The 72,089-nt window shown below is 42.9% G+C and overlaps 2 protein-coding genes and 1 long non-coding RNA gene across 5 annotated transcripts in view; all 3 read left to right on the forward strand.

Annotated features, from left to right (window-relative positions):
• The window catches only part of LOC106561054 (uncharacterized), a 12,817-nt gene extending 7,687 nt beyond the window's left edge, over positions 1–5,130 (forward strand). For both annotated transcript variants that reach the window (XR_001318711.2, XR_001318712.2), the window contains exons 2-3: positions 4,850–4,953; positions 5,092–5,130. This is a non-coding gene — a long non-coding RNA (uncharacterized lncRNA). The remainder of the gene's footprint in view (positions 1–4,849; positions 4,954–5,091) is intronic.
• Positions 5,131–6,498: 1,368 nt separating this feature from the next.
• On the forward strand, positions 6,499–58,532 carry LOC106561052 (harmonin). Of its 2 annotated transcripts, XM_014124635.2 has the most exons (21): positions 6,499–6,709; positions 9,811–9,878; positions 11,238–11,381; positions 11,626–11,764; positions 12,345–12,453; positions 12,561–12,585; positions 13,004–13,061; positions 13,286–13,474; positions 21,129–21,188; positions 21,319–21,375; positions 24,110–24,252; positions 25,508–25,573; positions 25,911–26,044; positions 27,191–27,267; positions 45,309–45,350; positions 49,369–49,422; positions 49,953–50,052; positions 50,532–50,641; positions 51,078–51,133; positions 53,043–53,167; positions 56,830–58,532. In XM_014124635.2, the coding sequence occupies exons 1-20, from the start codon at positions 6,674–6,676 to the stop codon at positions 53,134–53,136; spliced, it is 1,761 nt and encodes a 586-aa protein (XP_013980110.2). In that variant the 5' UTR covers positions 6,499–6,673; the 3' UTR covers positions 53,137–53,167; positions 56,830–58,532. The 2 variants fall into 2 exon arrangements, with proteins under 2 accessions (XP_013980110.2, XP_013980113.2); XM_014124638.2 differs by lacking the exon at positions 53,043–53,167 and having other exon boundaries at positions 6,502–6,709.
• Positions 27,278–29,233, forward strand: LOC123724446 (harmonin-like). Its single transcript, XM_045688097.1, has 2 exons — positions 27,278–28,260; positions 28,801–29,233. Exons 1-2 carry the CDS (start codon positions 28,084–28,086, stop codon positions 29,077–29,079), a joined length of 456 nt encoding a protein of 151 aa, XP_045544053.1. The 5' UTR covers positions 27,278–28,083; the 3' UTR covers positions 29,080–29,233.
• Positions 58,533–72,089: the final 13,557 nt, after the last annotated feature.

Below are 72,089 nucleotides of genomic sequence, written 5' to 3' on the forward strand. Positions count from 1 at the left end.
TCCGCGCTGTCTTTTCTTTGAACTGTGGTTATGCGTTGTTCTAGTTGGTCTCCAGTAGTTTGCCTCTAGCTTGCCGACCATAACCATGGTGGTTGGCTAGGCTAATAGCTAGTTGGCTAAATAGCTAAAGTTAGCTGGCTGGCTAGCTTGCTGGCTAAGATAACTGGATATAGAGTCTAGACAACATGCTTTGATAACTGGTTAGATGGTGTTATGTATTTCCAAAACTTTAATGTAGCTGGAAGCTAAGTGTTGATAGCAATACTGTACATGAGTCCGCCAGTTTCTCACGTAACGTTAGCAGGTTGATAGGGCTAACGTTAGCAGGCTAGTTGGCTAGCAACCTTGAAAGTTTATTTGTAACAATAAATTCATAAAATATTTATTTGTAAATTGTCTGAAAATGTTATTGAAACCAGGAGTCAAATACATTTAAGTTATACATTTAAAGTTATTCTGTTGGAGTTTACATTATAGGGATTAGGCTGGTTTGCCAGGTCCTCTTTTCGACATGACTTTGGTATATTTTAAAAAAAACTTTTTCCGGAGGACATAAAGAACATGTACCATACATAAACAACATATATTTGCTGTCTTTACAAAGGAGCGTAATTACATTCACATGTTAAGGGTACATTTTGGCTGTATAGAGCAAATATTTAAAGTCTGAATAAGAATATAATGTGGATTAATCCACAGAAAAAAAACTACAGAATAAGACCAGTACGATATGATTTCCTCGTCGTAGGGAAAAGAATGTGACATTCTAACAGATGATTTTGGACTTGAATATATCAATTCTATCCATTTCAAAAAGCACTCCCCAAAACCAAACTTCTTCAACGTTGCTAAAAGAAAGACCCAGTCGTTGAGGTCAAATGCCTTTTCAGCATGGAGAGATAGTATAACTGTTTGTTTGAGTTGGGTCTTAGAGTAATTGATAATATTCAGAAGTCGTCTTACATTCAACGTTGAGTGACATCCTTTAATGAACCCAGGTTTGATCTGGATTGATGCATTTTGTTACTACCTCCTCAAGAAACAAAGAGATCTTCTGTTGGATCTGACAGTAAATCTTGAAGGTTGTACAGTCCTCTCAAATAAAACTGTGAAGGACCTCCGCGTTACTCTGGACCCTGATCTCTCTTTTGACTAACATATCAAGACTGTTTCAAGGACAGCTTTTTTTCCATCTACGTAACATTTCAAAAATCAGAAACTTTCTGTCCAAAAATGATGCAGAAATTCATCCATGCTTTTGTCACTTTTAGATTAGACTACTGCAATGCTCTACTTTCCGGCTACCCGGATAAAGCACAAAATAAACTTCAGCTAGTGCTAAACATGGCTGCTAGTATCTTGACTAGAACCCAAAAAATGTGATCATATTACTCCAGTGCTAGCCTCTCTACACTGGCTTCCTATTAAGGCTAGGGCTGATTTCAAGGTTTTACTGCTAACCTACAAAGCATTACATGGGATTTCTCCTACCGATCTTTCCGATTTGGTCCTGCTGTACATACCTACTCGTACACTACGGTCACAAGACACAGGCCTCCTTTTTGTCCCTAGAATTTCTAAGCAAACAGCTGGAGCCTAAAACCCCAAACGGCAAGTAATGCAGGTGTAGAAGCATGGTGGCTAGGAAAAACTCCCTAGAAAGGCCAAAACCGAGGAAGAAACCTAGAGAGGAACCAGGCTATGAGGGATGGCCAGTCCTCTTCTGGCTGTGCTGGGTGGAGATTATAACAGAACATGGCCAAGATGTTCAAATGTTCATAAATGACCATCATGGTCAAATAATAATAATCACAGTGGTTGTCGAGGGGGCAACAGGTCAGCACCTCAGGAGTAAATGTCAGTTGGCTTTTCATAGCCGATCATTGAGAGTATCTCTACCACTCCTGCTGTCTCTAGAGAGCTGAAAACAGCAGGTCTGGGACAGGTAGCAGGTCTGGGACAGGTAGCACGTCCGGTGAACAGGTCAGGGTTCCATAGCCGCAGGCAGAACAGTTGAAACTGGAGCAGCAGCACGGCCAGGTGGACTGGGGACAGCAAGGAGTCATCATGCCAGGTAGTCCTGAGGCATGGTCCTAGGGCTCAGGTCCTCCGAGAGAGAATTAGAGAGAGCATACTTAAATTCACACAGGACACCTGATAAGACAGGAGAAATACTCCAGAATTAACAGATTGACCCTAGCCCCCCGACACATAAACTACTGCAGGATAAATACTGGAGGCTGAGACAGGAGGGGTCAGGAGACACAGCACTAATTTCACTTTTATAAAAAATAAATGTAAGGATGCCACTATCGTCCCCAATCTTTAATAAACTCATACATTAAACCATTTTCCAAAATGTTTTTCTCCCGTCTCGAGATTTACTTACCAAGATTGGTCCACACGGTTTGTTAAAAAAGCATTTATCCTCGGATAACCCCTGTCAGCTATTACATATATTAAATGCTTCATCAGAAACAACAGCTCCTTGGGCTGTATTATCTCTCCATGCAGAAAAAAGCTTTTGATAGACTAGAATGGTCATATCTCTGGTCTGTGTCGGCTCCAATTTCATTTATACGATTAAAATACTCTACGTCAATCCTTCAGCCATAGCTATAACAGGCAATATCTGCTCTGCTCTGTTCAGAATCACTACAAGCAGCAGATAGGGCGATCCAATTTCACCTTTGCTATTCTTATTACCCATGAAACGAACCTCTGGCCCAGGCAATTCATCAATCGAAGGAAATGACACCTATTTCCCTCAAATCTACTGATCACTTCATCTCATTGTGCAGACGGTATTTTACAATATATACAATTAACCAACTGCCCTACTGCCTCTCAAGACCACCGTGGAGGACTCCATCTCTACTAATGGAATCCCAAATGTTTCCCATTTTAAATATTTGGGAGTAGATATATTTCCTTAAATAAAACCACTGACAGAAACTTTAACAGAACGTTAAAAGTAGATGGAAAAATATCCCTGTTGCTTTAACTGGCAGAAAATCTATTGTCAAAATGAATATATTGCCACGGCTGAATTTCTATACTTCATGCTTCCAATGGCTCCTCCTTCTGGCTATTGGGATAAAACTTATCGAGTGTGTCCTTGCCACCACCAAGACACCCCTCTCTGTCAGAACATTTCCCTCAGCTGTTTCCCCCCCACTCAATTACAACAAACCTGCAGATTGAGTTCAATAACTACAGGCAGATGTATGGTGAGATGCCGGAGGAAGCTTTGAATAGGTCAGAAGCCTATAGAGTAATATTAGAGAATACAATTGATGAATTTGTTGATATTCTAAATTAAGTGTTATGATAACTTTCAAATATAGTAACAGGTTCATGTAGAATAAACAAACCTTCACATTATACCATAGAGGCGCAGTGTTCTGCTAATACAACAATGTGCACCTTTCACCTTTGATTGTCATTCCCAGCAGATGCAGATACTGTGCCTATCAGCAATTTGTCTGGTGGCAATGGGGGTACCTTGGCAAACATGTCAGTGGTCATACACTACATTATATGGACAAATCATGGGCATTAATATGGAGTTGGTCCACCTTTAGCTATCTCCATTTTAAAGTAGTCCATTTTCTTATTTTTTATTGGCTGATTTCATCCATCTCATAGTAATTCCCACCCAGTTGACTACTTTAAAATGGTGGAATCCCTCAATGGCAAAGTCCATGCTAAAACAGCTTATATCCATGGCATATCTATATGACAACAGGCACAAAGCAGATATAAAGTGGTTTTTCGGTAAATTGCCGAAATGCCATGTGAGTCCACTTGTCAGTGCATTCCTAACTATAACCTAACCATTACGGAACTTCTATTCAATCAAATAAATTAAATGTATTCAGGAAAGATTTCCATTGCAATCAATGTTTGAATCAAATAGCTTGCTAGTACGTTCTAACAAAATGAGCTGCTAGCTAGAACGCTGTGCACTTCACAAACAAGTCTCAAAAACATTGGCCAGCCAAATTAGCTCGCTAACGTTAGTAAAATCGATACCTAGCCCAGGTTTGAGTGCAGAGTCCGATGGCATTATTTCAACAACAATTCTTGATCTGTAATAAACATTGAAATTAGTTGTCGTTACCTTTCAAGTGGCGACCCGTTATTTGGGCATTAATACGTGTCACATATCAGTTTGCCTTCTATGTAAAGAAAGAAAAGTATATTGTTTAATTAATAAAGCCGTATACAAACATGGTCTCTTTTTTGTTTTCTTGAGTAAGGCAGTTCCAAAATGCAGGTGTTTCAGCCTAGCTCAGTGCTTTATTTGGTGGTGGGGCAAGCCAGCAGAAAATAGGAGTGTTGCGCCTGATTGGCTCAATGTTCTGTCACTCATGGGGACACTACATCACAGGCCAAGTCTAAGTCCTTAGTAGGAGTAGACATTGAAAATGCCAGCCTTTTGGGTCCTGCCATAGAGTTATGTTTTAAGTGTCCCTCCATGAAGGCTCAAGGTCATTGGCCACAGACAAAGTGACGTCAAATCACGTTATATGTACCGTAGCTTTGATTGGACTGGTCATGTCAACATCTTACTTTCAAAATCTTAGCTAGCAGTCAACATCATGAATCAAGTCTACAATCTACTGGCAAATCCTTTTTAATCCTTGTCATATGAAGAGAAATAATGAGGATTTAGAGATAAAACGTATTGGTGCTCATCGGCCATTGGACATACCCATTACACAACAAGTTGGAAATCGCTAATTCAACAATGTGTGGTTTGCAAGTAATCAGTGGCTAACTGCAAGCATTTCAAAGCAATCACTAGCCTGCTATTCAGTGGAGTGGCTGTGTGTTTTTTTTTCAGACTTCCCACCATAAATCCAGAGCATGCCAGACTTTGATAAAAGTTTGATGACAAAATTTGCCCACAAAGGACCGCCGTACCAACTTCCTGTTTAAGTGAGCAGGGTGAGTCCAAAAATGTATTGTATGCTGCTGCATAAATTATGTAATATGCCAGGGAGATATGTATACTGTAGCTAAGAAAGTAATATTATGTGTATGTTCATTTCTCTACCATAAGCCAACTCCAATGTCGTTTTATAGAATTTGGCAGTACGTCCAACCGGCCTCACAACCGCAGACCACGTGTAACCACTCCTGCCCAGGACCTCCACATCCGGCTTCTTCACATGCAGGATCGTCTGAGACCAGCCACCCAGACAGCTGATAAAACTGAGAATTTATGTTTGTAATAAAGCCCTTTTTTGGGGATAAACTCATTCTGAATGGCTGGGCCTGGCTCCTCTGTGGGTGGGCCTCTGCCCTCTCAGACCAACCCATGGTTGCGCCCCTGCCCAGTCATCTGAAATCCATAGATTAGGGCCTAATGAATGTATTTCAATTGACAGATTTCCTTATATGAACTGTAAATCAGTAAACCTTTTGAAATTGTTGCATGTTGAGTTTATATTTTTGCTTAGTATATTTAGCTTTGCACTGTTGTTTTCCCACCAACTAAATTATGAAGCTTCCTGAATGTAATACTGTATCCCTGAAAACCGGAAACATCCGCTTTTTCCCAGCCCAGCAGTGCTTCAGCAACTGAATACCAGGAGCTATTCTTTGAATAGGGCCACTGCTGTATCTACCACCATAGAGATAGATAGAGGACTCATCTGTGACAACATGGGCAGTGCCATTGAGGCTACAACCCATAGAGCCCTGCAGTGTAGGTGTCATAATACCCATAAAACCTAGAGGTCAAACAGGGAAATGGTTCCAATAGTTTTTTTTCACAATTCATTTTTTTCCAAAGGGGATTTTAGAAACACTTAAAATAAGGGCCGTGTTTCATGTAGGCTTACCCTGACCTGACGTTGTGATAACCATTTAAATCTCTCTCGGACAAGGTGATTTAACAATATATTCGGCTCTATTTACTCAGTTTCAAAAATGCTAATCAGCATCAATGTAGACATCATGCAAAACTACAAATCCCTGCAAGCTCCTGCAGCTAATCTCTAGCTGACACCTTTGCTAACAGGTATTCTCTCAATTTAGAACTTGCACAAGACAGTTCACAGAATTGTCCATTTAAAGAAATGGAGCCTATTTATTCTTTACTACGTTTAGCTAACATTAGATAGTTAAACCAGAGATTCTTACCTTTGCCTTGATTCGGCTGTCTCATCCAAATCATCATGTCATTTCAAGTTCTTTATGATTGCCACATTAGCAGCTAATTAGCATTTCATTTTTGGGGGGTAAATACTGACAAAAATATTGATAAAAGTCACCTTGTCCTAGAGAGATTTACACGGTTGTCAAAACGTCACGCCAGGATCAGGCTACACGAAACATAGCCCTTATGTTAAGTGTTTCTAAAATCCCTATGGGAAAATGAACAGTGACCTCTAGGTTTATGGGTATTATGACTCTTACTGTGGTACTCTATAGGAATCCCCACCCAGTTGACTACTTTGACTACTTTAAAATGGCGGAAGCATGGTGGAAGCACTAATTTGCACTGCCGATGTTAAAATGGCTTTGGGCCACTAGAGGCCTCTATCATTCTTTATGTCTACCACCCAGCGTTCACTGTCGGTAGCGCCACTGTTGAGAGGGAGCTGTCGCTAACAGGAAGATAGAACATCGGTCGGTGGCAGCGTTATTCTTTTTGTCGAAAATGGAACGAAAAGTAGCTCGAGAATTTAGGCACAAGGTAAGAACTTAATTTCATTTTGTTTTGGCTGTTATCAAAGTCCTATGATGTACTCTGAACCCTGTTGGGGTAAGGGTTTTGCACAGGTGCATTTAAACGCGTGTATAATGTCTTCATAGGTGTAGAAAATGCTCATATAGGACTAACATGTTTTGGCTGGGATTTTAATTGAAATTGTTTCATCCTTTATTTCACAATTGTGAAATTAGACTGTTGTGTTATACAACTGTTATACAACAAGTGAATTCTCTGTAGTGTAGGATTAAAAAAGCTGCCCCCTCTTGTGAGGATATTTAATGGAATATATTCCTTTTTAATACCATATGTGTGGTATACAGTAACAATGTCGGTTATAGGGAGTGTGTGTACAGGTAAACTAGGCTATTCTCATGATTATCCATGGCCTGTGTGTCAGCTTTCCTGATTGGTTATCCTAATCATTTGTCAGGTGAACTGTGTGTATTGCAAAACGTTCACCTGGTGTTGCCAACATAATTTCGTCTGTTGGTCATTCTAGACCCAACACGAAGATAACCAATGATCCGTTTTGTACCGATGCTTACATTTGCCACGGATTATCATGGTGACAGTATTCGGATTCTAATGTCAAAAAGAGAAGCTGTGTAAAGGCAGCGTGATACGTGTGGGTGTTTTCAGTCCTGTAATGTGGACCCAGAGCCATCTGTCCTCTATGTTGTAGGCTCTCACTTGGTCGCTCCCCATTAGATAATTTAGACGGTGTCAGGGATGTCCAGCCGAGCGGAAAGGATGGGACGATTTACAGCAGCAATTAGAGACAGAGAGGGCTGGCAGGCAGGAAGGCATGAGCAACAACAACACCACTTTTAGATAAGGCTTTAAAAAGTGCTTTGGTCATGTTTGTGACAATGAATATGTGGTGACAAATGTCTTTTAGAGGTGAATATAGGCTACTGTTAGATTGAAGTGGGTCCTTCATCTCTCTTACAGTTTATTTGTTGTATGTGTTGTATTCACCCCTGTGCCTTTGTTGGATGTTTTGAGAATAAGGGAGTTTAAGGGTTTAGAAAACACAAGAGGACTTCATATACTGTATAACATAAGCTGCGGTATCTGGCCGGCTCTTTATGACATTAGCTTCATCCGTTCAGGGTGCTAAAGTCTGCACATTGTCACCGTTGCTTACCCTGTCTCTCAGTGTTGAGTCTGAGAGCTTTACCAAACCATAAATACACTGTCATACACCCAGGGACCTGCATGGTTGAGCTTGTGTGTAGTAATGTGTGTCTAGGTGTGTGCATCTGTGTGAGTGTGTGTATCTCTAAGCCTTTTCTTTTGTACACTCTTGGAAGTAAAGCAGCCTCAAATAACCTTTTGGGGTTAAATAGATTGCCAGCTGTGAGAGTAAATGCCATTCCTGTGCATATGTTTGTACACTATGTATTTTAAATGCATATTAAATATTATAATATTAACATTGCTGATTACATAGTAGTAAAGTGGTAACTCTTCCAACGTTAGGATTTGCATAGGCTCTTGAGGAACTCATACACCTCTGTAAGCCTCAATGATGTTACAAAACTGTCAGTGTTCGACCTTAACAATACGGTGGGCCAGAAATAAATATCTGAAAGACACACCTCCAATCGTCTTATCTGACCCACTGGGCCAAAAATAACCATATGCAAGCCAGGCCCCTACTAAGCCACGCCCCCGGTCATCTTATCTGACCGGCTGGGTTGTTTCTTAATAACCCAGCATCAATAACCCAGCATCAACAACCAAACCTGTTTCTTTTTTAAAGAAAACCACCTGACTAAGTGACCCAATGCCTGCAACCCAGCAGTTGGGCCATCCAAACAGCCAAGCATTTTTAAGAGTGTAGGCTAGGTTGAAGGTACTGTAGGTAACTAGCGAACTAAGCCAACACTTAATAATTATCATCATGAACAAACGTCATTACCATCACGATAAACGTTATTATTAAAACAAACAGGACCACTTTGTAAACAAGCATTTTAATTCATAATTTTAAGTGATATCCTCTGGGTCCACATTGAACATTTTGTTGTATATGTCTGTTACCCAAAATACATTCAATTCAATACAGTCATATAATATAATGGGCGTGACAGCCAATGTGGTATTATTCAACATTGCTATTGAAATAGTACTCCTATAGGAATGGGTCATGTTTTACAAGTTGCTAGCCGTCCCATAAAGCCATTGCCGAAAACCACATATTTTCATCTTCTTCTGAGTTAGGCAGCGCAACAAATCCAACATCAAAATAAATTCAAAGTGCTCCGCACACTCAAGCGAAAGGGTTCCTCCAGGAACCCTTTTCTGCGTTGAAACATTAAAGGTTCCCCCATAACCCCTCAACTAACCAAAGGTGCAAATATGAACCTATTGATTGCGATGGTTCCTTGAGAAACTCCAGGGTTCCTTGAGTCACCCCTAATTCTAAGAAATGATGGTGGAGGAATGCTTGTCACAGGGATGTACTGTAAGGTGACACTGCTCACCTCACTATTCCAAACCGCCCTACAACCTCCACCCCTCCTTATCGCTCCCTTACCCCCCCTCCCTAGTCTGGTGGCATACGCGTGAATACCAGCCCACAGTCCTAGTAAGGGGAAGGGATCTAGAAAACAGGAAAGCTACCTGGCCTTCTACCGCCAGCAACAAACAATAGAGTTACTATTGATGCTAACGCTTTACAGGCATAGGCACACAAACGCAGCACTGACAAACATACACACAGGTACGTGCCCACACGCGCACGCACACACATTGAGGCACTCACACACAGACGGATAGACAACCTTCCTTAATGAAGGAGATGGGGTATATTAATGACTGGCCTAAGCGCTTCCTCAAAACTTTTCTGCAGCAGTTCAGTCGCTACAAGGTAAGATGCACACACTGCTGCACGCACGCACACACACACACACACAAACCTAGGGCTAAAGGGAATGCCCCTGTTATGCTGAAAGGACCACAGTGGAGAGGGATGTGTCAGTATAGAGCCTGCAGCCTTCCCTGGCAGCTGCTATCTTGTCTGTGATGATGAGGATGATAAAGATGAGAATGAGACTAAAGATGCCTTTGCTGTTTAGGTGGAGCTGCTCATTGACAATGAGGCAGAAAAGGATTACCTGTACGATGTCCTGCGGATGTACCACCAGTGAGTACCAGTGGTGTAAAGTACTTAAGTAAAAAATACTTTAAAGTACTACTTAAGTACTTTTTGGGGGGTATTTGTACTTTGCTTTGCTATTTATATTTTTCACAACTAAAGAAAATAATGTACTTTTTACTCCATACATTTGTCACCCAAAAGTACTCGTTACATTTTGAATGCTTAATAGGATAGAAAATGGTCCAATTCACACACTTATCAAAAGAACATACATGGTCATCTCTAATGCGTCTGATCTGACGGACTCACTCAACACAAATGCTTAGTTTGTAAATGATGTTGGAGTGTGCCCCTGGCTATCCATACTTTTAAAAGACAATACAATTGTGCCGTCTGGTTTGCTTAATATAAAGAATTTGAAATTATTCATACTTTTACTTTTGATACTTAAGTATATTTTAAAACCAAATACTTTTAGACTTTTACTCAAGTCATATTTTACTGGGTGACTTTCACTTTTTACTTGAGTCATTTTATCTTTAACTCAAGTATGACAATTGGGTACTTTTTCCACCACCGGTGATTACCACCATCTCTGTTTGACTTTCACTTTAGTTTAGTGCTAAATTATCGAACTATTATTTTTTTTTCGGGATGACCAATTTTCTTCCCTCAACTGATTTCAGTTTGTTGATCCTTTGGATTGTGGATTGTTAGTGGGTCTGCCAGTACTTGAACAAAATTAAGATTACTTTTTTTGTGTCACTTCTATTCAACAAAAATGGAAAATGGTCAAGCAAACGTCTTGATTTCTCTCCAATTGCAGATTTACGTATAGGAGGATTAAGTCTCGTGTGTGTGTGTGTGTGTGTGGGTGTGTGTGTGTGTGTGTGTGTGTGTGTATACAGGTGTATGGTGGGAGATAGGATTTCATTCAGGACTATGACGTTAATGTGGACTGAATGGGGGTGAAGGGAGTTAGCGGTGCTGGTTTCCATGTGTTCTTTGTATGGAGCCAGAGACCTGATTAGACCGATGATCAGTTTTCCGCTGTGCTCCACCAAGCCTGGCCAGCTATTCACAAAAGCCCTTTATTTTTTCATACACGAGTCAGGAGTAAAATGGCAAACGTTAATAATTCATAGGTCTTACGTTCCCATTGGAATTGGTAGGTTGATTGCACATTCTTGGAATACTTGATGGCCCATAAGGCCATAGTGTTTATCATACTGTTCTGTACTAGTCATTCTGTGTGCTGCTTTGAGTCCCTTTGTCCTCACAATCATGTATGTCAACGATAGGAATGATAAAGAAAGGCATTCAAAACATCTCACTCTCTCCTGAATGACTGTGCAGTGTGCGTGTGTGTTGAGCTGTCCTTTGACCCTCTGCCCGCTCCCTCAGGTCCATGGAGCTGCCAGTGTTGGTGGGGGACCTGAAGCTGGTCATCAACGAGCCCAGTCGCCTGCCGCTGTTTGATGCCATCCGGCCCCTCATTCCCCTCAAACACCAGGTGGAGTACGACCTGCTCACCCCCAAGAGGTCACGGTGAGTGGAGGGGTCACTGCCACCCACCAGGCTGGAGCCCATAGACTTTCAATAAGATGCACTTGTCTTATACCATGTAATTACTCTCTTAGTATTTATAGGCAATGGGAATGTACACCAATTTGATGACACAGAACTGATAACCCCTTCCTCCACCCTTTCCTGTCATCCTCCATCTAACCCCTTCTCCCTCTCCCCTCCTGTCTTCCCTTTCCTCCTCCTTCTCTCCATCCTGGTGGTGCAGTAAGCTGAAGGAGGTGCGTCTGGATCGTACTCATCCTGAGGGTCTGGGTCTGAGTGTGAGAGGGGGCCTGGAGTTCGGCTGTGGACTCTTCATCTCACAGATCGTCAAGGATGGACAGGCTGGAAACAGTGGCCTGCAGGTGTGTGTGTGTGTGTTGGTTTGCGTGCGCGTTTGTGTGTGCATCACTTGTGCATGCATCAAATAAAGTCATCCCGAGGACCAAACCGCTTTGGTAAAAACATCCAGGAACCTTTTAAGTACCTTCCTGTCCTTCATCTCCTTCTGAAGTCATTTGCCCCTGAGCCACGACTCAGACTTATTGGATCTGCTTTTCCGTCAGTCTGCTGTAGTTATTCACCTCAGCCAGCTTGACAAGATGTCACACACTTCCATTAGCTCAGTAACCGGTGACACAAATTGACACACAGCTACAGCTGAGGTGACACAGCCACCCTGTCTGGCATCTAGAAAAAAAAACACTTCTGAGACTCATTCTTACCCAGTGAGCACGAGACGTTGACTTATTTTCAACCAAAAATACGTATTTTCAACGTCTTTGCTCATACAGTACCTAGTATGGAGGGTGGATGGGATGTGGTCAAATATCTAATGAGAGGCAAACATACACTGTGAAACATAACACTCAGAAAAGTAGCCACACACTGTCACACTACATAAAAAGTGCTGGTCATAACGTCTGACCTCTGTGTGACCTCCAGATGGGAGATGAGATTGTCCGCATCAATGGATACGCCATCTCTTCCTGTATCCACGAGGAAGTCATCAACCTCATCAAGACCAAGAAAATCGTGTCGCTCAAAGTCAGGCGTAAGTTAAACGAAATCCACCCAACCAATATACTCACTCATCCTTATGTCAAATACAAAAGTGAATATTAATCATTTACTTCAATTTTGATCCTTTTATTTGTGCAGAGGTTGGGATGATACCAGTGAAGAGGTAGGGTTGTTTCTCTCTTTGTTGGTACTGTATTTGTCACCTTTCTGCTTTAGAAAAGACTGATCAAAATAAAACAAGAAACTATATCCTGGACAAGGGGTATCCGGTGAGCACTGAGACGGTAGCTAGATTATTGATTGATGTATTTCCTGTGCCAGGTGTTACTCACAAAATCTTATTCAAGGGATCCTCCTGGTTAAATAAAGCTGAAATAAATACATAAATGTGGTCCCGTGTGGCTCAGTTGGTAGAGCATGGTGTTTGCAACGCCAGGGTTGTGGGTTCGATTCCCACGGGGGACCAGTACAAAATTTTTTTTATAACGTATGAAATGTATGCTCTGGATAAGAGCGTCTGCTGAATGACTAAAATGTAAATATAGAATCGGATTTATCCTCCGCTTTCTGTTCTTCTCCAGTTCCACAGAGGAGCCTCTGAAGTGGCAGTTCGTGGACCAATTTGTGTCTGATTCTGGGGTGAGAGTGAGATTCATTTTCTTTGAGATTAAATATTCTCTCATATTCTTTGAAGTGTGACACCCTTTGGCCCTTCTTCATTCACATTTTAGTAATTTAGTAAACACTTATCCAGAGTGACCTACAAATAAGGAGACAGAAAAAAAACACTGTAATGCAACCACAGAATTGTACAATCTCTCTTTTCTCTCTCTGCCCCCCCCTCCCCTCTCTCTCTCTCTCAGGAGAAGAAGGGCAGTGTGGCAGGCCTGGCATCCATGGGAGGGAAGGAGATCAAGGAGAAGAAGGTGTTCCTGAGCCTGGTGGGCACCAAGGGCATGGGCGTCAGCATCTCCAGTGGCCCCACACAGAAGCCTGGCATCTACATCAGTAACGTTAAATCTGGCTCCCTCGCTGCTGAAGTAGGACTACAGGTAAGAGTTTGGCCCTGTTTAGCGTACTGTAAACCACTTTGAGATGAACATGTGGAAATGTATCACGATGACAACCAGTCAACTCGTTGGGTCCATGCTTGCGAACATACATTTTCTTTTCTTCGTTTTGCGCATCAGCCAATTCAAATCGTTGACGTAATTGCTCGTGATAAAACGCTAGATGTTAGCTGTTCCCATTAGACAACCTGACACATTTAGTCCTATGCTAGCCTGACCAGCTGGCAGTGATTATTTCCTGTAACAAATTTGGCATCAGTCTGTCAAAGATCTTAGACTTTATATCCACCAAACAATGGCATTTCTTAAAATATATTTTAAACCTCAAAATTCAAGGTTTACTTTTGTTCCACTTGGTCTGTAACAACTGTAGTGTTCCAGTATTTCATCCTTGACTAGACTACTACCCACTGGGCACACCAGGTCATTTCACCGTGGATAAATGGGTAATATTATTTGGTTGAGACATTGATCAATGAGATTACAACCTGCTGTATATTCACCCACTCAAAAAATACAACCAAAAGTTAGTTGAATTTCTAATGTGTTATCGCTATGCTTTCAACCATCTAAAAGCACAGCAAAGTTTAAATGGAATAAATTGTCAGACTTATGCATGCTATCTTGAACATTGACGCTTTATATGATTACATAAGGAGAAATTACAGTAACCTCAAAATGTGGCCATGGATGTGCTACTTATTTTAAGGTTGAATGTTACGTTAGTTTGTAAGATAGCCTTAACTTCAGGCTATTTACTGTCTTATAAAAGTAATATTGAATTGTGTTTGGTTGACAACACAACCAAATATCAACATTTAAAGGAGATGTACAGTGCATTCGGAAAGTATTCAGACCCCTTCACTTTTTCCACATTGTTACGTTACAGCTTTATTAAAAAATTGATTAAATTCATGTTTTTCCTCATCAATCTACACACAATAACCCATAATGACAAAGCAAAAACAGATTTTTAGAAATGTTAGCAAATGTATTAAACATAAAAAACAGAAATACCTCATTTACACAAGTATTCAGACCCTATACTCTGTTCATCTGTCTATATAAGGTCCCACGGTTGACATAATGTGCCATGTGCAACTACATCAACAATTTTTATTGGCCGATGCGCATTTTGAGACAGAGAAAACATTTAAACTGAAAAGTATGGACCCATAGTGTTTTGTCAAGATCAATGAGAAATCTTCACTCGATTGGAAACTTTTTCTGAACCATGTCTCAATATTGTGTTTATGTCAAGATTCCATCTACAGTGCCTTCAGAAAGTATTCATACCCCTTGACTTATTCCACATTTTGTTGTGTTACAGCCTGAATTCAAAATTGATTAAATAGAATTTCTTAACCATTACATTTTTTATTTATTTCACCTTTATTTAACCAGGTAGGCCAGTTGAGAACAAGTTCTCATTTACAACTGCGACCTGGCCAAGATAAAGCAAAGCAGTGCGACAAAAACAACACAAAGTTACACATGGGATAGACAAACGTACAGTCAATAACACAATAGAAAAATATACAGTGTGTGCAAATGTAGTAAGATTAGAGGTAAGGCAATAAATAGGTCATAGTGGCGAAATAATTACAATTTAGCGTTAACACTGGAGTGATGGATGTGCAGATGATAATGTGCAAGTAGAGATACTGGGGTGCTAAAGAGCAAAAAACAATAAATAATAAATAACAATATGGGGATGAGGTAGTTGGGTGAGCTATTTACAGATGGGCTGTGTACAGGTGCAGTGGTCGGTAAGCTGCTCTGACAGCTGATGCTTATAGTTAGTGAGGGAGATATAAGTCTCCAGCTTCAGTGACTTTTGCAGTTCGTTCCAGTCGTTGGCAGCAGAGAACTGGAAGGAAAGGCGGCCAAAGGAGGTGTTGGCTTTGGGGATGACCAGTGAAATATACCTGCTGGAGTGTGTACTACGGGTGGGTGTTGCTATGGTGACCAGTGAGCTGAGATAAGGCGGGGCTTTACCTAGCACACTTATAGATGACCTGGAGCCAGTGGGTTTGGCGATGAATATGTAGCGAGGGCCAGCCAACGAGAGCATACAGGTCGCAGTAATGGATAGTATATAGAGCTTTAGTGACAAAACGGATGGCACTGTGATAGACTACATCCAATTTGCTGAGTAGAGTGTTAGAGGCTATTTTGTAAATGACATCACCGAAGTCAAGGATCGGTAGGATAGTCAGTTTTACAAGGGTATATATGTTTGGCAGCATGAGTGAAGGATGCTTTGTTGTGAAATAGGAAGCCGATGCTAGATTTAATTTTAGATTGGAGATGCTTAATGTGAGTCTGGAAGGAGAGTTTACAGTCTAACCAGACACCTAGGTATTTGTAGTTGTCCACATATTCAGTCAGAACCGTCCAGAGTAATGATGCTAGTCGGGCGGGCGGGTGCGGGCAGCGATTGGTTGAAGAGCATGCATTTAGGTTTACTAGCATTTAAGAGCAGTTGGAGGCCACGGAGGGAGTGTTGTATGGCATTGAAGCTTCTTTGGAGGTTTGTTAACACAGTGCCCAAAGAAGGGCCAGAGGTATACAAAATGGTGTCGTCTGCGTAGAGGTGGATCAGAGAATCATCAGCAGCAAGAGCGACATTGATATATACAGAGAAAAGAGTCAGCCCGAGAATTGAACCCTGTGGCACCCACATAGAGACTGCGTGAGGAACGGACAACAGGCCCTCCAATTTGACACACTGAACTCTATCTGAGAAGTAGTTGGTGAACCAGGCGAGGCAGTCATTTGAGAAAGCAAGGCTATTGAGTCTGCCGATAAGAATGCAGTGATTGACAGTCGAAAGCCTTGGCCAGGTTGATGAAGACGGCTACACAGTATTGTCTCTTATCGATGGCGGTTATGATATCGTTTAGGACCTTGAGTGTGCCTGAGGTGCACCCATGACCAGCTCGGAAACCAGATTGCATAGTGGAGAAGGTACGGTGGGATTCGAAATGGTCGGTGATCTGTTTGTTAACTTGGCTTTCGAAGACTTTAGAAAGGCAGGGCAGGATGGATATAGGTCTGTAACAGTTTGGGTCTAGAGTGTCTCCCCCTTTGAAGTGGGGGATGACCGCGGCAGCTTTCCAATCTTTAGGGATCTCAGACGATACGAAATAGATGTTGAACGGGCTAGTAATAGGGGTTACAACAATTGCGGAGGATCATTTTAGAAACAGAGGGTCCAGATTATCTTGCCCAGCTGATTTGTAGGTGTCCAGATTTTGCAGCTCTTTCAGAACATCAGCTATCTGGATTGGTGTGAAGGAGAAGCGGCGGGCGGGCGGGGCTTGGGCAGGTTTCTGCGGGGGGTGCAGAGCTGTTGGCCAGGGTAGTGCTTATTGAAATTCTCGATTATCGTAGATTTATCGGTGGTGACAGTGTTTCCTAGCCTCAGTGCAGTGGGCAGCTGGGAGGAGGTGCTCTTATTCTCCATGGACTTTACAGTGTCCCAAAACTTTTTGAATTAGTGCTACAATTTCTGTTTGAAAAGGCTAGCCTTTACTTTCCTAACTGACTGTATATATTGGTTCCTGACTTCCCTGAAAAGTTGCATATCGCGGGGGCTATTCAATGCTAATGCAGTATGCCTCAGGATGTTTTTGTGCTGGTCAAGGGCAGTCAAGTCAGGAGTGAACCAGGGGCTATATCTGTTCTTAGTTCTACATTTTTTGAATGGGGCATGCTTATTTAAGATGGTGAGAAAAGCACTTTTAAAGAACAACCAGGCATCCTCTACTGACGGGATGAGGTCAATATCCTTCCAGGATACCCGGGCCAGGTCGATTAGAAAGGTATTTTAGGGAGTGTTTGACAGTGATGAGGGGTGGTCGTTTGACCGCGGACCCATTACGGACACAGGTAATGAGGCAGTGATCGTTGAGATCCTGGTTGAAGACAGCAGAGGTGTATTTGGAGGGCAAGTTGGTCAGGATGATATCTATGAGGGTGCCCATGTTTACGGATTTAGGGTTGTACCTGTTATGTTCCTTGATAATTTGTGTGAGATTGAGGGCATCTAGCTTAGATTGTAGGACGGCCGGGATGTTAAGCATATCCCAGTTTAGGTCACCTAACAGTACAAACTCTGAAGATAGATGGGGGGCAATCAATTCACATATGGTGTCCGGGGCACAGCTGGAGGCTGAGGGGGGTCTATAACAAGCGTCAACAGTGAGAGACTTATTTCTGGAAAGGTATTTTTTTTAAAGTAGAAGCTCAAACTGTTTGGGCACAGACCTGGATAGTAAGACAGAGCTCTGCAGGCTATCTCTGCAGTAGATTGCAACTCCGCCCCCTTTGTGTCACGACTTCCACCGAAGTCGGCTCCTCTCCTTGTTCGGGTGGCGTTCGGAGGTCGACGTCACCGGCCTTCTAGCCATCGCCGCTCCATTTTTCATTGTTCCATTTGTTTTGTCTTGTTCCCCGCACACCTGGTTTACATTCCCTAATCACAGTGTATATATATATATATATATATATATATATATATATATTCCTCTGTTCTTCCCATGTCCTTGTGTGGAAATGTTTTGTTACATGTTCAGTGTGACGCGCCAGGCTGGTTATTTACCCCCTGGGTATTCTTGTGTAACCCATAGGAGGTTGGATTATTAACGTTTGTTTTTGTGACTGTATTTTGCGCATTTCTCTTTTGCATTTTGGCTGGAGGTTTGACGCTGTTGTGTCCGTTTGTTGTGCTTCTGCCCAAATAAAGAGTGCGCATGATCACAACTCTCTGCTCTCCTGCACCTGACTTCAACACCAGTAGTGCATACGCGGACACTTTGGCAGTTCTATCTTGACGGAAAATGTTGTAGTTGGGGATGGAGATTCCAGAATTTTTGGTGGCCTTCCTTAATCAGGATTCAGGCAAGGCTAGGACTTCAGGGTTGGCGGAGTGTGCTAAAGCAGTAAATAAAACAAACTTAGGGAGGCTTCTGATGTTAACATGCATGAAACCAAGGCTTTTATGGTTACATAAGTATCTACACACAGTGCCCAATAATGTTAAAGTGAAAATATGTTTAAAAATTTTTGCTAATTTATTGAAAATGAAATACAGAAATCTCATTTACATAAGTTTTCACACCCCTCAGTCAATACTTTGTAGAAACACCTTTGGCGGCAATTACAGCTTTGAGTCATCTTGGGTATGTCTGTATCAGCTTTGCACATCTGGAATTGGGGATTTTCGCCCATTCTTCCTTGCAGATTAAAGCACTGTTAAGTTAGATTGGCAGTGGCGGTGAACAACAATCTTCAAGTCTTTTCACAGATTTGCAATGGGATTCAAGTCTGGGCTTTGGCTGGGCCACTCAAGGACTTTCACATTCTTGTTCTGAAGCCATTCCAGCATTGCTTTGGCTGTATGCTTGGGATCATTGTCCTGTTGGAATATAAATCTTTCTCCCCAGTCTCAAAGATCTGCCTGTATTTTAGCTCAATTCATTGTTCCCTTTATCCTTTCCAGCCTCCCAGTCCCTGCTGCTGAAAAGCATCCCCCTAGTATGATGCTGCCACCACCATGCTTCATGGTAGGGATGGTGTTAGACGGGTGATGAACTGTGCCTAGTTTTCTCCAGACATAATGCTTTGCATTCAGGCCAAAGAGTACAATTTTTTCCTTATGCTCTCAAAAGTATTTTTGCAAACCACAGGCATGCTGTCATGTTGCTTTTTTCTCAGGAGTGGCTTCCGTTTGACCACTCTCCCATAAAGCCCAGATTGGTGAAGTGCTGTAGAGACTGTTGTAGTTCTGTCAGGTCCTCCCATCTCAGCCAAGGAACTCTGTAGTTCTGTCAGAGTGGTCATTGGGTTTTTGGTCACCTCCTTGACCCTTTTTGCCTGGTTTCTCAGTTTGGTTGGACGGCCAGCTCTAGGCAGAGTCTGGGTAGTTCCATATTTTTACAATTTCCCACTGTGTTCTTGGAAGCTTTCAACACTCTAGAAATTGTTTTATAGCCTTCCTCAGATATATGCCTCATCACAATTCTATCTCAGAGATCTACGGACAGTCCTTTGGACTGTCAACTGTGGGACTTTATATACTGTACACAGGTGTGTTTCTTTCTAAATCATGTCCAAACAATTGAATTGGCCACAGGTGGACTCCAATCAAGTTGTAGTGACATCTCAAGGATGATCAATGGAAATTGGATGCACTTTATCTCAATTTGGAGTGTCATACCAAAGCGGTGTGAATACTTATTTATATAAGCTATTTCTTTATTTCATTTTCAATACATTTGCAAACATTTCTAAAAACATGTTTTCACTTTGTCATTATTGGGTATTGTGTGTAGATGGGTGAGAAAAATATATATTTAATGAACTTCTTAGGGATAGGCGTCCCGGGGCAGTTGTAAATCATGCAGCGCTTTGTGTCATGATCGCAGATTTTAGAGAAACAAATGTCTGTACATATTATATCGGCTGAAAGCTTAAGTTCTTGTTAATATAACCGCAATATAACCGCACTGTCCAATTTACAGTAGCTATTACTGCAAAAAAAAAAGCCATGCTATTGTTTGAGGAGAGCTCCTAACAACAAAACACTTTTTCACCACGATAGGTTTGATAAATTCACCTCTGAAGGTGAAATGTGAACTTACATTCTGAAATCTTGCTCAGATTTATCATCAAAAGGGTCCCAGAGATACATGAAGTGTTGTTTTGTTAGATAAAATCCTTTTTCAGATCCGTTCAATTTGCAAAGAAAGGAATCTGTGAAAATCTAACCCTAAACGTTGTTTCAACCAGTCAAATTACATTCATATTTATTCCTCAGAGATCCTAGAACATAAGCAGACTTCACTATATCATTAGGAGTGTAGTATATCCCGTTTCTGTCGCACAATTTTGCTGCTAACCTTGTGTGACGGCAAGCCTTTTCCTTTTGGACAAAAATGGCAAGAATATGGAGAGTTATGAAGTTATGAAAACTGGATTTTTTGCAAATGTTGAACTTACAATATGGCTACTAATACTGGAAAAGCTAAATCAAAGTCCAAGAATACAGATTTGACAATATTCTTGCAGAAAAATGTAAATGTAAATGAGTTCTTCACGATTTGCCCAAATGTACCTGGGTGACTTCACACTAAATGTCATGTAGCTTGCTCATACTTCAGGTTATCAGTCTGAAACTTTGCACATACACTGCTGACCTCTTGTGGACACCATCGGAATTACAACCAGCGTGATAGCTAGATTCCGGACCTTTCTGTTGCATTTCAAAGATGTTGGTAGAAAAAAAACGGTTGTTTTTTTCTTTGTATTTTCTTCTACCAGATCTTTTGTGTTATATTCTACTACATTCAATTCACATTTCCACAAACTTCAAAGTGTTTCCTTTCAAATGGTACCAATAATATGCATATCCTTGCTTCAGGGCCTGAGCTACAGGCAGTTAGATTTGGGTATGACATTTTAGGCGAAAATTGAAAAAAAGGGGGCTATCCCTAAGAAGTTTTAATAAAGGCACTGTATTTGGGTCCTAGTATGCCACAACGTCCCAATGTGGATCCAAATAAAGTACTGAAATGTGTGTGTGTTTTTGCATGGTTGGTATTGTGGATTGTATTGTGTTTTGTGTTGGTAGATTGGTGACCAGATCGTGGAGGTGAACGGGGTGGAATTCACCAATCTGGACCACAAAGAGGTAGGACACATGAAATGCAGACAAAGGTTTCATAACTCCAGAAAACTGTTTTGCTTGGTAAATAATGAATTTGCTTTGGAAAGTTTTGTTTTCATTGCTCAGTTAAGTTTTGTCTTTATTGTGTCTGCAGGCTGTAAGAGTTCTGAAGAGTAGCAGGAGTCTAACCATCACAGTTCTCACTGGCGCTGTAAGTACACCACCCAGGGCCTCCCCCACCCCCAAAACATTTTAGTGGCCCCCCGCTTGACAGCCCTAAGAAAAAATGTAAGTACACTTCCTGCAATTCTATACTTTTAGCCATGGGACTTAGAGAAAATGTTGCAGTTTTGAAGCACGTTTGCTGCAATTCTACACATTTTGCCATGGGGTGGAGAGAAGATTTAGCAATTTTAGAACTAATTGCATGCAACTCGACTCATTTTGCCATAGGGCAGAGAGAAAATTTTGCACGTGTCCTGCGTGCCCAGTCGGTAATCCGACCGTGATTACTACAAGTTTTTATAGCTGGCTAGACTAATTTACCAATCTAAAAATGTTTTACTAACATGGGCTAGTTGAGTGACTGACATAACAAAAGAAAACCTGCTGATGCACAACTAAATTTCTAAATGGCACCTTGTGTATTCTACTACTCTAACTCTCAATACTAAGTTGAGACTCCAACTTGCTGTTGCTAGCTAATTTGTCCTGGGATATAAACATTGGGTTGTTATTTTACCTGAAAAGCACAAGGTCCTTTTTTTCTGGATGTTTGTAGAATTTTGACACATTTTGAGTCACAAAATCATGTGTTCTCTAGTCCGACAATTATTCCATAGATAAAAGGGGAAACCTAGTTCGTTTCCAGTGATCTCTCCTCCTTCGGTCTTGTTCTTCTGTGGACTTTATATGGCGGTTTGCAACTAACTTTAAGGTGCATTACCTCCACCAACTGGACTGGAGTGTGGACCTCAGTTCATATTTTAATCACCCACGTGGGTATATGCTCTTAAAAACCAATGAGATGGGAGAGGCGGGACTTGCAGCGCGTCAAGCATAAAAAATAGAACCAAGTTCTATTTTAGCGCCTGGCTACGCAGATGCTCGTTGGCACACGCGAGCAGTTTGGATTAAATGATTGAATAACATGTATGAGTACATTTATTTTGCAACGCGAGCGGTGTGTTCAGCATGTTATTTCCTACTGGAGTCTCGCATACCCCTAGCCGTTTTGACAATTTTGGAAAATGTGAATAACTTTGATAAAAATCTATCTTCTATCCAAGTTTACCCTAGAGCCAAGTAAGCTTTATACCCGCACCACAGTTTACACAGGTAAAACAGAAGACAACAACATCTGCATCAGTGGAGGCTGCTGCGGGGAGGACGGCTCATAACGATGTCTGGAACGGAGCAAATGGAATGGCATCAAACACGTGGAAACCGTGTGTTTGGGGTATTTGATTACCATTCCACTGATTCCGCTCCAGCCATTACCACGAGCCCCTCCTCCCCAATTAAGGTGCCACCAACCTCCTGTGATCTGCATTATATCCACCTACAGAGTAGAATAATGTGCATGTCTGTCTTTAGAACATTTACCCAGACAAAGTCTCCTTCTGGAGGTAGAACATGACTCATTTCAGGAAAGTCATTTACCAGGTGGTTGTCATCAGGCCTCAGTTACAGGGCTGTGTTCTTGTCACACGCCATCTCCTCTCATTTACCGCTAGCGGAGGAGATACCGTTCAATTGAGAATTGTTCCTGTGTATGTTCTGTTGATTTGTGTGCAAACAAGTGCGGTGTGCCTTCTTATTGATTCGTCCGTATACTTGAGCGAGTTAACACCGGTGACATACAGTTAGTTAACTGCCAAAAGAAAGGAAATGCTTGAGTTAATGAGGGATACAAAGTCTTGAAAGCAGGTGCTTCCACGCAGGTGTGGTGGCTGAGTTAATTACACTCGTGGGAATGGGCCTATATGGATAGGGCTAAATTGAAATGTTTCTTACAGAAGAAATATGAAAATGCATAACCATGCTAGTAGAAAGGGAACAGTTTGGAGATTATGGGAACATAAGAATTTGTTCTTAAATAAGAATTTGTTCTTAACTGACTTGCCTAGTTAAATAAAGGTAAAAAAAAAAAAAAAGATGAAACACAACAGTTTATTTATTTTATTTTATCTTTATTTAACTAGGCATGTCAGTTAGGAAAACAAATGCTTATTTACAATGATGGCCTAGGAACAGTGGGTTACCTGCCTTGTTCAGAGGCAGAACGACAGATTTTTACCTCGTCAGCTCGGGGATTCGATCTAGCAACCTTTCAGTTACTGGCCCAACACCCACCACTAGGCTCACCTTAAATAAGACTGAATCTTGGTTTGCATAGAACACAGTCACAAGTGCATTCGGGTGCACATTTTGTTCTATCTCAATAGACAAACATAGTCTCATTCTGTTCAGAACAACCCAGAGTATGATGTCATGTCATCTTGTAACTGTACATCAAACATAGTGATCATGAACGTTGACACTGTTTATGACATGATATTTATGATATGGAAAAGTGCACATTTGGACTCACGGGTGTTTGGCTTGCTTGTATGACATCAACGCTGTATTTATTATAATCCTCAACGTCTCATCTTTCAAAATACATAGTCTTCTTAATTTACAGACAAAAGTTTCCCAGTTAGCGGGAGGGATGGGGGAGGGGCAACTTCTTGTTGCCCGAGTTGCTCCAGTTCACAAGAGGCTGTCAGCCGTATCAAGTGTTTGGGTGTCCAACCCCAGAGGCATACATTATATATATACAACGTTTGGTAATCGATATGAGGTTTTTAATTTTAAGGCTCACCAAATGTTTAAAAATTGAGATATTTGAACCCTCTGACACCCTGCTTCCTGATTGTCCGTCTGTCCGTCCCCCCCCACAGGGCAGTGAGTTGTTTATGACAGACGAGGAGCGTCTGGCGGTGGAGGCTCGCAGGGAGCTGGACAGACGAGAGTTGATGCACCAGAAAAGGGTTGCCCTGGAGACTAACAAGATGGTCAAGGAGCAGCAGGAGAAAGAGAGGCAGTGAGTGGATATCAGTGGACTGATTGATTGTCAGTGGACTCAAAGAAGTGGTCAAACATATTTCCATGGTGGCTGGGCCTATCAGAATAGATAAGACCCTTTGGAGGGAAAACTGTTGTACTGAATATTTTTCCAGGAATAGGCAGCCCAAATAATGATGGGAAGGTTGGACAGAAAAAAAAAGAAAAAAAACAGCAATTGATGACTGTAAATGATTATTTTATTCAGAGAGCTGACAATTGGGAATTCATAAACTGATCATTATGTATTTTTGCTAAAAGTTATTGCTGTCTGTGCATATGCTTTATGAACAGATGCCTCTCTTGACACACCCAGAGAGAGAGGGACAGCACAGACATTAAGTGAGGACTGAAACATACTGTATGTTGGTTTTCACTTGTTAACCCACGTTCAGTTTGCCAAAATAGTCAGGTGCTGACAGCCGTAGAGCACAGAGACTTTATCTCTTGGCTCTGTGCTCTAGAAAATAACAGGCTTTTCACTAGCATTGATAGCAATCAGAGACAAGCAAAACAATTTTTTCTTTTTTTTCTTCTGATTGACACATGAGATATACACTGAGTATGCCAGTGTATATCCTAATATTCAGAACAGCCTCAATTCGTCCGGGCATGGACACTACAAGGTGTCGAAAGCTTTCCACAGTGATGCTGGCCCATGTTGACTCCAATGCTTCCCACAGTTGTGTCAAGTTGGCTGGATGTCGTTTGGGTGGTGGACCATTCTTGATACCCAAGGGAAACTGTTGAGCGTGAAAAACCCAGCAGCATTGCATACCCCGTTCAAAGGCACTTCAATATTTTGTCTTGCCCTGTTACCATCTGAATGGCACACACACACAATCCATGTCTCAATTGTCTCAAGGCTTAAACATTCTTCTTTAACCTGTCTCCTCCCCTTCTATTCATTCATCTATAGCCCTGATTGAAGTGGATTTAGCAAGTGACATCAATAAGGATTCATAGATTTCACCTGGATTCACCTGGTCAGTTTGTCATAGAAAGAGCAGGTGTTCTTAATGTTTTGTACACTCAGTGTACAAACTTGCCATCAACATAGCTTTCATAGTGAATCTATTATACTGATGCTATCTCCAGAAGAATAGGCTGTTCTATATACAGTATCTCAGTCCTATACAATTTCAGAATATGTTGTTATTTCCCATAAAATTGGATTTTAGTCATACATACCGTACATATAAATGTATATAAATGTTTCTTTGTGTTGCGAACAGGAGAAAGATGGAGATTTCTCAGAAGACTGCTGAGGAAGAGGAACGCTATCGGAAGGAGATGGAGAAGTGGGTCTTCACCCCGCTTTGCATATTTAATGCTCTTTCTGTAACATATGTATCTTGTATGTTACGTACATAATGTTACGCGTATGGCTAATCATTTCCGTAGTGAAACAGACAGATCAGTTAGGGGCTGGGGGTGTTGCATGAAGGGAACCCAGGATCTATCAGAACTTCACAGAGCGTGTAGTTGAGATCAGAGAGCTTCAGTTCTCTTGTGTGTTAACAACTATATCAGAGAGTGTTTAGTTTGGGTGACCCAGTGACCTCCTGACCTGTGTGTGTCTATGTGTGCGCGCTTGTGTGGATGCATGCGTTTGTGTGCGTGCCTGTGTGTGCGTAGGATCGAGGCTGCGGAGAGGAAGCACCACAGGGAGTGGGAGGAGGACTGGGCGCCTAGAGAGCAACCCAAAACCAAGAGTCCCTCGCCGGCCCCGCCCGAAATCAACACCCCACCCCCCAAGTCCAAGAACTCTGGTAAGGACAGTGGGTCAGATGGTACCTCAGATAGTGTCTATTGAATCTATAGAGCAGGGTTACTCAACTCTGTAACGATCGTCTGGAAGAGGGGACCAAGATGCAGCGTGGTAAGTGGTCATAATTATATTTAATGAAACACTTTTAAACAAACAAGAAAACGAAAGCCAACAGTTCTGCCAGGTGAACACACACAAGACAGAAAACAAATAATCCTGCACACAGAGCAGGTGGGCCTCCTGGCTAAAATAGCCCAGCTAATCAGCCCAAACCAAAAACAGGTGCACACAATAAACGAAAAGGGGGAAAAGGGAATCAGTGGCAGCTAGTAGGCCGGCGACGACGACTGCCGAGCGCCACCCGAACAGGAGGGAGAGCGACCTACGGTAGGAGTCGTGACAAACTCCCACCCCACGAGGTCCGGAGCCTGCTGGGTTTCTTTTCTACCTGATCATTAATTGCACACACCTGGTGTCACAGGTCTAAATAAAATCATATTTTATTAGTCACATGCGCCGAATACAACAGGTGTAGTAGACCTTACAGTGAAATGCTTACTTACGAGCCCCTAACCAACAATGCAGTTGAAAAAAAAATACGAAGAAGAATAAGAAATAAAAGTAACAAGTAATTAAAGAGCAGCAGTAAAATAACAATAGTGAGGCTATATACAGGGGGGTACCGATACAGAGTCAATGTGCGGGGGCACCGGTTAGTTGAGGTAATATGTACATGTAGGTAGAGTTATTAAAGTGACTATGCATAGATGATAACAACAGAGAGTAGCAGCGGTGTAAAAGAGGTGGGGGGGGGGCAATGCAAATAGTCTGGGTAGTCATTTGATTAGATGTTCAGGAGTCTATGGCTTGGGGGTAGAAGCTGTTGAGAAGCCTCTTGGACCTAGACTTGGCTCTCCCTGACTACAGGAGCGCCCCTGACTAGAGGGGAACAATGAAAAAATGCAGTGGATCTGTCTTCGAGGTCCAGAGTTGCGTTTGAGGGCTATAGATGAATGAATAGATCCAAGGAAGGCCGTGTAGATCAGCAGAAACTAGACTTACAGTTGTGCTTCATCTCTTTGCATGCTGTCTGTCTCCTCTCTTCCTCCACTGTGTGCCGTGCTTCTCTGACTTCCTCCACTGCCAGACATCGGAGCAAGCTCTTTTCAGGCTGACGACAACGATGAAGAGCAGCAGCAGGAGGAGGAGGAAGAGGGGAGTGAAGTGAGTGACGGGTCTCACAGTGTACCCACCGAACGCAGCGTCAGAGACGCACTACAATACCACTCACAACATGCTCGATTTCCTTTGACAATCAAAACCCATTGACAGGCTCCCACACCTTAGTAGGGCTAGCCTGGATGCTAGGCTGTTTCTGCTTTAGCTAGCTTTTCATGTATTTCCGAAACTGCCTAGCATTCATCGTAACAAGGTGCCATCTTTCTCAATACAACCCCTTGAGCTGTCTTTCTCCATTTATTTCTGTTGTGTGCAGTGGATTTAGTTGACAAACTGTAGCATGCTTTCTCTATATAGTTGCTGAAGTTCTGCTCTGAGTCCTCCTTAGCCCGAGTGTCAGTCTGTTTCTTCTCTCTTCATGGAATTGTCATGCAATACATGCATGACAGTTTGGCTTGACAATGACAGTGGAGTAGGCAAAAGCACAAACAATCTGGGACCAGGCTAATTCCTGCCTCAGCATCCGAGTGACTCTGTTTGGCGTTGTTTTTCTTTCTCTATAGCTTTTGGATGGTTTTATCGCTACGAAGGGAAGCTGCCCACACTCCGCAAGGTATTCTGTACGGTCGCAGTTTGGTGTGCTGTGAGATGTCTTCTGTCAAAGCTAACCGACATATTTCACTTTGTGCAAAATAACATCACTTGTTTACTGGTTCTGTCACCACAATGCTGTGGCAGTTCTATAATATATTATTGTAGAACGTTACTGTCTAGTTTCTAGTCTTGGTCCTTGTACGGTTTGTACGGTTTGGGGTGGAATGGGTTCTGGTTTCTCCCTGGTTTCTATAACGATAAATATGAATGATGTCTCAGAAAGGAGAGAAGAAGAGGAAGAAGAAGAAGGTGTCCAACACGGACACCCTGCAGGAACAGAGGAAAAACAAGAAGGAGATGGAGTTTGAGCTCAAGCTGGCTGCAGAGAAAGAGGAGATGTATGAACGAGAGAAGCAGCTGAAGATCAGTAGACTGGTGCAGGAGGTAGGAGTAATAATCAGTAGACTGGCGCAGGGGGTAGGAGTAATGATCAGTAGACTGGCGCAGGAGGTAGGAGTAATGATCAGTAGACTGGCGCAGGAGGTAGGAGTAATGATCAGTAGACTGGCGCAGGAGGTAGGAGTAATGATCAGTAGACTGGCGCAGGAGGTAGGAGTAATGATCAGTAGACTGGCGCAGGAGGTAGGAGTAATGATCAGTACACTGGCGCAGGAGGTAGGAGTAATGATCAGTAGACTGGCGCAGGAGGTAGGAGTAATGATCAGTAGACTGGCGCAGGAGGTAGGAGTTCTGTGGAACGGGATTCTGTATGAGTGAGGAAATAACATAAAATGAGAAAAGAGTGACTTTCGTCTTCTGAGTTGACTTCCCATCAGCACCTTGCCAATAGGGTGTCTTCTTTATTAATTTATACTTTGGTGTATGACTAATCCCTAACCCAGCCTTAGGTTATACAGTATGTTGTTCTATACGGGAGTCAGGGATCCAGTCTTGAGTATTGCGTTGCGCTGTGCCGTGCCCCAGGTGTCAGAGACAGAGCGGGAGGATCTGGAGGAGTCAGAGAAGGTGCAGCACTGGGTGGAACGTCTCTGTCAGACACGCCTGGAACAGATTTCCTGTGTGGAGAACGAGTCCCCAGAGGTACATCTGGAATCCCTTCTCTTTTCTGTGTATCAGCTAGGAACACCGGTGGTCCTATCACATCGGATACTTTTATGTGTAGTAACTTTTCTTCAATCATTTCATGTTTTTTCCCTTCCGTTGCAAATTCATAGATTTGTCGTAGGCCACAATGCTCTGTGACTGTGTGTACCATGATAGCTCTGTGGTTGTGAGTGTCTGAGAGGCTGGGCTTGTCCTTCAGATGTCCCCTCCTCGGTCTCCTGCCTCTGGGCCCATGGTGAGGCGTTTCCCCGGGGGTCTCCAGCTGGCCACCACTGACCTGGATGATTTGAACTTGGATGAGGTGGACCAGAGCCTGAGGGGGCCCCTGAAGAGACTGGCCCCCACCCAGCCTTCTTCCTCCCAGCCCCCGCCCCCCCTACCTCTCCCTCCACCCTCTCCCAGACTCAACCCCACCATCCCCAACTTCTCTCCTGCCTCACCACGACCATCGCCCCAACGCCCCCCCCCGTCTCCCCCCTCCACCCGCAAACCCCCTCCCTCTGCTTCTACCGCGGCCTCCAGAGGACGCCAGCCCCCTCCTCCTCCTCCGCCACCCCCACCTCCACCTCCCCCCCCACCTCCTTTTTCTAAGTACCCTCCTACCTCCATCTCCTCTCACTACCCTCCTACCCCAATCTCCCACTTTCCTCCCTCCTCCTCACACTATCCCCCTACCTTCCAGTCCTACAGGCCCCCGTCCTCTCCCCGTCCCTCCCCTCAGCCTCCCCCTCCTCCTGCCCCACCCTCTCCGCCCCCACCCTCCCAGCACATTGAGGAGCAGCTGGGGGGAGGGTCCCATGGAGGGTACCACCACCACCCCACCAGTCCCCCAGAGACAAGGAGCGAGTGGGAAGGGGGCGGGTACATGCCGAGGGGCGGGTACTACTCGTCCAACGCCAGTGAAATGTCCTACCCCTCCAGCCCTAAGGTAGCCTCCCTGGTGTGACTATGGCGTGGTCCGAAAACAACCCCTAGCCCGTTTCCCTTGCTCTTCCCCCGAAAACGTTTAAGCAGAGCTGATAGGAGCGGACAAGTGTGAGCAACTACTGTGATGGCTCCCACTAAACCATCGAATTGGTTAAGGGAAGAGAGGCTGTTACATTCCTGCTAACATCTTGTTCCTTCAGATCTCAGAACATCAAGGGGGCAGGGGAATGTTTAAGGACGGTACTCTGCATGATCTGTGCTGGGAAGATGCATGGTTATTTAATTCATGAAAGGGAGAGGAAACACATCACTGAGTCGCAATGACTGAATGTTGTGAAGAACAATGTCAATTTCCTCTCCGATTAAGTGCAATCATGGATGCAGTTGTTGGTTTTTACTCAGTCTGTTTGCAGTGGCTCTGATTTGTATTGTGTTATCGTATTTGACAGCAGTGGGTGTAGAATTGCATGGCGTGACGTGGTGGGTAATATTGTCTATAGGCGAGAGAGGTTGTGAGTCATGACATAATAGCTCCTCTTCAAGTGCATGATATCTCCTTTCCTACATGTGTGTTCCATTTGAAACCACCACTTTGTGTGTGTGTGTGACATTACTATTCCAGTAGTGTTCTGTAATGGTCATTCAGCGATAAGTACATGATACTACTGTGTTTTCCTGGTTCAGGTGATGAGAAACACTTCCCATATCAGTGGCATATCCAATTTAAGCAATTCCCTGGTAAGTCTGCTCCCTCCCATCATTTGATCTTTGAGAGTGGTCAGAGAAGCCTGCCTAGATCGCTCCTGTAGTGGAGGAAGTTCTTCTGTGATGTCAACAAATGTTTAGACAAGCTGAGGAGCTGTTGACTTTAAAACCATGCCACGTTCTTCATAGTTCTGGTGTTCCAGGGCTCTGCTCTTACGGGGTTAAACATATATAATAAATACTACCGTTCAAAAGTTTGGAATTTGCTTTTCTTTCAAAAACAAGGACATTTCTAAGTGACCCCAAACTTTTGAACGGTAGTGTATGTAGGGTTAAATCACAGGGTTAAAGCTCTAATGTCACTGGTTTTATAATTAGCGGTTTGCTCTGGGATTTAGCAGTAGAATCCCTATGTGTTCTTTTCAATAATGTCCATGGTGCTCTGCTCACTGAAGCCCACTGTAACCCCATTGTTTGCTGTCCTTTCTGCCGCTGCTCGGATGTTCCTAATAGCAAATCGCTCCTAGCCCGCCCAACCAGAGGCGTCAGATGGCCCCTGTCATGTCTAAACCAGTCATGCTGTCCCAGAATCAGTCCCATCGACCTACCCTACACGCTGAGGGCCTGGTAAGAAACACAGACTCAGCACTGTCCGCCTACTCCTCCTCTCTCCCTCTCCCTAAACACCCTCAACCCCTCTGCGCATGCTTGCTGTGTTCTCCTGTCACTCTCCCTAGCCGGGGTGCTACGTTTGTCCACGCTGTTTCTCTGCTGCACCAGACAAGGCTGGTTAGTGTACCGATGCTAACTTCCTTATCAGGAGGAGACCCTGTCATTACTCTGCTCCCAACTGGTCATTTACCATGTGTCATCACCATCCAGAAAAACCAAGGGAGGATTTAGGTCTGGTTTTTATATATCGTCCAATTCTGTTGTCAAAGATGAATCCACAAACTGAGAGAGCGTGATAGTCTTTTGCAGTTTAGCTGCAGAACTTTTTACTAACTGAGTGAAATGATACAGCATCAGAACATGACTCGCATTCCAGTAGTGAGGGGAGTGAGAGTGTATTGTTTCTTTGCCTGTCTGAAATTTCAGAATACATTGATGTTCCCGATAGGTTGTCTGAGTCTTTGCGATGCTATTCACCTGAAAGGGGACAGATCCATGGGGGGGAAAGCCCTTAAGTTCACAGACAAAAGTTCCAAAGGCGGCACCTAATTATTTTTGATTGTTTCAAAAAATATCTCTCTAGATACATCTTTGTATGTTTATTGGATAGCGAGAGAGCTATAGGTGAATGGTAGGAGAGCGATTGCTGAAAGAGTGGTGGGACGGATTCGAAGCAGCAGCGGCTTAGATCACCAGACTACCCCAAGCCGTTATCCATATGCCTTATGAGCCAGAGTAACAGGAACAGAGGAGAAACTCTGCTGTAGTTTGATGGATTTTGAGACCCTCTCAAGCCCTACTGTCCGTCTGTAAGACTGACACTCTATCTGCTGCAATTAGACCACACAGGATGCCCATCTCAGCCTGTCTCTCCCTCCTGTCATAAGTGCCTGTTTATTAAGTGGATGGCCACCACCCGTGGATATAGCCTACAGTACAGTTTAGGTGCAGTCAGTTTCAGGCTCTGACGTTTGATGACTGCTGTGTTAGCACTCAAAGATGTCGCATAAAGTTGACTTCCGTTTTTCAATTGTTTTATTCTTTTCACTGCATCAAACGTTTCAGCTTTGCAGCCTTCTTCAGTCTAGGTAATATTTTTCATTCAAAACAGCATTTATAGGACACAGCAATTTAAACTCTGTCCTTATCAAGAACACTGTCCATATCATATTTTGCATATAATTTATGAACGACCTTGCCAGATGCCCTTTGTGGTAAGCTATCTCGTACATGTATATAATGTATCCAAATGAGCGGACGGTTCACGTCTCATACCCCCAATTGCTCTTTGTGCCCGCTCCCGTACCCTATAATTCTGTATTTCTTTGTGATTGTATGTGGGTAGACCAGAGAACCTGATTGGCAGATGAGTGGCAACCCTGATTAGAAGCACCTGTTGCTCATCAGTTGCTCACCTGTGTTCCCTGTAAATGCTGTTTTGAATGAAAAAGCTTACTACCTACACACTGAAGAAGGCTACAAAGCTGAAACGGCTGTGTACGCTATTGCTGATGCAAATAAAATAATAAACCAAATTGAAAAACGATATTAGCCATATGCAACATCTTTTTGAGTGCAGACCCATCACATCTTTTTGCTTATGAGTTTACAGGTTTTACACACCAAACAAAGTTCTGGGAGAGCACGATGGTCTCCTTTTGATAGGCTGCTGTGTTAGCCCTAGAAGATCCAAAGCAGTTAGCTACAGTCTAGTTAGGATGCAAATTAGATAATGTGGTACCAACATGGAGGATTATTTCTCTACCACTTGTAAGGTGAAGTTGATCCCAGGTGAAGGTTTTGCTGATGTTGACAGAGAGACAGACTAAACTTTTTTCAATTTTTTATTAATCTTTATTTAACTAGGCAAGTCAGTTAAGAACAAATTCTTATTTACAATGATGGCATACTCCGGCCAAACCCGGACAATGCTGGGCCAATTGTGCACCACCCTCCCAATCACAGCCAGATGTGATACAGCCTGGATTTGAATCAGGTACTATAGTGATGCCTCTTGCACTGAGATACAATGCCTTAGACTACTGCGCCACCCGGGAGCCTAGACAGAGGGAGCACAGACAAAGGGAGACAGAGAGAAACTCTGAAAGAAAGAGGAAGCGACTCATAAAGAGAGAAACAGAGAGAGACTTTTTGTAGTTCTTTAATAAGCCATCCTCACTATATTGAAACACCACAGTACCCCCAGTGAGTCCCCCGGCCGCTAAAAATGCATTGCGTACCATCAAACCACTTCTCAACCACATTTCACAGTACAATACACATTCCATATCCATATTACAAATGTATATTTAACCGCCCTCTCCAGCAGTACAGTCCTCTTAAGCCTCCGCATATCTTGAAATACCCCCAGATAGTTGAGCATCTAGTATTTATAATCAACCTGTCATGACTTTATTTTCATTAAGCTGATGACTGTTATTTATTTAATCCACTAACTATGTTTAATTGTTACCCGACTAAATTGATCATGTAACAACTAATTCATTAGGAATTTGGGGCACCACGGAAGAGGTTGTTTAAAGAGTTACCGTCTCCCGAATTAAACTCTATAAGATATATCTACTACATTGATAAACAGTCATCTTATTAACCTCTCTGGGCTAGGTGGCACCAAATCGTCCCACCTACGTAACAGCCAGTTGAATCCTGTGGCGCGATTTTCAAATACCTTAGAAATGCTATTACTTCAATTTCTCAAACATATGACTATTTTACAGCTATTTAAAGACAAGACTCTCGTTAATCTAACCACACTGTCCGATTTCAAAAAGGCTTTACAACGAAAGCAAAACATTAGATTATGTCAGCAGAGTACCCAACCAGAAATAATCAGACACCCATTTTTCAAGCTAGCATATAATGTCACATAAACCCAAACCACAGCTAAATGCAGCACTAACCTTTGATGATCTTCATCAGATGACAACCCTAGGACATTATGTTATACAATACATGCATGTTTTGTTCAATCAAGTTCATATTTATATCAAAAAACTGCTTTTTACATTAGCATGTGACGTTCAGAACTAGCATACCCCCCGCAAACTTCCGGGGAATTTACTAACAATTTACTAAATTACTAACGATAAACGTTCACAAAAAGCATAACAATTATTTTAAGAATTATAGATACAGAACTCCTCTATACACTCGATATGTCCGATTTTAAAATAGCTTTTTGGTGAAAGCACATTTTGCAATATTCTAAGTACATAGCCCAGCCATCACGGGCTAGCTATTTAGACACCCAGCAAGTTTAGCACTCACCAAAATCAGATTTACTATAACAAAAATGTTATTACCTTTGGTGTTCTTCGTCAGAATGCACTCCCAGGACTTCTACTTCAATAACAAATGTTGGTTTGGTCCCAAATAATCCATCGTTATATCCAAACAGGGGCGTTTTGTTCGTGCGTTCTAGACACTATCCGAAATGGTAAATCAGGGTTACGAGCATGGCGCATTTCATGACAAAAAAATTCTAAATATTCCTTTACCGTACTTCGAAGCATGTCAACCGCTGTTTAAAATAAATTTTTATGCAATTTATCTCGTAAAAAAGCGATAATATTCCGACCGGGAATCTGCGTTTCGGTAAATAGAGGAAAAAAAAGAAAGACGGGGGCGACCAGTGCACACTCCTAAGCCCACTGTCCCCTGATCGGCCACTTGAGAAAGGCGATAATGTGTTTCAGCCTGGGGCTGGAATGACGACATTCAGCTTTTTCCCGGGCTCTGAGAGCTTATGGGAGCCGTGGGAAGTGTCACGTTACCGCAGAGATCCTTTGTTTTGGAAAGAGATGTCAAAGAAAGCCAATAAATGGTCAGACAGGCCACTTCCTGTAAAGGAATCTCTCAGGTTTTTTCCTGCCATATGAGTTCTGTTATACTCACAGACACCATTCAAACAGTTTTAGAAACTTTAGGGTGTTTTCTATCCATATCTAATAAGTATATGCATATTCTAGTTACTGGGTAGGAGTAGTAACCAGATTAAATCGGGTACGTTTTTTATCCGGCGGTGTAAATACTGCCCCCTAGCTCTAAGAGGTTAATCATTACCTCTTATCATTATGAACAGTCGTAACCTCATGCATCTATAAAAACACCAGCCTTACTCATGATTCAGTACTACACAAATTGGTTGAATAATTTATTTACAAGCGAACTAAATAATAACAGGATAACATACATACTTAATACATGAGACAAAGGTCCCTAGCGGACTTCTATAATATGGTGTCTTTTTACACAACGGCATGGAGAGAGAGAAAGAGAAAAAGACACTTCAGAACTATTCTCACATTAATCATATAGTTTGAACACAAACCACTGCCCATTTGGAATAAGAAATCATGAATGTATTTACGTGTGAGTGCCTTTGTTCGGTCGGAACCAGCCCTCCTTAGGAAGGTTGTTGGCCTTTCAGTGGCAAGCTGTATGGCTCTGATTGTCTGAAATGGGTCTCCACTTTCCCGTCTTCTACTATTGTTCACTCTGGAAGATAGCTAGCCAGCCGTGTCGATGGTTCCCATTGGTGATGAGCGTAGTAGGATAGTCTCACTTAGATTTGCTTTTCTAGATATTGACTCAAGACAGCTAATCAACTGTCTCAGTGATTGTCTGGGAGGTGAGCTTCTCGCCTACACCTTGTGTTGATTATTCAGCATTTGGACCACGATGGACATGAGCTGCAGCTCGCCGTCTCACTTGTCTAAAGGAAGGTGAGTTTATTTCTTCACCTCGTGTTGAGGTTCAAAGTTACAACCTTTTCAAACATGTAGCTACCGCCTCACGTTTCCTGGTCTGATGTTAATCTCTGTTGGCAAACCTTTTATGTCCTCTGGCCGAAGGGGACGGTTCCGTCCGTCTGACACTCTCTCTGACCTTATCGGGGCATGGCTACCTACTTATGCACAGTTTATAGGAGATAGATTTTCTTATACCTCCTAAAATCGCATTCATATCTTAAAACCTGTTAGGGCTAGGGGGCAGTATTGACACGGCCGGATAAAAGACGTACCCGATATAATCTGGTTACTACTCCTGCCCAGTAACTAGAATATGCATATAATTATTGGCTTTGGATAGAAAACACCCTAAAGTTTCTAAAACTGTTTGAATGGTGTCTGTGAGTATAACAGAACTCATATGGCAGGCAAAAACCTGAGAAGATTCTGAACAGGGAGTGGCCTGTCTGACAAGTTGTTGTTCATCTTGGCTCTTTTTATTGAAGACTGAGGATCTTTGCTGTAACGTGACACTTCCTACGGCTCCCATAGGCTCTCAGAGCCCGGGAAAAAGCTGAATGATATCGAGGCAGCCTCTGGCTGAAACACATTATCGCGTTTGGATAGTGGCTGGTCAGAGTACTCTGAGACTCAGGCGCGTGCACGAGTCGACCCCGTGCTTTATTTTCTTTCCTCTTTTTACCTAAACGCAGATTCCCGGTCGGAATATTATCGCTTTTTTACGAGAAAAATGGCATAAAAATTGATTTTAAACAGCGGTTGACATGCTTCGAAGTACGGTAATGGAATATTTCGAAATTTTTTGTCACGAAATGCGCCATGCTCGTCACCCTTATTTACCCTTTCGGATAGTGTCTTGAACGCACGAACAAAACGCCGCTATTTGGATATAACAATGGATTATTTGGGACCAAACCAACATTTGTTATTGAAGTAGAAGTCCTGGGAGTTCATTCTGACGAAGAACAGCAAAGGTAATAACATTTTTCTTATAGTAAATCTGACTTTGGTGAGTGCTAAACTTGCTGGGTGTCTAAATAGCTAGCCCTGTGATGCCGGGCTATCTACTGAGAATATTGCAAAATGTGCTTTCACCGAAAAGCTATTTTAAAATCGGACATATCGAGTGCATAGAGGAGTTCTGTATCAATAATTCTTAAAATAATTGTTATGTTTTTTTGTGAACGTTTATCGTTAGTAATTTAGTAAATTCACCGGCAGTGTTCGGTGGGAATGCTAGTCACATGCTAGTCACATGCTAATGTAAAAAGCTGGTTTTTGATATAAATATGAACTTGATTGAACAAAACATGCATGTATTGTATAACATAATGTCCTAGGGTGGTGGTTTGGGTTTGGGTTTATGTGACATTATATGCTAGCTTGAAAAATAGGTGTCTGATTATTTCTGGCTGGGTACTCTGCTGACATAATCTAATGTTTTGCTTTCGTTGTAAAGCCTTTTTGAAATTGGACAGTGTGGTTAGATTAACGAGAGTCTTGTCTTTAAAATGGTGTAAAATAGTCATATGTTTGAAAAATTGAAGTTTTTGCATTTTTGAGGTATTTGAATATCGCGCCACGGGATTACACTGGCTGTTGAGTAGGTGGGACGCTTGCGTCCCACCTAGCCCATAGAGGTTAACAACAATACTTTCTTAATATGTCATATTATATGCACAATGTATTGGATGGAAACTTGACAGGTAAAGGGGATATACTTTCCAAGTTACAATATTACGTCCATACAGTTTTTAATGAAATTGTATTTGTCACATACACATGGTTAGCAGATGTTAATGCGAGTGTAGCGAAATGCTTGTGCTTCTAGTTCCGACAGTGCAGTAATATCTAACAAGTAATCTAACAATTCCCCAACAACTACCTAATACACACAAATCTAAAGGGGTGAATAAGAATATGTACATGTAAGTATATGGATGAGCGATTGCCGAGCGCCATAAGCAAGGTGCAATAGATGGTATAAAATACATTACTCATATCACATGTATATACTGTAAGATATGTAAACATTAAAGTGGCATTATTTAGAGTGAATTGTATAAAGTGACTAATGATACATTTATTAAAGTGGCCAGTGATTGGGTCTCAATGTAGGCAGCAGCCTCTCTGAGTTAGTGATTGCTCTTTAGCAGTCTGATGGCCTTGAGAAAGAAGCTGTTTTTCAGTCTCTCGGTCCCAGCTTTGATGCACATGTACTGACCTCGCCTTTTGGATGGTAGCGGTGTGAACAGGCAGTGGCTCGGGTGGTTGATGTCCTTGATTATCATTTTGGCCTTCCTGTGACATTGGGTGCTGTAGGTGTCATGGAGGGCAGGTAGGGTGCCCCCGGTGATGCGTTGTGCAGACTGCACCACCCTCTGGAGAGTCTTGCGGTTGAGGGCGGTGCAGTTGCCGTACCAGGCTGTGATACAGACCGACAGGATGCTCTCGATTGTGCATCTGTAAAGGTTTGTCAGGGTTTTGGGTGACAAGCCAAATTTCTAATGACATCACAAAATGAAAACCAATATGGCATTAGTTTTCTATAGCTCCCCACTGACCATTCCCCATATTCTTATGTTAGAATTATTGTTCCAGTATTCACTTTTGATGTGCTAGAGTTTCGTCAGCAAAACTTCTGTGAAACAAAGAACATTCCTTGGGTTAAATACTGGAGTGGGAGAGAAAGTCTCCTTCTCCTGTAATTTATGACAGGGTGTCAACTGTCAACCCCCCCAGCAGCCCCGGGGGGGGGAGAGGGCCCTGTTATTGTCATCCATTGCCAAGCTGATCTGACCCATTCAGATCCTCATAGAACAGTCATGACACACCCTAAGGCATGGAGGCATGGAGGGAGAGAAGGAGCTTGGGGGGGGGGGGGAGGTGTCGTAGTGTCAATCTCTAATGACTACTGTCTGGTTCCTGTGTTACAGCCCCCGGAGATGCTGAAACGGATGGTGACGTATAACAACTCGTTTAGGTCCAACAACAAGAGACAAGTAATCCATACCCATCACCACCTTCTCCCCTGACTGTCCTCTGCTCTGAGTGGTTTTTAGTAGTTTAGCGGTTGTTTTCCCCTCTTTCTAATCTAAATCAATCCACCTTTCTTCCTCAGAGTGACATGTGGAGTGACTGCCTCCTTTATTTCCCTGGTTCCCAATCTGTCCTTTCTGATGGACGCAGTAGTTCCTTGTACACATTCGATAGCTCAACTAAATTGACTGTGGAAGTTATGTATTATGTACATGTATTGGGCCTTCTTTTGTCTCAAGGTAGATATGCAGATGGTGTGGATGCTGAGTAGTGTAGATATGTGGTTGTACGTCTTCCTTTTAGTGTTCAGGTTGCCCTGAACTGAACCAGCAGTGCATTGTCCCGCTGTCAATGACATATTAGTGTTTGATACAACTGAGACCACAAGCAACTTCCTGTGCAATGGGAAGAAGGACCTCCATGTTTTTACCCGATCATGCTTATTGTTATTAAAAACCTTGAGTTGACATCCCTTGCCTTAAAATAAACTCTGTGGGAATCTCAATCGGCACCCTGCAATTCCACCCATTCTGCACTATAATTGGTGGAAAGTGGTGCACCATATAGGGGATATTTGAGATACAAACTCGTACCGCAGAGAGCCTTTTGTTTTGTTGATGCTTTTCTAACCAACTACATAATGCTATTAAAAAGGCATCGATGTCATTGCAATAAATTGGCTTCTCATTCAGCCAGATTTAATTAACGTTCATTCTGACTCCCTCAGACTGATGACTCCAGCCATGAAGGACGCTTTTCAATTCAATTGGCATTTGTTTCAAACTGGAGATGTCTGCTTTTTGAAATGGAAAGCGCAGTGTGATTGCCTTGTTGCTGCAGTGATGAAGACATGATAAATGTGTCCTTTTCTCCTGAATGGAGATTGAGGAGCTGTGGCCCTCAGATTTTGAAGGCCACAAAAGACGGTGTTTGTGTGTGTTTATATCAATGAGGCCTGTCCTAGAGGAGAAGGAAGAGCCTTTAGATGTCACACTAGCAGACAGAGATGCATTGAACATTTTTATTTATCCTTTATTTAACAAGTCATTTAAGAACAAATTCTTATTTACAACGACAGCCTAGGAACAGTGGGTTAACTGCCTTGTTCGGGGGCGGAACAACAGATTTTTACCTCGTCAGCTCGGGGATTCGATCTAGCAACCTTTCAGTTACTGGCCCAATGCTCTAACCACTAGGCTACCTGCCACCCCATGCCTGTTCTGTTTTTCCTTCAGAATTAGCATCTCCTTTTACAATGTTTTGAAGTGAAAAAAAAGAAACGCTGTCGCTATCTCGCTTTACAAAACAAGGTTCTTGAACAGTGGAGCAAACAGAAAAACAGATTTTTGGAAACTCTTGGTAGGACAATGGAAATGTACTTAAAAAAAGCTATATTTTATAGTTGCAACCAATGTGTCGAAACACTGAAATGTGTTGATTTTAACAATAAAATCTAGATTTTTGAAGCAAGATTTTTATTTCATGAGTTGCTAAATACACTGAGTGTACAAACATTAGGAACACATGCTCTTTCCATGACACACTGATCAGGTGAATCCAGGTGCATAGGTATGATCCCTTACTGATGTCACTTGTTAAATCCACTTCAATCAGTGTAGATGAAGGGGAGTAGACAGGTTAAATAATTATTTTTAGCCTTGAGACAATTGGGACATTGATTGTGTGTGTGCCATTCAGAGGGTGAATGGGCAAGACAAAATATTTAAGTGCCTTTGAACGGGGTATGGTAGTAGGTAGGGTTGTGTAGGTTACTTTCTAAATGTAATCCATTACAGTTACTAGTTACCTGTCCAAAATTATAATCAGTAACGCAACTTTTGGATTACCCAAACGCAGTAACCTAATCTGATTACATTCAGTTACGTTTAGATTACTTTCCCCTTAAGGTGCATTAGAAGAAGACAAAAATGTATGTTACCAATTGAACAACATCTATTGCAGGATAAATCAATGTTAAAGTTTACATACCTGACCATAAATAGATGTTAAATTTTACTTTATGGGTTGGTTATGTAGGCTTCTTCTAACCCATCGCTTTCTACTACATATAATAATATGATTAAATTATATATTTACATTAAAAACCAGTCATTCCAATAAATGTTATACCCCTTGATCTTCAAGAATAGGACTTGGAAATATGGAAGTATAGATTCACCAAATTGTTTAACCTGAGCACTAAGAACTTATTAGCCAGCCCTATTCGGTTGTTTATGATTGTGTTGTCATGGAGGACTGATTGGGCTCATTGATTTGAGTTGAAAAATAAATGCTGCGCTCATGGAATGGCATGCTTTGATCACTACTGAAAAGTGCTATTTACATGTGAAAAATGAATGCCATATGCTTCCTTTGCTAAACTGTAGTACTATTGTTTACCTTTTTGTTGGTGACACTTTGATATCTTAATAATATGCAGCTGTTTAAAGGGCAAATCCACAGATGAAACTAACAAACCGTCGCCCCGCCTCTGTTTTGGCAAAAAGCTGAGGGATGGGCCTGGATGCAAGGACTGACCATCCATGATATCAAAATGATTGTTTTAACCATGTTATGAGGCCATACAGTGTTTGTTTACATTTACAATGTTTACAAACATTTAGAGAAAAACACGCTTATATTTTGGGTTCTCATGGAGTGTAACACGAACTAAGCTCATGAGGCATTTATAAGTTATATTATTCAAGAATCAATGTATATACAGTTGAAGTCGGAAGTTTACATACGCCTTACCCAAATACATTTACACTCAGTTTTTCACAATTCTTGACATTTAATCCTCGTAAAAATTCCCTGTCTTAGGTCAGTTAGGATCACCACTTTATTTTAAGAATGTGAAATGTCAGAATAATAGTAGAGAGAATGATTTATTTCAGCATTTATTTATTTCATCACATTCCCAGTGGGTCAGAAGTTTACATAGTCGTGGCCAAAAGTTTTGAGAATTACACAAATATGAAGTTTGCTGCTTCAGTGTCTTTAGATATTTTTGTCAGATGTTACTATGGAATACTGAAGTATAATTACAAGCATTTCATAAGTGTCAAAGGCTTTTATTGACAATTACATGAAGTTGATGCAAACCCTGATCAAGACCTCTGCAATCCGCCGTGGCATGCTGTCAATTAACTTCTGGGCCACATCCTGACTGATGGCAGTCCATACTTACATAATCAATGCTTGGAGTTTGTCAGAATTTGTGGGTTTTTGTTTGTCCACCCGCCTCTTGAGGATTGACCACAAGTTCTCAATGGGATTAACGTCTGGGGAGTTTCCTGGCCATGGACCCAAAATATCGATGTGTTGTTCCCTGAGCCACTTAGTTATGGCAAGGTGCTCCATCATGCTGGAAAAGGCATTGTTCGTCACCAAACTGTTCTTGGATGGTTGGGAGAAGTTTCTCTCGGAGGATGTGTTGGTACCATTCTTTATTCATGGCTGTGTTCTTAGGGAAAATTGTGAGTGAGCCCACTCCCTTGGCTGAGAAGCAACCCCACACATGAATGGTCTCAGGATGCTTTACTGTTGGCATGACACAGGACTGATGGTAGCGCTCACCTTGTCTTCTCCGGACAAGCTTTTTTCCGGATGCACCAAACAATCGGAAAGGGGATTCATCAGAGAAAAATGACTTTACCCCAGTCCTCAGCAGTCCAATCCCTGTACCTTTTGCAGAATATCAGTCTGTCCCTGATGTTTTTCCTGGAGAGAAGTGGCTTCTTTGCTGCCCTTCTTGACACCAGGCCATCCTCCAAAAGTCTTCGCCTCACTGTGCGTGCAGATGCACTCACACCTGCCTGCTGCCATTCCTGAGCAAGCTCTGTGCTGGTGGTGCCCCGATCCCACAGCTGAATCAACTTTAGGAGATGGTCCTGGCGGTTGCTGGACTTTCTTGGGCACCCTGAAGCCTTTTGCAGAAATGCAGTGGAAATGTTTTTGGGGGATTCAGTTAATTTGCATGGCAAAGAGGGACTTTGCAATTAATTGCAATTCATCTGATCACTCTTCATAACATTCTGGAGTATATGCAAATTGCCATCATACAAACTGAGGCAGCAGACTTTGTGAAAATTAATATTTGTGTCATTCTCAAAACTTTTGGCCATGACTGTACACTCAATTAGTATTTGGTAGCATTGCCTTTAAATTGTTTAACCTGGGTCAAATGTTTCGGTAGCCTTCCACAAGCTTCCCACAATAAGTTGTGTGAATTCTGGCCCATTCCTCCTGACAGAGCTGGTGTAACTGAGTCAGGTTTGTAGGCCTCCTTGCTCGCACACGCTTTTTCAGTTCTGCTCACAAATTTTCTATAGGATTGAGGTCAGGGCTTTGTGATGGCCACTCCAATACCTTGACTTTGTTGTCCTTAAGCCATTTTGCTACAACTTTGGAAGTATGCTTGGGGTCATTGTCCATTTGGAAGACCCATTTGCGACCAAGCTTTAACTTCCTGACTGATGTCTTGAGATGTTGCATCAACATTTCCACATAATTTTCCTCCTCATGATGCCATCTATTTTGTGAGGTGCACCAGTCCCTCCTGCAGCAAAGCACCCCCGCAACATGATGCTGCCACCCCCGTGCTTCACGGTTGGGATGGTGTTCTTCGGCTTGCAAGCCTCCCCCTTTTTCCTCCAAACATAACGATGGTCATTATGGCCAAACAGTTCTAATTTTGCTTCATCAGACCAGAGGACATTTCTCCAAAAAGTACGATCTTTGGTCCATGTGCAGTTGCAAACCGTAGTCTGTTTTTTTATGGCGGTTTTGGAGCAGTGGCTTCTTCCTTGCTGAGCGGCCTTTCAGATTATGTCGATATAGGACTCGTTTTACTGTGGATATAGATACTTTTGTACCTGTTTCCTCCAGCGCCTTCACAAGGTCCTTTGCTGTTGTTCTGGGATTGATGTGCACTTTTCGCACCAAAGTATGTTCATCTCTAGGAGACAGAATGCGTCTCCTTCCTGAGCGGTATGACGGCTGCGTGGTCCCATGGTGTTTATACTTGTGTACTATTGTTTCTACAGATGAACGTGGTACCTTCAGGCATTTGGAAATTGCTCCCAAGGATGAACCAGACTTGTCAAGGTCTACAGTTTCTTTTTTCTGAGAGCTTGGCTGATTTCTTTTGATTTTCCCATGATGTCAAGCAAAGAGGCACTGAGTTTGAAGGCCTATTCCTGCTCTTTTCTTGCGATCCATCAAACTCATTTGGTGTGTCATCATAGTTGTCTCTGACTTGTGGTCAGACTCGCTCAGGTGGAACAAATTTAAACTTCCGCCTTTTTTCAATGTTGATTTGAATGTCATTGAGAAAACAGAGGAGTGTCAAAGATTTTTCAAAAGTATCTAATCTGATTACAATATTTTTGCTGGTAATTTAACAGATTACAGTTACCGTTTTTTGGTAACCCCTTACATGTAACGGATTACGTTACTCCCCAACCCTGTAGGCGCACCAGTTTGAGTGTGTCAAGAACTGTAACGCAGCTGTATTTTTTACGCTCAACAGTTTCCTTGTGTGTATCAAGAATGGTCCACCACCCAAACGGCATCCAGCCAACTTGACACAACTGTGGGAAGCATCGGAGTCAACATGGGCCAACATCCCTATGGAACACTTTCAACACCTTGTAGAGTCAATGCCACGACGACTTGAGGCTGTTCTGAGGGAAAAGGGGGGGGGGGTTCAACTCAATATTAGGAAGATGTTCCTAATGTTTTGTACACTCTGTGAATATAGTTAGCCTTCTCTCTACAGTCACATAGACCTTGTCATCACTTTATTTTACAAAGCTGGAAAGACATGGAAAATGAGTCCACGGCCTTGGTTTTTGTTGTATTATAACATTAATCAATTTGAAATACCATTTAAAGACAGAAGTGGTTGTCAAAGGAAATCTAGCCCTTGTACACTCACCACACTCATTCTCTGTTAGAGCCTAATTACATGCCAAAGTCATTTAGAAAAGTAATAAGCTACATTACCTTGGTTCGGGTTGAACCTATGAAGTTTTACAGTGCCGTAGACTAACAAAGGAAAGGATAGTTATTTCTGCTTGTACCACAGATTGTGTAAGATGTCATATTACTGAGCAAGGAAATCAGTTAAGAGACCAGGGTGATATAGGGCCTATTATAGGCCTATTGTTCAACCATGCTTCCTAATGGTGCTGAACCTCAATGCAGCATTGCCATGTTGAACTGTGTAATATGTTGTTTGTCTTTCAGGGCTTTCAGAAATATGTGGAAGACTTTGATCCCCACTCCATGGTACTGTATGTCTGTCTATAGCTGCAAGACTTTTAGACGTACAGGATGTCATGTCATGTGTACAGGCGTGTGACGTGCCAATGAAGATCGGTTAATCGTCACTATAAAGCCGTTTGTAAATGTCAGTCTCCATTGTGAGCCATCCCATAGTTGACCTTCTAGGTTCTGTGTGGCCATTGAGTCACTGTAACAGCCATTCTGTGTTTAAGCCTTCCTGGAAACCTCAGTGGGACACCTCTAATGTTCTCGTCTTTCTTGGAAATAGTCAATGCACCTGAGGGAAATGGTTTTCTGTAGCTAAAGCCATACATTGCCTTCGGAAAGTATTCAGATCCCCTGACTTTTTCTACATTTTGTTACGTTACAGCCTTATTAAATTGACGAAATAGTTATTTTTCTCCCCTCAATCCACACACAATATCCTATAATGATGAAGCAAAAACAGGTTTGCAAATGTCTTACAAAAAATCCCTGAAATAACACATTTACATAAGTATTCAGGCCATTTACTCAGTACTTCGTTGAAGCACCTTTGGCAGCGATTACAGTATTGTGTCTTCTTGGGTATGACGCTACAAGCTTGGCACACCTGTATTTGGGGAGTTTCTCCCATTCTTCTCTGCAGATCAAGCTCTATCAGGTTGGATGGGGAGCGTCGCTGCACAGCTATTTTCAGGTGTCTCCAGAGATGTTCAATCGGGTTCAAGTCCAGGCTCTGGCCGGGCCACTCAAGGACATTCAGAGACTTGTCCTGAAGCCACTCCTGCGTTGTCTTGGCTGTGTGCTTAGGGTAGTTGTCCTGTTGGAAGGTGAACCTTCGCCCCAGTCTGAGGTCCTGTGCGCTCTGGAGCAGGTTTTCATCAAGGATCTCTCTGTACTTTGCTATGTTAATTTTTGCCTCGATCCTGACTAGTCTCCCAGTCCCTCCCCCTGAAAAACTTCCCCACAGCTGGAGAAGCAGCTTCCCCACTGCTGCCAGCATCATGCTTCACCGGATAGATGGTGCCAGGTTTCTTCCAGACGTGGCGCCTGGCATTCAGGCAAAATAGTTCAATTTTGGTTTCATCAGACCAGAGAACGGCAAACTCCAATTGGGCTGTCATGTGCCTTTTACTGAGGAGTGTTCCAAACTTCTTCCATTTAAGAATGATGGAGGCCACTATGTTCTTGGGGAACTTCAATGCTGCAGAAATGTTTGGATACCCTTCCCCAGATCTATGCCTCGACACAGTCCTGTCTCGGAGCTCTACGGACAATTCCTTTGACCTCATAGCTTGGTTTTTGCTCTGACAGCACTGTCAACTGTGGGACCTTATATAGACAGGTGTGTGCCTTTCCAAATCATGTCCAATCAATTGAATTTACCACAGGTGGACTCCAAGTTGTAGAAACATCTCAAGGATGATCAATGGAAACAGGATGCACCTGAGCTCAATTTCAAGTCTCATAGCAAAGGATCTGAATTCTTATGTAAAAAAGGTATTTCTGTTTTATATTTTCAATATATTTGCTAAAAATTCAAAACTGTTTTTTTGGGCTTTGTCATTAATCAAATCAAATCAAATTTATTTTTATATAGCCCTTCGTACATCAGCTGATATTCTCAAAGTGCTGTACAGAAACCCAGCCTAAAACCCCAAACAGCAAGCAAAGCATGTGAAAGAAGCACGGTGGCTAGGAAAAACTCCCTAGGAAAAACTCCCTAGAAAGGCCAAAAACCTAGGAAGAAACCTAGAGAGGAACCAGGCTATGAGGGGTGGCCAGTCCTCTTCTGGCTGTGCAGGGTGGATATTATAACAGAACATGGTCAAAATGTTAAAATGTTAAAATGTTCATAAATGACCAGCATGGTCAAATAATAATAATCATAGTAGTTGTCGAGGGTGCAACAAGCACGTCCGGTGAACAGGTCAGGGTTCCATAGCCGCAGGCAGAACAGTTGAAACTGGAGCAGCAGCACGGCCAGGTGGACTGGGGACAGCAAGGAGTCATCATACCAGGTAGTCCTGAGGCATGGTCCTAGGGCTCAGGTCCTCCGAGAGAAAGACAAAAAGAGAGAAAGAGAGAATTAGAGAGAGCATATTTAAATACACACAGGACACCGGATAAGACAAGAGAAATACTCCAGATGTAACAGACTGACCCTAGCCCCCGACACATAAACTACTGCAGCATAAATACTGGAGGCTGAGACAGGAGGGATCAGAAGACACTGTGGCCCCATCCGATGATACCCCGGACAGGGCCAAACAGGCAGGATATAACCCCACCCACTTTGCCAAAGCACAGCCCCCACACCACTAGAGGGATGTCTCCAACCACCAACTTACCGTCCTAAGACAAGGCCGAGTATAGCCCACAACGATCTCCGCCATGGCACAACCCAAGGGGGGGGGCGCCAACCCAGACAGGAAGACCACGTCAGTGACTCAACCCACTCAAGTGACGCACCCCTCCCATGGACGGCATGGAAGAACACCAGTAGGCCAGTGACTCAGCCTCTGTAAAAGGGTTAGAGGCAGAGAATCCCAGTGGAAAGAGGGGAACCGGCAAGGCAGAGACAGCAAGGGCGGTTCGTTGCTCCAGCCTTTCCGTTCACCTTCACACTCCTGGGCCAGACTATACTTAATCATAGGACCTACTGAAGAGATAAGTCTTCAGTAAAGACTTAAAGGTTGAGACTGAGTCTGCGTCTCTCACATTGGTAGGCAGACCATTCCATAAAAATGGAGCTCTATAGGAGAAAGCCCTACCTCCAGCCGTTTGCTTAGAAATTCTAGGGACAATTAGGAGGCCTGCGTCTTGTGACCGTAGCGTACGTGTAGGTATGTACGGCAGGACCAAATCGGAAAGATAGGTAGGAGCAAGCCCATGTAATGCTTTGTAGGTTAGCAGTAAAACCTTGAAATCAGCCCTTGCCTTAACAGGAAGCCAGTGTAGGGAGGCTAACACTGGAGTAATATGATCAAATTTTTTGGTTCTAGTCAGGATTCTAGCAGCCGTATTTAGCACTAACTGAAGTTTATTTAGTGCTTTATCCGGGTAGCCGGAAAGTAGCGCATTGCAGTAGTCCAGCCTAGAAGTAACAAAAGCATGGATTAATTTTTCTGCGTCATTTTTGGACAGAAAATTTCTGATTTTTGCAATGTTACGTAGATGGAAAAAAGCTGTCCTTGAAACAGTCTTGATATGTTCTTCAAAAGAGAGATCAGGGTCCAGAGTAACGCCGAGGTCCTTCACAGTTTTATTTGAGACGACTGTACAACCATCCAGATTAATTGTCAGATTCAACAGAAGATCTCTTTGTTTCTTGGGACCTAGAACAAGCATCTCTGTTTTGTCCGAGTTTAAAAGTAGAAAGTTTGCAGCCATCCACTTCTTTATGTCTGAAACACAGGCTTCTAGCGAGGGCAATTTTGGGGCTTCACCATGTTTCATTGAAATGTACAGCTGTGTGTCGTCTGCATAGCAGTGAAATTTAACATTATGTTTTCGAATGACATCCCCAAGAGGTAAAATATATAGTGAAAACAATAGTGGTCCTAAAACGGAACCTTGAGGAACACCGAAATTTACAATTGATTTGTCAGAGGACAAACCATTCACAGAGACAAACTGATATCTTTCCGACAGATAAGATCTAAACCAGGCCAGAACTTGTCCATGTAGACCAATTTGGGTTTCCAATCTCTCCAAAAGAATGTGGTGATCGATGGTATCAAAAGCGGCACTAAGATCTAGGAGCACGAGGACAGATGCAGAGCCTCGGTGGGGTATTGTGGGGTATTGTGTGTAGATTGCTGAGGATTTTTATTTATTTAATCTATTTTAGAACAAGGCTCTAACGTAACAAAATGTAGGAAAAGTCAAGTGATCTGTATGCTTTCCGTAGGCAGTGTATATAATAGAGATATAATGTATAGATTGTACAATCCATACATGTCTCATTGTGATCCAGTGAATATCCAGTTATGTGTTTTGTTTTGACTCCAACCCTCTCTGCTGGCTGTGTTAACAGTTCTCCTCGGAACAGATAGCTGGGCGAGACGTGAGACTACTGAGAATCAAAAAGGTAATCAGAATTACCATCAGGATGAACTGTCCAGTTTTGACTATACTTTTCAGGTTGTTATATTTTTATTTAAGGCAAGAAGGATCAAAACAAACTGACCTTTGGGGATAATGAAATTAATTGGCAATTCGAAAAGTTAATTCCTGCACTGCAGAATCATGTCTATTTTCTAAGACATACAGTAGGATGATGGTGATGATGATGATACATCTAAGGCTTTAAAGCTGCAATATGTAACTCTTTGGGCGACCCGACCAAATTCACATGGCAATGTGAGTTATAGATCTGTCATACTCATTGAAAGCAAGTCTAAGAAGTGGTAGATCTGCTCTATGTGTGCTATTTCGATGCTTAGATGGTACATTGATTCTCTACACTGTACTTGCTTGTTTTGTCACATAAATTGATATTAGGTGAACTATTTGAATTTTAGCAACCAGGAAATGGCAGAGTGATTTCTGTATAGTGCATCTTTAAATCATATGTAATGAATGCATTACATGTATTTCCATGTATCTCTCTTACCTCAGGTTGGACCACTTGATCTGGCTGTGGAGGGGGGAGTAGACTCCCCTCTGGGAAAGCTAGTGGTATCTGCCATTTATGATGGAGGCTCGGCAGACAAACATGGTGAGTTCAGACGTGTCAACACTTGGATTGATTTCATTTAAAGATTACAAACATCAATCTCTTCTCTCAACCCTCTGCTGTCCCCAACAGAAATTGAATGGCATGTTTTTGTTTCATATTTGACATACAAACAGAATGTCAAAAGGTTTATTCCGTCTCTCAGAATGATATTCAATGGTCTGATTCCGCTCTTATTAGTCTATGGCTGCGTTTACACAGACAGCCAAGTTCTCTTATTTTGCCCAGTTATGGGCAAAAGAGTTGATTTGATTGGTCCAAAAACCAATTAGTGGAAAAATAATCCGAATTTGGTGGTCTGTGTAAACGCAGCCTTTATGTCCCTGTGGAGCAATGATAGTAGAAACGGGACATGTTTACTAAACGTAAGTTGAATCTACATAGGCAGCACTATTCACCCAGAGGTTGTTGTATGTAAAAACAAAAGCCATTTGTGTGACTGTGTGTGTGTGCCTCCCCAGGTGGGATAGTACCAGGAGATGAGGTGATGGCTGTGAATGGGAAGATCCTGACCGACGCCTCACTGACAGAAGGACAAAACTCTCTGACCCGGGCCTGGAACAGTGGAGGGGTATGATTTTGACTGTCTCCTTTACACTCTGACAACAACAACAATGTCTAAGATCAGAAATACTGGGGGGGGGTGTATTTCTCACAGCAAAATCAATGAGTTAGGCAGCTAACTTTCATTTACTATTCTCAATAAACAGGCGAGGGAGTATATCCAGGGCTATCATTTTGATCCTGTTTTGTGAAATACTACTCTGGTTGTTTTGTGCTGACGGTAATTTGTCTTACATGCGTCTTATTGATAAGGCCAACCCTGATCAAAACGTCAACAATCAGGACAGTTATAGTAAGCGGGGGGATTTGTTTTTGGATCAATAGTTCCTCTGTGATATTTTTTTAACCCTGCAAATCCTGTATGGAAGAGGGATAGACAGTTCATCGTTATATGAGCCCAAACATCATTGATTTTTTTTATTTATCTGTATGTGTGTCTTTAGGATTGGATTGACCTGGTGATAGCAGTGTCACCTCCAAAAGAGTATGAAGATGAGGTGTAAGTACATTCTCTCCATCAACTCCACATGTGGTACAATCTCTACAGTATGTGAATACACACAATGCATAGCTTATAAGTGCTCACAAAGATTCAGTTGAAAGTAGATGCAGGGCGTAATGTTTCAATGTACTTGTTATTTACAGTGCATTCGGAAAGTATTCAGACACCTTGACTTTTTCAAAAAAAATTATGTTAGTCTCATTTTAAAAAATAATTCTTGTTTTCTTCCCTCATCAATCTACCCTCAATACCCCATAATGACAAAGCAAAAACAGGTTTTTAGAAATGTTAGCAATAGTATAAAAAACAAAAACATCACATTTACATAAGTATTCAGACCCTTTACTCAGTACTTTGTTGAAGAACCTTTGTCAGCGATTACAGCCTTGAGTCCTCTTGGGTATGACGCTACAAGCTTGGCACACCTGTATTTGGGGAGTTCCTCCCATTCTTCTATGCAGATCCTCTCAAGCTCTGTCAGGTTGGATGGGGAGCGTCGCTGCACAGCTACTTTCAAGTCTCCAGAGATGTTCAATCAGGTTCAAGTCCGGGCTCTGGCTGGGCCACTCAAGGACATTCAGAGACTTGTCCCGAAGCCACTCCTGCGTTGTCTTGGCTGTGTGCTTAAGGTCATTGTCCTGTTGGAAGGTGAACCTTTGCACCAGTCTGAGGTCCTGAGCGCTCTGGAGCAAGGATCTCTCTGTACTTTACTCTGTTCATCTTTCCCTCGATCCTGACTGATCTCCCAGTCCCTGCTACTGAAAAACATCCCCACTGCATGATGCTGCCACCACCACCAAGCTTCACCGTAGGGATGGTGCCAGGTTTCCTCCAGACGTGACGCTTGGCATTCAGGCCAAAGAGTTCGATCTTAGAGTCCTTTAGGTGCCTTTTGGCAAACTCCAAGCAGGCTGTCATGTGCCTTTTACTGAGGAGTGGCTTCCGTCTGCCCACTATACCATAAAGGCCGGATTGGTGGAGTGCTGCATTGATGGTTGTCCTTCTGGAAGGTTCTCCAATCTCCACAGAGGAACTCTAGAGCTCTTTCAGAGTGACCATCGGGTTCTTGGTCACCTCCCTGACCAAGGCCCTTCTCTCTTGATTTCTCTGTTTGGCCAGGCAGCCAGCTCTAGGAAAAGTCTTGGTGGTTCCAAACTTCTTCCATTTAAGAATGATTGAGGCCACTGTGTTCTTGGGGACCTTCAATGCTGCAGAATTGTTTTGGTACCCTTCCCCAGATCTGTGCCTCGACACAACCCTGTCTCAGCGCTCTATGGACAATTCCTTTGACCTCATGGCTTGGTTTTTGCTCAACTGTGGGACCTTATATAGACAGGTGTGTGCCTTTCCAAATCATGTCCAATCAATTGAATTTACCACAGCTGGACTCCAATCAAGTTGTAGAAGCATCTCAAGAATGATCAATTGAAACAGGATGAACCTCAGGTCAATTTCGAGTCTCATAGCAAAGGGTCTGAATACTTATATAAATAAGGTATTTCTGTTTTGTATTTTTCATAAATTTGCAAAAATTTCTAAAAACCTGTTTTTGCTTCGTCATTATGAGGTATTGTGTATAGGTTGATGAGGACAGTTTTTTATTTCATCAATTTTAGAATAAGGCTGTAACGTAACAATGTGGGAAAAGGGACAGGTGGTCTGAATACTTTCCGAATGCACGGTATGTGTTGACTGTGATGTGACTGTAGCTAAATGGCCTCTCATGTAGTCAAAGTGGTGTGTGTTGTGTATGTCTGCTAGACTGTCTATCTGTCGATGTTCATGTCTGTGTGTGTGTGTGTGTGTGTGTGTGTGTGTGTGTGTGTGTGTGTGTGTGTGTGTGTGTGTGTGTGTGTGTGTGTGTGTGTGTGTGTGTGTGTGTGTGTGTGTGTGTGTGTGTGTTCAGCCCGAAGTCAACATCAGTCAGTCCTACTGTGAACAGAAAGGTGTTTGAAGGCAGTGCATCAGTGTACAGACAAGGCTACCGGCTCCAGTTTTAGCCCTAGCCTCCCACCCTGCACACCCCCACCTGTGGGTAAACCCCTACCCCCACGCACCCCTACCCTGTGCCCCTGCCAGAGGGGATGTTTGGCATGACTGTCTGGCCCCAGGGGGAGGTGGGCTGTGTGTGCTTGTGCAGTATGCATCTAATTCATGTGACAGTCTCTCTGTCAATCAGAAACGACGACACACCAGCATCAATAGTAAACAGTATGTATGTTTTATGCCTCTCATTTTAGACACTTGCTGTCACAATGAATGGCAGCATCTGTCTCCTAGAACTATAGATACACTGCACATACAGTGCATTTATAAGGCTCTGGCCTGTCCTAAGAGGTCACATCCATAATTAGCGTGACCGAGGTAGTGACATAGCCTTCTGCCAGCCTTCAGCAGTTGTTCTGATTGATGTTAGTCAAAGGGACTGTAACATGTTTGGACCTATACTGGGAGATTACTATAGCGGCGATCCCCAAACTGTTTTGGTGCTGTGGCCCACCACAAGCTTTGGGAATTTACCTAATTTACCTATGTAAATGACCTACCTAGTTGAAACAAACGTTTCACAATTCATGGCCCAAATACACTGAACAAGAATATAAACGCAACCTTCCTTCAACAATCTCAAAGATTTTACTGAGTTCAAGTTCATATAAGGAAATATGTCAACTATAAGTCAACTAAAATAAATGTATTAGGCCCTAATCTATGGATTTCACATGACTGGGAATACAGATAGCTTAAAAAAAATGGTAGGGGCATGGATAAAAAAAACAGTCAGTATCTGGTTTGACCACCATTTGCCTCATGCAGCGCGACACATCTCCTTTGCATAGAGTTGATCAGGCTGTTGATTGTGGCCTGTAGAATGTTGTCCCACTCCAATTCAATGGTTGTGCGAAGTTTCTGGATATTGGTGGGAACTGGAACACGCTGTTGTACACGTTGATCCATAGCATCCCAAACATGCTCAATGGGTGACATGTCTGGTGAGTATGCAGGCCATTGAAGACCTTGGACATTTTTAGTTTCCAGGAAATGTGTACAGATCCTTGTGACATGGGGCCGTGCATTATAATGCTGAAACAATATGAGGTGATGGCGGCGGATGAATGGCACGACAATGTTCCTCAGGGTCTTGTCACGGTATCTCTGTGCATTAAAATTGTCATCGATATAATGCAATTGTGTCTGTAGCTTATACCTTCCCATACCATAACCCAACCGCCACCATGGGGCACTCTATTCACAACGTTGACATCAGCAAACCGCCCTCCCACATCTGCCATCTGCCCGGTACAGTTCAAACCGGGATTCATCCGTGAAGAGGACACTTCTCCAGCATTTCAGTGGCCATCGAAGGTGAGCATTTGCCCACTGAAGTCGATTACAATGCCAAACTGCAGTCAGGTCAAGACCCTGGTGAGGACGACGAGCACTCAGATTAAATTCCCTGAGACGGTTTCTGACAGTTTGTGCATGAATTATTTGGTTGTGCAAACTCACAGTTTCATCAGCAGTCCGGGTGGCAGGTCTCAGACGATCCCGCAGGTGAAGAAGCCTGAAGTGTGGAGGTCCTGGACTGGCATGGTTACACGTGGTCTGCGGTTGTGAGGCCAGTTGGACGTACTGCCAAATTCTCTTTAAACGACGTTGGAGGCAGCTTATGGTACAGAAATGAACATAAAATTCCCTGGCAACAGCTCTGGTGGACATTCCTGCAGTCAGCATGCCAATTGCACGCCCCATAAGAACTTGAGACATCTGTGACGTTGTGTGACAAAACTGCACATTGTAGAGTGGCCTTTTTATTGTCCCCAGCACAAGGTGCGCCTGTGTAATGATCGTGCTGTTTAATCATCTTCTTGATATGCCACACCTGTCCTGTGGATGGATTATCTTGGCAAAGGAGAAATGCTTACTAACAGGGATGTAAACTAATTTGTGCACAAAATCTTAGAGAAATAAGCTTTTTGTGCTTATGGAAAATTTCTGGGATCATTTATTTCAGCTCATGAAACATGGGACCAAAACTTTACATGTTGTGTTTATATTTTTGTTCAGTATATAATCCAATGGGACCATCCAGTGGGTTCAATCAGTCCATTTGGGGTTACACAGCCATAGGGTCTCTCCACACATCTGCATGTGTGTTATTTCTAACTTACTTGTTTAGTTTATTAGGATCCCCATTAGCTGGTGCACATGCAGCAGCTACTCTTCCTGGGGTCCACATAAAACACGATATAGTACAGAACAGTTACAGACAAGAACAACAATAGATATTATTATGTTCATATTAAAATGAAAAGTAATATATTGTCAAGGCACCAAGCAACAAAAACATGTATATTTAGTCACTACCCAGCTAGCAATGAGGAATCGGCACAGAAGCGGTCTTCTTCCGGGTGTCTGGAACTGATTGAATCGACACCCGTAATCGGTTGTGTAGGACTCGCCCCGGAATCAAAACGAATGACTGCCCAGAATCGGCCCAAGTACATCGGGCTGTTTCCGTCTACCGGAATTCAGCCGACTTTACCGGCATCTTACCAGAATCCCCCCAGAAGCGGCCCGATGCAAATTTAAATAAATGTATACAAAATTACCAGACTAAGTCATTTTTAATATTACTATTATACATTTTATACATACAAATTATACCCATCCACAAAAAAACATGTTGTGTCGGAGGAAACACCATACCGTGTCAGCGTGCATGCGCCTGGCCTGCCACAGAAGTCGCTACGGCGCGATGGGACAAGGACATCCCGGCCGAAACCTTCCCCTAACTCGTACGGTGCTGGGCCAATTGTGCGTCGCCTCATGGGTGTCCCGGTCATGGCCGGCACAGGTCTCGAACCAGCATCTGTAGCAACACAGTTTGCGCTGCGATGCAGTGCCTTTGACCGCTGCGCCACTCGGGAGGCTCCATCCACAAAGCTTTTAATGCTTATCAATTGTCTCGCAAAAAGTATCAAAATACTGAAATACTACACAGGACTCTTAAAGAATTTAATTGAAATGTTAATTGTATTTTTTGATCACAGAAACAATTGGAAAAATAAATAATGAAATGTTAATTATATAAAGCAGCCCGTGGAATCATCTGCCAGAGAGTAGTCCCAATCGTTCCAAGCCCCAAGTAATACATTTGGGCCAGATAACTCACACTGGAATCGGCCCGAGCCCCAAGTAATACATTTGGGCCAGATAACTCACACCGGAATCGGCCCAAGCTCAATCCCCGCATCCTAGCCATAAGTAATACTGCCGAATGCGGCCCAGACTCGGTCCACATGACGTCGGCTGAGTCTGACTCTCAGCTGAGTGCCCTGACTCTCAGCCGGAATTGGCCCAGATCCACTGTGCTAGCTGGGTATTCATATTCTTAAAGACCGTATAGTTAAATGTAGATATTTAGAAAGAGGAGAGGTGCTGTGAAACATTGTATTTTTATCTGTTTTTTTAATTAAACTTGCTTTTTGCCTGAATAAGCTCTGGTGGCAGAGCATTCCATGATGACATTGCTCTATACATAACTGATTGACGCATTAAATCAGTTTTGGGTTTAGGCACTGTGAAGAAACCCATAGTGGCGTTTCTAGCGGGACTTATGACCTAAGATACATTCTAAGGCTCCTCAACTGATGATATCCAGGTCACTCGACCTGTTTTCTTTCTTTCTGTAGGACGTTCTTCTGAGAGTCACCCGACCACCAGCCTGCCAAACAAGCCATACCCACCAACCAGGAACCATCGTTCTCATTCCCTCTTGACATTTGACCTATTTTATCACTATTGACAGCAAGTCTGTTGAACCAGAACCACGCTGTGATGTACTACATGTGAACCGTCTAGAATGTGAAGGAGACTGGTTCATCCTCTGTTGAGTTCCATTTAGATCCCTGTACAGATACTTCCTGAAGAAGCTAGAGGGTTGTGACATCACTACGTACTACTCTTGAGTCAATATTCACGTCATAAGAAGGAATTCGCCTCGGGCCCACGCACAAATTGGGGAAAAACAAAACATTTTTTCCAATTGAACCTCATTATAAAAGAGACGACTTCATCGTCAGTTTTTTGTTGTTGTTATACATACGTTTAAAAAAATGACGAAAAACTGCTGTGTTGTTCAATGTACCAGGTCAAAAATCCAGACCTATGGTTTGTAATACTTCCACGTAGGGAAATCTTTCTGCTTGAGAGGGGGTCAATTACTTATTTCCCTCATTAAAATGCAAATCGATTTATAACATTTTTGACATGCGTTTTTTTCTGGATTTTTTTATTGTTATTCTGTCTCTCACTGTTCAAATAAACCTAGCATTAAAATTATAGATTGATCATTTCTTTGTAAGTGGGCAAATGTACAAAATCAGCAGTGGATAAAATACTTTTTTCCCTCACTGTAACTGAAAAGACTGGTACCCGGACTATATATTTAGAGTTGAGACAACTTTTACAATTTCAAATATGGTTTTAATTCTAGACATTCAGTTCCATAGCGTTATTTAAATATTCCTCATGTAATGTTAAGGTAGCTGTCCAGTGTTTCCAGATGTCTATGAAATATGCCCTATAATTACTTACAATATGAGTGAAATAGTTTTCTTCCAAAAAGTGGTAATGTTTAAAAAAAAAAAACTTTTCTGTGTTGGAATAGTGTGGGCGTACCCCAACAACAGAATGGTGTCAGCGTATACCTGTCATTAAAAATATTAATGTGAGTAGAGGGCTGATTGGCCAGCTCATTCTCCTCAGGAGGATGACCTCATACTTTATGAGGAAACAGCAAGCATTTTAGAAACGGTCTGTTTGAGATACAAGTTTGTGTTTTTTCTCCAATTTATGCTTTGGCCACAATCAAGTACAGGACGAGTCAGCAACATTATTTGGGTATGAGTAAACAGAATATGAACTTTTAAAAGTGAGATGTTCACTGGACGGTTACTTTAATGGGTCGCTAACATGGTGTCCATATCATTTTGATTTGTCATGTAAATGCATCATAATGCAGAAATGTCAATGTCCCAACTAATTACATAGCTATGTTCCCCATTCTTCTCATTCTAGTACACTACAGCAAAGGAACACAGTTGTGAAAAACTGAACTCTGACGCTGAGGGCCATCGGTGTCAACAAGTTTTGATCCTCTGAGTTTAGTTAAATGCTAAGTGCATCTCAATGAGCTTCTAGTATGCCATAAGCCCCCAGTTATAGGTGAAATTACACTCCTAAATCTCCAATGAAAGGTGTTTGAGCTTATCTGTATTCAGTTAGAGTAGCAGGAGCAGACCCACAGGCCCTGCAGGCACACTGTGATGTAATTAATATCCCTATTTGAAATCAATGCTCTCTCAGAATCAATAAAGGTATGTGTTTACTTGGACTGACTGATCAGATTGTCTAGATTCACGATTTGGCCAGTTTATAAAGCTGGAATTCTAATGCGTTAGTTCACTCTCTCTAATAGTAGCATTATTTACACTGAATGAAACACTAAGCAGGTTTCCATTGACCCAGGTTTATTCGTCAAAAGCATTAACCACGATTCCATCCACAGTTTTTATGTGAGTAAAGTCATACCGTATAGAAAAGAATCACGACATCTGTGATGGAAACAGTATGTTTCGGTACAATTTTATAAATGCAGACAGATAATTTGTTTGTTCTACGTGGTGGGATCTTTTTGTGTCGGTAAAATTAATTGGCGAGAAATGACGGTGGAAACGCCTTTATGCGCAAATATTGATATAATAACCATCACTCGGAGTCACACGATAACATGGTCTGTGGTCCTCCCACTACGACTCGTGAAACTATGCAGTTTATTAGACTACACATGAAATAAGTTATGATGAACTTCACTGGGTGGTGAAAGTGCACGGAATGAGCTTGATGCTCCTTCCCAATAAATGTTTAGAGTCTTATTCTGGTGACATGACGAGGTGTTGGCTAGAATGCACATGCCAAGACCAGAGTAGGTACATTTGCTATTTAACTCAACAGCTTTTCGGACAAAACTATCGGTAGAGATGAAAATGCGATGGGAACACATTGAACATATTTTTATTCGGTACATGAAAACTTTAAAAGAAAAAGTACATTTGGTGTGTACCATGTCATCGCACACTGATTTTAACCGCAACAAAGTTTGGTGGGGAAATTAACATAATTTTCTTTATGCAGATTTTTGAATATTTGCATGAAAATCTGTCGCCAATTGGATAGAAACCTAGCTACTGTCGCACACAAAACCTTCACGACGTGTAATGGAAACGACAGATATAGGAGACATTTTCTAAAGATCGAGAACATGTTAACAGTTTGACAGGGGAGGATTTTTTATTTTGTTTAATTTTCTTTATTGGAACAAATTATGATGGAAACGGTGTTTTTCCAATACATGATGATTGCCGAATAATTTTGAAGGTGACGTCAAAGTGGCAAAGTGATGTCAAAACTTTTTTTGCAGGGCAAGGATTGTCCTGACTTTCAAGAATACCTCAATTGCTTGGCCTTGCTTTTCTGGTTGGCTGGAAAGTTTCACCATCCAATAATTTCAGATCTACAGGAGTACAAGTTTCACCATGGCACGGACCGTGGTGATATGTCGGCACATGATAATTATTAAAATATGGCAAATATTAGTCAATTATTGCATTCTAATCCCGGCTGGCTTTCGTGGACTACCTGAGACATGAAACAAATTGGCGATTACTTTCAGGCAATTGTCTCATCTATTTTCTATGCAAACTTTCACAATGTCGACAAATATATCACTGGACAAGTTGATAGAAACATAGCTATTCATAGTGTGCCTCAGTATGCAATGTGAAATGATTAACGTCGTGTTCATCTCTGGTCTAAAGCAAGTACCCACCCCCCCACCTGCGGCACATGAAACGGGGTGGGGTCCCACCACATGGTTGGTTAAGTCGCATTTTGCGTTCTACAACGCTGGACACGACATAGCATGCGTGGTGATACATATGCACGTACATGTAACTGATCAGCTAGCTTGCCACTCTAGCTAGCTAGTTAGCTGGCTAACATTATATGTTTACAGAGTCATGTCTAACTATAAAGATCATTATTTTCTCATCTATTTTTGTGTTAATCATTTCTGTTGACTGTAAATAATTTGAATGCATGCTTATGGTGTGTTAGCTCTACAAAGAGTCCCACAAAAACCCAGGACCAAGCCAACAGCAGAATCAGCATCCACCAACCAACCCAACCAACCAATGCACCAACACAGCTGAACCCCTCCATCCCGATCTCACGGCCTGTAATTGCTCCCATCACTCCTGCCATCCTCCATAAACCTGACGAGAAACCAAACACTATATTAATGATTTACTCCAATGGAAAGTTTATATTAGAGCAGTGGGAGACACTATTATAGAATAAACTTTTCCCACTTAAAAAGGTGGCAAAGTTATGGTGCCCCACAACAGAGTGAGGTGTGGAGCTCTTGACTGTGGCCCAGCTTGGCTCCCCCAGCCATATCCTCATTCACACAGGGACCAATGACCTGCGTGCCCAACAGGAGAGAGTGGCCACATCACTAAGGGGAGAGATGGAGAGGGCCTCCACCATCTTCCCCCTTGCAAAGATTGTAATATATACCCTGCTCCAGAGGAGAGATGTTCACCCTGCCACCATCCATCGGGTAAATGCCAGCCTCTCAGGACTGTGTGCTATGGCCCAACATACACCTGGCCCCCCATCCCACCCTCAGCCTGGACAGTCTTTACGACAATGTACACCTGTACAAAGATACAGTCCCCACCTTCGCCAGGATGTTAAAGGATGTTGGCCAGTCCACCTCACCCCACAGGAGCAGCAGACCAGCCACCAACTCTTGAGACAAATCAGATGCTCCTATAGACCTGCATCCGGTGGCGCCTCATAGAGACTGGAGAACAGCCAGAAACACTACCCCTCATACCCCCCTTCACCACATCTCTTCCAGGAACTGCATGCAGATACACTGAGCTATGCCTAAGCCATATACAGTCAAAGAGGCCCAGCGCAGAGTTTGGAGCATTGCCAGCCACACTGCCCTCCACACCACCCTCTTCAATTCCCCCTACAACCTCCCTCCCTGCTGCCAGACCAGGGCCGGCCCATCACAGCACAACTCAACCAGACCTGGCCCATCACAGCACAGCTCAACAAGACCTGGCCCAACACAGCACAGCTCTACTAGACCCGGCCCGCATCAGCATAGCTCTACCAGACCCAGCCCATCACAGCACAGCTCTACAAAACCTGGTCCATCACAGCACAGCTCAACAAGACCCGGCCCTCCTCAGCACAGCTTTACCAGACCCGGGCCACCACAGCACAGATCTACCAAACAGGCCCAACACAGCTCTACCAGACCAGGCCCATCTCAACTCAGCCCAGCTCTACACAGCACCGACCACTACCCTAGGGTCTGGCAAAACCCTCTTAAGGGTATTGCACCACATGATGCAGTCCACACCATGTATCATTCACATCATCAGCCCTCATATGCTGAGAGTTTGGAGCTTTGCCAGCTTCCTCAATTTTCCCCACAACCTCCCTCCCAGGCTAGTTTTGGTTAACCTCCCTACTCCTACCCCCCATGGCAGCCCCAACCCTGCAACAGGAGCCACACCCAGAATGGAGCATTGGCAGCCACAATGGTCCCCTGCAGCAGCGCAGCTCCACTCCTTTGGCGGGAGTGTTCTCCCAGTTCCTGCCCCAGACCCTGCATCCAGCGACTTGAGGGAGGTCTGTCATGCTCAGTCTGCTCTGCTGTCATGTGGTTGGCCAGGGACCTTAGCGAAGTCTCAGCTCACTCAACAAATAGCTGCAGATGACCCTATGCCTGTTAGCTTTTATGGGAGTGAGCTGAATCCCCCCCCTCCGACTTTAAATCTCATAGGGGGCTTGGGCTAATGCACTTTAATGTGCGAAGTATGATTTAAAAAATGGACACAATTGACATTTGAGTACAGGACTCATGTCCCGACATTCTGGTTCTCTCGGAAACATGGTTAAATGGTTCTATCTCTGATAAAAACATTGAAGTAAATGATTATAATGTATTTAGACGTGACCGATTACAGAAGGGAGGAGAATTGGCGATATATGTAAAATCCCATTTCATGGCGTCCCAATCATTAAATATTTTTGTTCCCAAGACATTTGAGCTCCTAGTTGTAGATGTGTCCATAAACCAGAATACACATTTATTTGTTGCTGGGATTTACAGCCCCCCTGCTGCCATGGCGGGTGCTATTAGTGCTATATCTGAGTGTTTAACATGTTTTATTTTCTCGGAGTTGGTCATTTTAGGGGATTAGAATCTGGATTGTCTACCCCCGGCCTCAAATCAATTTAAGAGCAAATGCATTGATTTTAATCTGACTCAATTGGTCTCGAAATGGATACGGCTAAATGTGGAAAACCTGGTTAACTCCTCATTGATTGATATAATTCTTACTAATAACCCCCATAAATATTTGTCTAGTGGATTATTTTCATGTGATCTCAGTTATCATTGTCCCATGGTATGTATTAGAGATACGAGGTCATAGCACTACAGTGAGGGGAAAAAGTATTTGATCCCCTGCTAATTTTGTACATTTGCCCACTGACAAAGAAATGATCAGTCTATAATTTTAATGGTAGGTTTAGTTGAACAGTGAGAGACAGAATAACAACAAAAAAATCCAGAAAAACGCATGTCAAAAATGTTATAAATTGATTTGCATTTTAATGAGGGAAATAAGTATTTGTCCCTATTGGCATTACCAGAAAATGTAAAACCTTTTTTGTAATAGCATAGTATATGGGATTGATTTAAAGAAATGTGGCTTAATTTGATTAATATTATGGGGTTTCCATTCAGAGAAAAATTGTCCGTTTTTAAATTCAGACCGTTTCGCTCTCGGAGTGCACACTACGTTCGGGCCGAGGAGTAGGGTTGATTTGAGCGTTCTGGCCTTACAACGGCAGTCAAGCACCCAAGCTAACATTGGCTTTCTACTTCACACCTAGCTCGGCTATAAGACTATTATTTAGTAAAGGTTGAATAGTCTATTGTTCAGCTATTAGCCCTCCTCCCCAACTTGCAACAAATTGCTGTTCCCATCTCATTCCTTTCCCTCTTCCACGCGTCATCATTCATCATTCTGCTCTTGAGTGGCTCAATTGTGGGCGTGCTGGCAGGATATGGCAGCTTCTTCGGTTGTGCGTCAAGAATTCTGCATACAGTAGCAGTACCTTATATGAAGGTGTGGTTATTCACAGGCAAATTGTTATATGCTATGGAGGTGCATTTGTGTCTTTTTGTCGAGAGCAAAACCTTTTTTATTTTAAATACAAAATAATTGTTCTGAAAGCAACTTTATTCCGACACAAAGGAAGTCAAAGCGGACACCTACGAAGATGGCATCTCAGGTAAGGAGCACTGGGCTGTATTGACGTATCCTAAAAATGACATCTGCTGCTTTAGATTGAACGGTCATATCTCAGTTATTGTTTTCATATCTATAAAAAAAATAAGCTGTTTTATTTACTTTCAGAGAGCAAGCTGATCAAGGGGTCGAAAATGTAGATATTGCCAGATATTCAGTGTCCCGGGAACAGGCTGTGAAAGATTTATTTCTGGCAAAAGTGTCCAAAACCAGAGGTAATTAATCTGTTCTGTGTTATTTTATTCCATCTCTGCCTTTGTTTTTTTATTTTTTATTTTACCTTTGTTTAACCAGGTAAGCTAGTTGAGAACAAGTTCTCATTTACAACTGTGACCTGGCCAAGATAAAGAAAAGCAGTGTGACACAAACAACAACACAGAGTTAGTTACACATGGAATAAACAGACATACAGTCAATAACACAATAGGAAAAAAAGTCTATATACAGTGTGTGCAAATGAGGTAAGACAATAACATTTTTGTCATTTAGCAGACGCTCTTATCCAGAGCGACTTACAGTAGTGAATACATACATTTCATACATTTTTTTTCCCGTACTGGTCCCCCGTGGGAATCAAACCCACAACCCTGGCGTTGCAAACACCATGCTCTACCAACTGAGCCACATGATAAATAGGCCATAGTGGTGAAATAATTACAATTGAGCAATTAAACACTGGAATAATAGATGTGCAGAAGATTAATGTGCAAGTAGAGATACTGGGGTGCAAATGAGCAAATGAATAAATAACAGTATTGGGATGAGGTAGTTGGATGGGCTATGTACGGTGCAGTGATCTGTGAGCTGCTCTAACAGCTGGTGCTTAAAGTTAGTGAGGGAGATATGATTCTCCAGCTTCAGTGATTTTTGCAATTCGTTCCAGTCATTGGCAACAGAGAACTGGAAGGAAAGGCGGCCAAAGGAGGAATTGGCTTTGGGGGTGACCAGTGAAATATACCTGCTGGAGTGAGTGCTACGGGTGGGTGCTGCTATAGTGACCAGTGAGCTGCGATAAGGCGGGGCTTTACCTAGCAAAGACTTATAGATGACCTGGAGCCAGTGGGTTTGGCGACGAATATGAAGCGAGGGCCAGCCAACGAGAGCATACAGGTCGCAGTGGTGGGTAGTATATGGGGCTTTGGTATCAAAACGGATGGCACTGTGATAGACTGCATCCAATTTGCTGAGTAGAGTGTTGGAGGCAATTTTCGGTAGGATAGTCAGTTTTACAAGGGTATGTTTGGCAGCATTAGTGAAGGATGCTTTGTTGCAAAATAGGAAGCCAATTCTAGATTTAATTGTGGATTGGAGATGTTTAATGTGAGTCTGGAAGGAGAGTTTACAGTCTAACCAGATGTAACCGATGTGAAATGGCTAGTTAGTTAGTGGTGGTGCGCGCTAATAGCGTTTCAATCAGTGACGTCACTCGCTCTGAGACCTGAAGTGGTTGTTCCCCTTGCGTTGCAAGGGCCGCGGCTTTTGTGGCGTGATGGGTAACGATGCTTCGTGGGGTGTCAGTTGTTGATGTGTGCAAGGGTCCCTGGTTCGAGCCCAGGTTGGGGCGAAGAGAGGGACAGAACCTACACTGTTACACAGACACCTAGGTATTTGTAGATGTCCACATATTCTAAGTCAGAACTGTCCAGAGTAGTGATGCTGGACGGGCGGGCAGGTGCAGGCAGCGATCGGTTGAAGAGCATGCATTTAGTTTTACTTGCATTTAAGAGCAGTTGGAGGCCACAGAAGGAGAGTTGTATGGCATTGAAGCTCGTCTGGAGGTTAGTTAACACAGTGTCCAAAGAAGGGCCAGAAGTATACAGAATGGTATCGTCTGCGTAGAGGTGGATCAGAGAATCACCAGCAGCAAAAGCGACATCATTGATGTATACAGAGAAAAGAGTCGGCCCAAGAATTGAACCCTGTGGCACCCCCATAGAGACTGCCAGAGGTCCGGAAAACAGGCCCTCCGATTTCACACACTGAACTCTGTCTGAGAAGTAGTTGGTGAACCAGGCGAGGCAGTCATTTGAGAAACCAAGTACATGGAACCTGTCTCACATGCATTAATTAAAAAACCCTTAAGATGTCAGCTGCTAATTTTCAGATTTACACCACATAAACACAGACATTTTCACTGGACTATCTGTTGCTGCCAAATCATGATTTCCCTGGGGGTTAGCCTTGCAATAACCAAGTGGTGAGACACATAGCCCTCTATATGTAAATGTTTCAGGTACACTCCGATAGGTGTCTGCGTCAGTATCTTCTATTGATATTATCTTCTATTGTTTGTCCTCTGTGTCTGTTTTTCAGCATAAAGTACTCTGTAGCCACTTAGTGTGGACACCAGGTGAGACCACACACACAGTAACAGTCTCTCTTCTTCACTTCATCCCTCTCCACCTTCTCCCTAATTCCTCTAGGTTATATCAACTGTTTTGGTGAACCCCTCCGACATCTGAACTGGCTGACACAGAGGGCACAGCATGATCATAGGTGAGATGTCACTTGGTCGGGTCAACAGGAAGTATTATTAAAGAGATGCTTTACATTGAAATACAGACGGAGATGTAGTAGTCCCAGAGTTAATGATCCAAGGTCAGTTTTGCATTTCACCTCCTGATGATTATGATGACTGACCATGTTAAATAAAAAACCAAGACTTAATCATGCTCTCTCTCTATCCATCTGTCACTCATCTGCAGGTATGTTTTGATGTGAGAGAGGAAGCCAGTCCTGTCATCGCCACCTCACCCGCTCTTAAGATAACCTTCGGGCCAACTGGGGGCCCAAGGCTGGTTAGAAGACACCGCAATTGTGATGAACTGAGAGAATAGTAGCACTGTAATTCATGAATCATATGCTGTCTGCCACTATTCTTACCTCTTTCCCTTTCTGTCTTCTACACCTCTCTCCCCACCTTGTCTTTCTTCCTCGTTTTATAATGCCATATGCCACACCATATGTGCATTGAAGTACAGATTGATAATTATAATATTACAATTATCATAATTATAATGCATTTATGTATTTATAACACCTGAATAATGAACTTCTTTCAATAAAGCGTTTCACATTCTCCACTGGTTGAAATTAAGTATCTTATTGAAATACTATCCTGTGTCCTCAGATTAATGCAGATGAAGGGAGTTAGATATGCATAGCTTTTTTCCTGTATATATGAATTACAAATCAATCATGTTTCCAGTCTATTGCATAGTTACATTGTGTAATCATTGATGTCCCAGGAGCAGTAAACACTGTTGAAGTGTATAATTGTAATACATACAGTCGTGGCCAAAAGTTTTGAGAATGACACAAACATTAATTTTCATGAATAAAGAATGGTACCAACACATCCTCCGAGAGCAACTTCTCCCAACCATCCAGGCACAGTTTGGTGACAAACAATGCCTTTTCCAGCATGATGGAGCACCTTGCCATAAGGCAAAAGTGGCTCGGGGAACAAAACATTGATATTTTGGGTCCATGGCCAGGAAACTCCCCAGACCTTAATCCCATTGAGAATTTGTGGTCAATCCTCAAGAGGCGGGTGGACAAACAAAAACCCACAATTTCTGACAAACTCCAAGCATTGATTATGCAAGAATGGGCTGCCATCAGTCAGGATGTGGCCCAGAAGTTAATTGACAGCATGCCAGGGCGGATTGCAGAGGTCTTGAAAAAAAAGGGTCAGCACTGCAAATATTGACTCTTTGCATCAACTTATGAAATGCTTGTAATTATACTTCAGTATTCCATACATCTGACAAAAATATCTGAAGACACTGAAGCAGCAAACTTTGTGGAAATTAATATTTGTGTCATTCTCAAAACGTTTAGCCACGACTGTATATGCAGACACAACATCATTCAAAAAAATTGAGTTTGATATGACTGAAAAAGAATGTCTCAAAGATTCATACCTGAACCGCACCTTTATTTGCCAAGGATGAGTACATGATCAGTGAACATATTCAATGTACAGGCTACAATGTGGGAATCTCATGCATGGTAATAACTACAGTACATGTGTATATAGGACTTGCATCCTTGGCACAATAAAGTTATTATATTCTACTCCATCCATGGGCTTCATTAATTAAGCCTAGTGGTTAGCCTAGCAGGTAGCTGAGTGGTTAGAGCGTTGGACTAGTAACTGGAAGATTGCAAGATTGAATCCCTGAGCTGACAAGGTAAACATCTGTCGTTCTGCCCCTGAACAAGGCAGTTAACCCACTGTTTCTAGGCCATCATTGAAAGTAAGAATTTGTTCTTAACTGGCTTGCCCAGTAAAATAAAGGTAAAAATTAAATAATAAAAAAATGTCATTCAGACTTGAAGTTGATACAACTATGATAGCTGAGGTTCATAGATTGGTATGAATATTAGTTCAGAACCTAACGTTTTAGGGTCCATACACAGATCGAGTACATACTGTAGCTAGCTACACATCCATAGGCATACAGTTATTTTTATCCTCCACTACACAATAAGCAAGTAAATAGTTAGCTAACTACGTTACTTCAGCTGCATTGCAAGCCAAGCTTACACAATTGTACATCCAATTTGCAGTAAATGCTTTAGTTAGCTAGGTTTTTTACATCCATTGTTTCACAAGACGACTGCCTGGTTTGCTGGTTTTCTCAGGAGTCCCTATGTCACATCCTGACCAGCAGAGGGAGCAATTGGATTAGTTTTGGTCAGGATGTGACAGGGTTTTTGTGTGTGTGTGAATGGTTGTTGGTGATTAGGACTCCCAATTGAAGGCAGGTGTGTTGAGTTGCCTTTGATTGGGAGTCCTATATATGTGTGTTTTTCTTTGGGGTTGTGGGTAATTGTTTCTGTTCAGTGTGATATGCTGTCAGTACTGTTTAGCTGTCGGTATTTTCTTTTTTTTTTGTAGTGTTCCAGTGATCTTTTTTTGAATTAAATGATGCTGAACACTAACTCTGCTGCATTTTGGTCCACTTCTTCTCTCCATGACGACAGTTGTGACAGAATTACCCACCAAACCAGGACCAAGCAGCAGAGGAACGAGGAGGAAGGATGGACGTGGGCAGAGCTAAGGAGGAGCGTTTCCAGGGCTATGGAAGAGTTTAGTAAACTCGAGAGGCAGCCACAATAAAAAAAAAATTGGGGGGCACAAGGGCTGTTTGGCGGGGCGAGATGGGAGCCCCAGGCCAGCTCCCCGTACCCTTGTAGGGCAGAGACAGACTGGACAGGTCCCGTGCTTTGGGGTTGGGGCTGTGGTGAGGCCTGGGATTTTCAGGCCGGTAGGCACAGTACCAGCGCCCCGCATGTGCCAGGGCGAGGTGAGCATCGAGCCGGAAGGGGTGGTGCCAACCCTGCGCTCAAGACCGCCAGTGCGCCTCTACGGTCCGGTGTTTCCCGCTCCCCGCACTAGCATGGAGGTGCGTGTCTCCAGGCTGGCACGTCCAGTACCAGCCCCACGCATCAGGCGTCTAGTGTGTCAGCCCAGCCTTGCCAGTCAGGAGTCGCCAGAGCTGCCTGCCAGTCAGGAGTCGCCAGAGCTGCCTGCCAGTCAGGAGTCGCCAGAGCTGCCTGCCAGTCAGGAGTCGCCAGAGCGGCCCGCCAGTCAGGAGTCGCCAGAGCGGCCCGACTGCCCGGAGATGCCAGAGCGGCCCGACTGCCCGGATCAGCCAGAGCGGCCCGACTGCCCGGGTCTGCCAGAGCGGCCCGACTACCCGGGTCTGCCAGAGTGGCCTGACTGCCCGGGTCTGCCAGAGTGGCCCTCCTGTCCTCCGGCCCAGCCCGAGTGGCCCGCCTGTCCTCCGGCCCAGCCCGAGGGGCCCGCCTGTCCTCCGGCCCAGCCCGAGTGGCCCGCCTGTCCTCCGGCCCAGCCCGAGTGGCCCGCCTGTCCTCCGGCCCAGCCCGAGTGGCTCGCCGGTCCTCCGGCCCAGCCCGAGTGGCCCGCCGGTCCTCCGGCCCAGCCCGAGTGGTCCGTCTGCCAGGGTCAGCTCGAGTGGCCCATCTGCCCGGCGCAGCTATCGGCGCCACCAAAGTGGACGACGCCAAAGGTGGAGCAAGGTTTACGTCCCGCACCTGAGCCACCTCCAGGATAGGTGGGTTGGGGAGGGAGGGTGTAGCACAGTGCCGTCGTTGACGGCAGCCACCCTCCCTTCCCTCCCTTATTGTTTAGGGGTTATTGTTTATTGGTTTTGTTGGGGTATTGGGGATTTTTTGTTGTGTTTTCTTTTTGTAAGGTGCATTACGGGGTCTGCACCTTGAGGGGGGGGGGGGTACTGTCACATCCTTACCAGCAGAGGGAGCAATTGGATTAGTTTTGGTCAGGATGTGACAGGGTTTTTGTGTGTGTGTGAATGGTTGTTGGTGATTAGGACTCCCAATTGAAGGCAGGTGTGTTGAGTTGCCTTTGATTGGGAGTCCTATATAGGAGTGTGTGTTTTTCTTTGGGGTTGTGGGTAATTGTTTCTGTTCAGTGTGATATGCTGTCAGTACTGTTTAGCTGTCGGTATTTTCTTGTTTTTTTATAGTGTTCCAGTGATCTTTTTTTGAATTAACTTCTCTAGGGCCAGTGGGACGATTTCGTCCCACCTACGTAACAGCCAGTGGAATCCCGTGGCGCGTTATTCAAATACCTTAGAAATGCTATTACTTCAATTTCTCAAACATATGACTATTTTACACCATTTTAAAGACAAGACTCTCGTTAATCTAACCACGCTGTCCGATTTCAAAAAGGCTTTACAACGAAAACAAAACATTAGATTATGTCAGCAGAGTACCCAGCCAGAAATAATCAGACACCCATTTTTCAAGCTAGCATATAATGTCACATAAACCCAAATCACAGCTAAATGCAGCACTAACCTTTGATGATCTTCATCAGATGACAATCTTAGAACATTATGTTATACAATACATGCATGTTTTGTTCAATCAAGTTCATATTTATATCAAAAACCAGCTTTTTACATTAGCATGTGACGTTCAGAACTAGCATACCCCCCCGCAAACTTCCGGTGAATTTACTAAATTACTCACGATAAACGTTCACAAAAAACATAACAATTATTTTAAGAATTATAGATACAGAACTCCTCTATGCACTCGCTATGTCCGATTTTAAAATAGCTTTTCGGTGAAAGCACATTTTGCAATATTCTAAGTAGATAGCCCGGCATCACAGGGCTAGCTATTTAGACACCCAACAAGTTTAGCCCTCACCAAAGTCAGATGTACTATTAGAAAAATGTTATTACCTTTGCTGTTCTTCGTCAGAATGCACTCCCAGGACTTCTACTTCAATAACAAATGTTGGTTTGGTTCAAAAGAATCCATAGTTATATCCAAATAGCGGCGTTTTGTTCGTGCGTTCAAGACACTATCCGAAAGGGTAAAGAAGGGTGACGCGCCCGACGCGTTTCGTGACAAAAAAATTCTAAATATTCCATGACCGTACTTCGAAGCATGTCAACCGCTGTTTAAAATCAATTTTTCTGCCATTTTTCTCGTAAAAAAGCGATAATATTCCGACCGGGAAATCGTGTTTTAGTACAAAGAGAGAGAAAATAAAAACATGGTGTCGCCCCGTGCACGCGCCTCAGTCTGATGGTCCTCTGATAGACCACTTACCAAAGGCGCTAATGTTTTTCAGCCAGGGGCTGGAATTACATCATTCAGCTTTTTCCCGGGTTCTGAGAGCCTATGGGAGCCGTAGGAAGTGTCACGTTACAGCAAAGATCCTAAGTTTTCAATAAACAGAGCCAAGAAGCCCAAGGAATGGTCAGAGAGGGTACTTCCTGTACAGAATCTTCTCAGGTTTTTGCCTGCCATATGAGTTCTGTTATACTCACAGACACCATTCAAACAGTTTTAGAAACTTTAGGGTGTTTTCTATCCAAAGCCAATAATTATATGCATATTCTAGTTTCTGGGCAGTAGTAATAACCAGATTAAATCGGGTACGTTTTTTATCCGGCCGTGTAAATACTGCCCCCTAGCCCTAACAGGTTAAATGATGCTGAACACTAACTCTGCTGCATTTTGGTCCACTTCTTCTCTCCATGACGACAGTTGTGACACCCTAACACATTAAACAACACAAATTACAAATTAAATCTCCTAACACTAGCTAGCTGGCTAATGTTAGCTAGTCAGATAACGTGCTAAATAGCGATTTTCGGAAATTAACTTTATGACAAAAAAATATGCACAAACGTTTGACTCTCTATTCCTCTCAATTGTACATTTTTTGCTTGACTCATTATGACGTTATAACAACTTACATTTGGTTCTACCGTAATGTTTTGTCAGCCATCTTTCTTGAAGAAGGGTGGCTCGCATCAAAATTCGTCATTGGTACCACTCGATATGATTGGTCATATAAAAACCTTGGGACCCAAATGCATAATGAGTGCTCTAACTCCCCCTTGTGGTGGTCTGGAGCAATGAAGCCGTGACGCTGGGTATCTCTAAGTCCCGCGGTGCAAGCTCGCAACTTT

This window comes from Salmo salar, chromosome ssa10 (assembly GCF_905237065.1).
Source record: "Salmo salar chromosome ssa10, Ssal_v3.1, whole genome shotgun sequence".
Classification (NCBI taxonomy): Eukaryota; Metazoa; Chordata; class Actinopteri; order Salmoniformes; family Salmonidae; genus Salmo; species Salmo salar.

Coding starts and splice junctions, on each gene's coding strand:
- LOC106561052 (XM_014124635.2), top strand. CDS start 6,674: ATGGAACGAAAAGTAGCTCGAGAATTTAGGCACAAG. Junction 12,586..13,003: donor GGGATGATACCAGTGAAGAG/GTAGGGTTGTTT, acceptor GTTCTTCTCCAG/TTCCACAGAGGAGCCTCTGA. Junction 50,053..50,531: donor AGGCTCGGCAGACAAACATG/GTGAGTTCAGAC, acceptor GTGCCTCCCCAG/GTGGGATAGTACCAGGAGAT.
- LOC123724446 (XM_045688097.1), top strand. CDS start 28,084: ATGATGTCTCAGAAAGGAGAGAAGAAGAGGAAGAAGAAGAAGGTGTCC. Junction 28,261..28,800: donor TCAGTAGACTGGTGCAGGAG/GTAGGAGTAATA, acceptor GCCGTGCCCCAG/GTGTCAGAGACAGAGCGGGA.